This window comes from Coregonus clupeaformis, chromosome 12 (assembly GCF_020615455.1).
Source record: "Coregonus clupeaformis isolate EN_2021a chromosome 12, ASM2061545v1, whole genome shotgun sequence".
NCBI classification, from domain to species: Eukaryota; Metazoa; Chordata; class Actinopteri; order Salmoniformes; family Salmonidae; genus Coregonus; species Coregonus clupeaformis.
Genome location: NC_059203.1, coordinates 61,119,523 through 61,191,611, shown reverse-complemented (window position 1 = coordinate 61,191,611; position 72,089 = coordinate 61,119,523). Strand labels below are relative to the sequence as shown.

The 72,089-nt window shown below is 42.3% G+C and overlaps 1 protein-coding gene, 1 long non-coding RNA gene and 1 pseudogene across 2 annotated transcripts; all 3 read left to right on the top strand.

Annotated features, from left to right (window-relative positions):
* Nucleotides 1–3,051: 3,051 nt before the first annotated feature.
* Nucleotides 3,052–6,525, top strand: LOC121578701. The gene is made up of 2 exons (XR_006002812.2): nt 3,052–3,668; nt 4,464–6,525. It is a non-coding gene; the product is annotated as an uncharacterized LOC121578701 (long non-coding RNA).
* Nucleotides 6,526–24,512: 17,987 nt separating this feature from the next.
* Nucleotides 24,513–36,186, top strand: LOC121578325 (ATP-dependent RNA helicase DDX19A). Its single transcript, XM_041892636.1, has 12 exons — nt 24,513–24,960; nt 25,610–25,649; nt 25,764–25,874; nt 26,094–26,229; nt 26,950–27,042; nt 27,272–27,374; nt 27,630–27,744; nt 33,707–33,884; nt 34,010–34,247; nt 34,670–34,832; nt 35,180–35,371; nt 35,619–36,186. Exons 1-12 carry the CDS (start codon nt 24,904–24,906, stop codon nt 35,678–35,680), a joined length of 1,488 nt encoding a protein of 495 aa, XP_041748570.1. The 5' UTR covers nt 24,513–24,903; the 3' UTR covers nt 35,681–36,186.
* Nucleotides 36,187–41,147: 4,961 nt separating this feature from the next.
* Nucleotides 41,148–52,748, top strand: LOC121578700 (annotated as a pseudogene).
* The last annotated feature ends 19,341 nt before the right edge of the window (nt 52,749–72,089 follow it).

Genomic DNA, 72,089 nt, shown 5'->3' with positions numbered 1-72,089 from the left:
ATCCAAATGTATGCACAATGACAGGTATTGAATGAAAGACTGGCTGCGTTACAAGTGTGACCAGTTTGGAGTTTTGTACTAAGAGTTGTGAAAATGTTAATAATAATAATAATAATAATATGCCATTTAGCAGACGCTTTTATCCAAAGCGACTTACAGTCATGCATGCATCCATTTTTTTTGTGTATGGGTGGTCCCGGGGATCGAACCCACTACCTTGGCGTTACAAGCGCCGTGCTCAACCAGTATGTTCCACATACTTGTGAAAATAGTACCAAAGAGATAGAAAAATAAAATTATAGACAGTAGCAGCAGTGTATGTGGTGAGTGGGAATGTGTTTTTGAGTGTGTGTTTGTTGCATCAGTATGCATGTATGCGCGTGCTATGTGTGTGTGGGCTTATGTAGTATGTGTGTGTGTTGGGATGTCAGTGTGAGTGTGTGCAGAGAGTTAGTGCAAAAAAGGGTGTTAGTACAGTGCCTTCAAAAAGTATTCATACCCCTTGTAATTTGTCGTAGCCGTTATCACAAAATATATTTTTGCAGCTCTTTAGGTTTCCTTCCACTAGTTACCACAGCCACAAAGTCATTGGCTATATTGTAAAATATCATGAAAACAGAAATGTGCTTTTTATTCTTCATTTAAGGTTAGGTACAGTGCCTTCAGAAAGTGTTCATACCCCTTGACTTATTCCACCGTTTGTTGTGTTACAGCTTGAATTCAAAATGGATATATATTTTTTTCACCCATCTACACACAATACCCCATAATGACAAAGTGAAAACATGTTTTTAGAAATGTTGGAAAATGTATTGAAAATGAAATACAGAAATATCTCATTCACACCACTGAGTGTTAGAATCAGTTTGTCAGAGATTACAGCTGTGAGTCTTTCTGGGTAAAAGTCTCTAAGAGCTTTGCACACCTGGATTGTAATATTTGCACATTATTCTTTGATGAATTCTTCAAGTTCTGTCAAGTTGGTTGTTGATCATTGCTGGACAGCCATTTTCAAGTCTTGCCATAGTCGTGCCTTATTGCAAACAGGATGCATGTTTTGGAATATTTTTATTCTGTACAGGCTTCCTTCATTTCACTCAGTGATTTAGGTTAGTATTGTGGAGTAACGACAATGTTGTTGATCCATTCTAATTTTATCCTATCACAGTCATTAAACTCTAACTGTTTTAAAGTCACCTCAAGGTGAAATCCCTGAGCGGTTTCCTTCCTCTCCGGCAACTGAGTTAGGAAGGATTCCTGTATCTTTGTAGTGACTGGGTGTATCGTTGATACACCATCCAAAGTGTAATTAATAAAATAAATTAAAGATACTTTTGTACCTGTTTCCTCCAGCATCTTCACAAGGTCCTTTGCTGTTGTTCTGGGATTGATTTGCACTTTTCGCACCAAAGTCTCTAGGAGACAGAACGCGTTTCCTTCCTGAGCGGTATGACGGCTGCGTGGTCCCATGGTGTTTATACTTGCGTCCAATTGACTCAAATGATGTCAATTAGCCTATCAGAAGCTTCTAAAGCCATGACATCATTTTCTGGAATTTTCCAAGCTGTTTAAAGGCACAGTCAACTTAGTGTATGTAAACTTCTGACCCACTGGAATTGTGATACAGTGAATTATAAGTGAAATAATCTGTCTGTAAACAATTGTTGGAACAATTACTTGTGTCATGCACAAAGTAGATGTCCTAACCGACTTGCCAAAACTATAGTTTTTTAACAAGAAATGTGTGGAGTGGTTGAAAAACGAGTTTTAATGACTCCAACCAAAGTGTATGTAAACTTCCGACTTCAACTGTACATGGCTGTGCCCCTTGGATCAAAGACCGACCGCCTGTCTGTCTGATCATTTGAAAACACTGCCATGCTCTGGTGAGGTTTCATGCTTGTGTACTAGGTGGGTGTATCCATAACAACACTGCTGTAACACAGGCATTACACAGCATGCCAGCAAAAAAAAAAGCCTGGTCTCATAGACTAGACGTAACATAGTAAATGTAAATACAAGACTCAACTGGGTATGATATGTTACGTTTGGTATGGATACATAAGACAGAAGGTTACTTACGTCAAAAACAAAAGTAGGGTAGTTGGTCGGTGTGGATGGGTGGGCGTATAACGCAAACGTATAGCAACCCAAAGGTTGCGTGTTTGAACTTCACACGGACAACTTTAGCATTTTAGCTAATTAGCAACTTTGCAACTACTTGCTACTTTTTAGCTACTTTTCTACTGCTTAGTATTTTAGCTAACCCTTCCCTTAACCCTTTAACCTAACTCCTAACCTTAAGCCCTAACCCTAACAGTACCGTTAGCCACCTAACCACCTAGCTAACGTTAATCACAAAAAATTGGAATTCGTAACATATACCTTTTGCAAATTCATAACATATCATACGAATTGTAAATTGTAAAATATAAAATATATTAAATGGATGATGGACATCCACAAATTAATACATACCATACGATTGGAGTGTCCCAGATTTACATTTACTATGACACGTCTACTCCTGAGTCCAGGTTGATAGACCATCAGACAATATTGGGCAAAATACAGTGACTAGACCTATACATCAGCTCAACATTAGATTTAAAATCAGCCAAATATCTCTGTAAAAATCTCTGGAGAAAAAGCCTATATTGGACTTAAATGTCCTATTTAAATTTCCAAGATGTGAATCATCCTGCCTTTGTTCTTTAATATGTTGATGAACATGCAATAAAAATGTATGAATCAATATTGAATACAAATATCTCAATATTTAGTCTTCCAGTCGACCATATAGCCTATAATAAAATACTATTCTAGTGTCATTTGGTTTCCAGCTAGATCCCAGCTGGCGGATGAAACATCAGTCCGTCAGTCAGTCGGTGGAATCGTCTCTGTTCTGTATCTGCTGTGGGCTGCAGAAGACTGTGGCTGCAGCGTCATCCAGCTCTGCACGCTCAGCTCTGCCTCTCTCTCTCTCTCTCTCTCTCTCTCTCTCTCTCTCTCTCTCTCTTCGCTCTCTCTCTCTCTCTCTCTCTCTCTCTCTCTCTCTCTCTCGTCGCCCTGGGATCCGTGTTTTGCATCTCTCCCCAATTTGCATTTCTTCTTCACATTTTCCGTGCGACGGTCTAGCAGCTCGAAACCATAGAATAAGGCGTACAACCGCAGCAATATCTACATGCTCCTGGCGTTTCCAAAGCAATACGCACAGCAGAACCCATTGGAAAATTTGAATAATGTTGCCGAAGCTTTCCGAAGGGGGAAATTGAGGAATTTCTTTGGATCAATCCGTTTGTTGCGCACTAGAGGAGACACATGCCTTCGAGGTAAACAGACAGCAGGACTGGACAGCCAGATAGTAGCCTAGGTTATATTGTTGTTGTCCTGCGTTATAAGCGGTTACAAGCTTTTATAACGCCACGGTAGTGGTCCTAAAGTCGAGCAGATCTTCATATTTTTCGATTGTGCGCCTTGGTTGGTTATTGAGACGCAGTTGGAAATGTCTGAAGTACTACAAGACGAAATGAGTAATTATGGAAATGAGGACGATGAGGGACACCTTTCCTTCACCTGTCGCCTACAAGACACCAACAACTTCTTCAGCGGCTCGCAGGGGGGCAAACGCCCGCCCAAACTTGGACAGATAGGCAGAAGCAAACGAGGTAACTATGACGATCAAAGTATTTTCAGTTGTGTTATGGGGATGTGTTATGGGGATGTCTCCATTGTCCATTTACTCAACATTGGATGGGAAATAATGGTAGGCTATCGGCAATTCAATGGGAAGTTTATTCTGATGAATATGGTATGGGATCAATGGTTTTTAAGAAGACGTTTGGATGCGCAGTGCGTGCGTGCTGCTGTCAAATGCCTCTAGGTCCATGTGTAAAACTCAGTTCCACAATGTACTTCACATCAACGGAGTTGACCGGCGACTAGTGTGGCCGGACTGGAGCTCAGACATCACATAAAATTAAGTTTTTATAAAAAACGATGGATTTCAGCACTCAAAGAATAGCACACATCGTGGATTAGAGTTTTACTTGGCTAAGTGTTGCCATGCTGTTTCACTGAATATTCCAACCCACATGCATGGTGCGATTCTATAGGATTGTAGAATATATTCTGTGTGTCTTATTCTTGTGTGTGTGTGTGTGGGTGGGTGGGTGTTTATTTGTGTGTGCATGCATGTGGGTGTTGTGCATGACCAATTAAATAAACTTGAAATGTGTTATGTACAACTCATCTAAAACATTTGCAAATGAACACACACAGCATCTCTCTCTCTCTCTCTCTCTCTCTCTCTCTCTCGCTCTCTCTCTCTCTCTCTCCTTCTGTGCAGTGCTGTAGCCCAGTGCATGAGTTCCATGCATTCATATCAATTAAAGATTAGATTCTTAGATGTGATAACGTGTCAACCCTCCTCCTCATCATCGTCTCTCTCATGTTCTTCACAGTCGTCGAGGATGAGAGTGGCGTTGACGAGGCGCAGAAAAACGGGACAGAGAAAACACAGACGGAGGCTTAAACACACCACCCCCGGCCGCCCAAAAGACATTGATTCTCATTTTCTATTCAAAATTAACAGTTTTAATCCAAAGACACTGTATATAAGCACTTTTATCCCATGTGGCAGCAAGCACTTCCAGACCCTCTCCCCCCTCTCCCAGTCCTCATGATGGTGATCTCCTGGGACTTATACTGGCAGGATGGGGAAGCAGCCAAGACAGAGATGAAGACAGAGACAGACACAGAGATAGAGACAGAGACGGTAATGGATACAGAGGCCCAGGTGAATGCTGTCATGCCAGGGTTTACGCCCATAGAGCTTGTCTAAAACAAGTATGACCAACCTTCCACATAGAGAGCTACTGGGTGAGCAGCAGGGTTTTGCTAAAGCCCTACACATTTTACACTAGTCAATTATTGGTCGTAGAAAACTCCTAAGCAGGCGACCAACAAGTGTAGCAGTCTAAAAACTGTATTTTCACGGTCCTGGGTAGCAGCTAATTCATAGCATTAGGTGTGTTAGAGTAGGGATGGATCAAAACCCTGCCGGAGGGGATAGCTCTCAAGGAGGAGGGTCTAAACCATGTGACCAGGAGAGGATGTGGATCAAGGAGGAAGAGGAGTTGAGGAAGAGGAGAAGGAGGAAGAGGAGAAGGAGGAAGAGGAGAGGAGGAAGATAAGGTTCCAGCGGTAGAAGGAGACAATGCTGTCGAACAGGCGCAGAAATCAGGGAACAAACTATAGACATGATCTAATAAACTAAAGCACACACTCTTATATCAATCAAACCATATGATATTACATTACCATTCTTTCTGCTCTTGATTCTTCTAAAGACAAGTGCAAACAAATAAATCATATAAATAACTTGTAAATAACAAATGGTACAGATGTAGGATCTTAATTTGATCACCCTGTTGCAGTAAAACTTGTAGTGTATTTGAGGTTTAAAAGGGCATCTGAAGTTAGTAATTTCCACTTTGAAATTTCAGACTTGATTTTCCCTAATGAAAAATCTGTCAACCCCTACAAGTGTCCATTAATTATAATCCACATAAGAATTAACATTTCCTGTTGCTGCAGGATTATTTTCCTGCTGTAGCAAACTGGCTCAAATTAAGATCCTGCATCTGTAGCCCCACGTTCTGTTAGCCTGTGTGCCAGTCGGTTTCTGCTCTCTTGTCAACTCCTTGTGGAATTCTCATGTTTGGCGTGACAATGAGTCGTGATGTGGACCTGGCAAGACAGCACGAACAGATCTGAGACCAGGCTAACGTTTTGTTGCACAGCTGAGAATAGAAGCAGTGAAATGGTTTGTTGTAATCTAACGTAATGTGTCTGTATAAAGAGACCTTATTTATTGACCCTTTGGATAAGTCTTTTGCAGTGCTCAAGGCCTGACTGAGGGAGAGTTTTGTATGTAGAGACTTACGATGACAGAATTAATTAAAGTGATTTTTTCTTTTTTTTACTTCTTATAAATGTTGATGTCGCCTGATCAGTTTTTGTTACCATCCTTTGCAGCTATAGAGTAATTTATACACATTATACAGTACTGTACATCACTTGTCTGTAAGGGGCCAAGAGGCCTAAAGTTTGGATTGTTAAATATAACTATACACACTCCCTATTGATAAACTATTTCTATTGCATTGCGCATTGTCCTGTGTGCCAAATATCATGAGGGATAACCAGACAACTTTGTTGTTTATGTTGTGCTTTCTATACGTTTAATTGTAACAATTTTTGTTATTCTTCTGTTGTTGCTGTTGTTCAGGGCTCTTTCTTACCACTGAATTACCAACTGATGCATGGCAGAAATTGAATCATGCATGGCAACGTTCTGAAGATGATCTATTGTATTCTAGAACACCTCAAATACTGCTTTGAATGACTATCCTCCAGAACAGTCTTAACATTACGTACGCTGTACTGTACTGTACTGTACTATGATCTCACTGATTTGTACAGTAGCCTAATATCTTGTAATAAAGATTCTGAAGAAGTTAATTAAGAAGTTTACAGTGTTTATTGTGATGGATGTTGGATAATTCTATGTTGCTGCCCAAATGGTGCTGTGTCAGAGGCGTCATGCCCATAGGGGGCACAAAGGTACGTGCCCCCTCAGATGTTTTTTTCTTCTTTCAGATGTTAAATGAATGACTAAACTTAATTTTTAAGCCCACGTTTTATCATAATTATTTATAAAAAGTCTGCAGTATTTTGTGGAGGGGGCACACAGACTTTGATTGATAGCCTGAAATTGTCACGACTTCCACGAAGGCTGCCTCCCCTCCTTGTTTGGGCAGGCTTCGGCGTTCGTCGTCACCGGCTTACTAACCACTGCCGCTCCCATTATCATCACTCCACTTGTCTTGTCTTGTTAATCACACACACCTGGTTCTCATCCCCTCATTAGTCTGTGTATAAGTGTTCCCTCTGCTCCCTTGTCTGTGTAGGTGATTGTTCCATGTGAGAGTAGAGTAGCTCGGTTGAGCTACTCTCTTATTGTATTGCCGGGGTAGAGTTATTTTCCCCAATGCTTGTATATCGTTTGGAGTATTTCCGTACCGTGATTGCCAGGGTAGAGAGTTTCCCCTGTGCCCATCCAGCACAACTGTGACGGAAAGGAATAAACTCTATATTTGGTGATTTACCCTCTTGCGCCTGACTCCTTCTATCACACTCATCACAGAAATGTATTATATTCTCCCTAGTAAGTGGTTCCTTCCAAGGTGCACCACAGAGAAAAGGTATGCTAGGCAGGACACTAGATACAGGTGCATGCAGACAGTATCGTCAGTGGAGGAGGAGAGAGATTGTAGTAGAGTGACATACAGCGTTTGATTTGAGCTGCCGATGATGGGCATGTTTGCAAATTAATTTCATCAAGCTATGTAGCCTATTGATTCCTTCTTGATGAATAAAATCATAAAAAATGTTTCATTGTTTCTCTGTAATACTATCCACCTAGCAACCTCATAACTAGCTACAAAGCCATTTCAGGCTATCAAACAAGTTAGAGTAGCTTGTCTAACTAGACTTCAGAAAAGCAAGCAATTACTGAGGGAGGTGGTCAAGCGGGGAGAGAAAGTCTGTAGGCAGGCAGGAAGCGTGGTCTCATCAAGATGTCTCGCTGTCAAAATGAAGCACCCACTTGGATGATGCTATGTCAGTAACATGGCGCCATAAAGCACACCACATTTCAATAATAATTAAAGAGCAGCCTTATAACTTGATTCTCCCTATGATCCTCATCATTGCACACCTCTGCCGGCTTGCTTTCGGCTCCTCACCCTCCCCTCCGGACACTGGTTGGCATTCGAATCAAAACAGCTAGCCAGCTAACGTTAGCTAGCTAGCCAAACAAACAAAATGACTTGCCAGCTTCAATCTTTAACGCTGTGGTGGATTCTAATGATATGAATTAGCTATATTAATTGTTCATTCTTAAAAGAAAAAAAATATTGTAGGTAAAAAATTACATAGAAATTAATTCATTACAAACATATTTACAAATGTATGATGTGTGTTATGATCCCATGTAGTGTGTTGTAATTTGGATGTAATATCCTAGGCATGTTAGTGCAGTAGCCTATGGGTCAATATCACCATAAGGTGCCTTTGAGACTTCCCCATTTCCCCCCCAAAAAGCTGAGATTTTCCATTGAACTTCATATTCATTGTATTAAGTATATGTTATGCTGTTAGAAATGCATATTGGTCAAGCTCCCACACTTTTTATAAATTAACTGCAAGCAGACAATTTACATGCAAACAGCAAAATATGTCCACCCTGTCATGGACAATTTCAAAGCAGAATAAATACATTGTAATTACATAGTGATTATAAAACGTACATTTTCAGAAAACTATTTAGTCACTTTCTCAACAATATATTTGAGTTTATGGGAAAAGTATTTGGATAATAATGAAATTATGGCAAACTATTTGTTTCTCTATAAAATCTCACGAGAGTTACACTTTCTTTTCTAAATAAAATCTAACAAAAAGATATCTGGTCAAACTTTCAAACAATACTATTTGGCCCTCATTTGTTTATAAAGGAATCACACAAAAGATTTTGCTAACTTGTGAAAATAATTTGTTTATTTTCATAGAACATGAAAATAACAGGGTGGACAGTGACATGACAGGGTGGACCCTGGGCATGACAGGGTGGACACGTTGTGAAATGTCATTGAATGGCCACATAAATGCAAGGAACAATGCAAGAAAATGATGTAAAAAATGCCTTTTCCCATGTAGGGGGAAATTACAAGTTGAACAGACTGTTTTTGATCCACTCTACCTGTATGCAGCCACTGAATAAAGATGCCCAAAATGAGACATTCATGTGGCCTTCTAGCGTTAAACTCTGTACATCATTCTGCACAGTGAAAGTCAAACATTCAACTGTAGAACAAGAAGAAAAATGTTTTTTAAGTGGAGAACAGTTGATTTGAAAAAACAGAATATTACAGAAAGATCACTTGGACGCATCTCCAAACAGTCTCTCCCTTTCTGCAGAGACATGGCTCAGTTCTGCAGTTGCTGTTCCACATACTTCCATGCAGACACTTCAATCTGTACAGAGCGCTTGTTCAGAGCCTGTGGTTCTGGTATTAGGCAAAGTACCGCCAGTCATGGTACCAACAGATGTCGTCCCGAAGACTTGGCCATTTGAACTTGTTTATGCCATGGCGTTGCATACACTTAACTTTCACACTGTGCCCTTCTGCATCCATGATGATACCTGGGTATGCTTCATTGTCATAATTAACGACGCACCACTCTCCAATGTGCTTTACCTCAATCATTTCTGGTCTCCTAGGATTATCTGGTGTCTTTCCACATGCTGGGGACTTGTCAGATGAAACAGGAACATTAGCTAGAGTGACCTCTTGAAGGTTAAAGCAGGGGCAGTCCAAAACACCTTCCTCCCTTTTACACAGACATGAAATGTCTCTGTATTTCATTTGGCCGGGTGTCAGACTGATAGCTTGGTGGATTCTCATAGTGCCTTTTATGGCAGCTATTGCAGGTACCTCAGGCTTTGATTCAATATCCCTCTCTGGGATGAAGAACAGCTCGACAGATGTGTCCAGGCTTTTCAGCTTGTTATACAAGCTCTGGGCATCAGGAATGTCTCCTCCATGGGCTACAATCCGGTCTGCTGACCTCTTGAGGGCCCCACCCACACCGTCTGGTGCCCCCTTCCCATGATTAGCCTCAAAGAAATTCCACGTTATTTCTTTGAAGCCATACTTGTAGGGTTCCGTTGAGAGGTAGAAGAAATTTCCCTTTTGTCGATACTGCGTTGCAGGCCCATCGCTGAAAAAATGAAGTGTGCTGACTTGAGGGTGTCGTTCTCTCACTACCTTCAGAACTGGATCAAGGTGGGCCCAGATGGCCACAGGGTCGTGTCTTCTGGAGGGTGAAATGGAGCAGAAGGTGTGTGGCGCTTGTTCACCAGTGGTGTAGAGCACTCCAGTGTGCAGACTGGCCTGCTTGTGTGAGCCTCCAAAATGCACACATTGTATTTCTTCGCTGTACTTACATGAGTAATTTTCGCTAAAATCTATATGCAAGAGGGACTCATTGTGCTTCAGACTCCTCCTGAGCTCCCTGTAGGCATCAAACTGCCAATTAATGTTGAAGACATGGCTCCTAAAATGGAGAAGCCTCTCCTGGAAATCTGTGTTAAGCTCATGCTCTGTTGTTGTTATCTCCCTTTTTCACTGTTATTGTTGACACCTTCTCATCCTTCTTGATCTTCTCTGTCATCCACTGAGATAAACGAATGTTCTCTTCCTCAGGGGTTTTCAGCAACGGGTGACAAGTTAGGAGGCATTCACTGCACTCACCATAAGCACAGACCTTGGCTTTCGGGTCACACATGGTTGCTTCAGACATTTCCTCAATATTTCTTGAGGACAGTAACCCTTGGCTCTGCAAGGCATTGGCAATGAATTGCAAGTTCTCATGTTTTTTGCAGAGACATGTGTCACGGTCAGAGGAAGAAGGGGTTACCACCCAAAAGGGTCTGAGACGGCAAAAGGAGGTGTATGATATTTGGCCAATGTGCTCAGAGAGAAACCTCCTATGCAAGTTCTTCATTGTATCAGTAAGCAACCTCTTTTGCATTTAGCAAGTTTAGCAAGCAAAGGATTTTTTTAGCAAGTTAGTTATCAATATGTCATTTTATGGGGACATAAACAGTTGATAATTGTCCTTCAAATAAATCTAAACTTTCTAATAAGTCTCATCAGCTAAACTTCCAATGATCTAACCTGGAGGGCCCTGGCTCATGCTGATTTTTAGGAGTTTCAGCAGGGGAGTTGGGTGGTGTCTCTGACTGTAGCAAAGCACTGGCCCTGTTTCTGGCTCTGGCTTGACTTTTTGCCTCTCTCCATTTCTTTCTTTTTGCCCTCTTCTCTCTCTCACTGAGCTCATTGACACCCTTCTTCTTTCCAGTCTCTCTGTCTTTTTTCCATTTGACCCTTTCTTTCTCAAGGTACTTTCTTCTTCTGTCTGGGTCAGCATCACGACGTTCCCGATATCTCCTTGCTATCTCAGCTCCTTTTGATCTCATTCCTTGAAAAAGACGATTCAAAATGTTCCCTTACACACTTTAATTGGCAGTCCCGGTAAACTAGGCTTGCATTATCAAACTAGGTTTGCTGATACTGATATCGCCAAAAAAATTGTCCATATTGTCCATTCTTACTATGTATAGCATGTACTGTTATAAAATGTGTGTAATAGCTGTTGTAATATGTGTAACGTTATCAGTATGTGGCCTAAACTATGCACATGTCCTTCCTGTCATGAACCATGTCCACCCTGTCATGGAAGGCTTGCTGACAGGGTGGACAATGACAGGGTGGACATGTTTGGCTAATGTTAGCATTTAATGAGCACATGGTGGACCTTCACTTAGCAACATACTACAGTTAGCAAGCTGACTGTGTACTGTTTTACAAATATATTTCAAAGTTCTGATAGGTTTTTCTATCAATTGATATTTCACTATGACAGAGTGGACATGTTAAGCTTGACAACATCCAACTACACACATAATATGATGAAAATTATGAAACATAAGTGTAAACACTTACTCTGCAACTAGACACTGCTTCAGCCTTCATTGAAGAAAGACAAAATGCTCAGTAGTGATGTCACTGAAAACATCAGTGGGTTTCTTAAAGGGGCAGTTACCCCATAATGACAGGGTGGACAGCAATTTCAGGGACACATGCAAAATGTTCAATATGATTATGAAAATACAATATACATGATCAAAATTACTTGTTTTATCAAATAACGTATTGTGGACAGTAAAACCATGTAAAAAAAAATTGGATTTAGTATCATTTAACCACTTATTACACACACTGTAGTTAGCAGAGCAGTGTGTGGGACATGCCAAAATCACATACATCCAATGAAAAAAATTTAATAAAATGAAGGAAACACTTTTTTAGAGACTTATCATTCTACTGATATGTGTGCAAATGTTTGGCCACTTATAATAAGACCTCAGACTTTCATTATTCTGCTACATTTTCATGATGACTGAGTGAGTCTGATGAGGACACCAAAGGCACCTCATAGTGATATTGACTCCTATATTGAAATGTGGTATTTACAACAGTCAGAATGACACCCTCATTCAAATGAAAATTGAACAGGTAAAAAGGCATGCTTAGATAACCTATGCAGAAAAATGTACTTTTTTGTTCTCTTATTTTTTTTTTTTTACATAGAATTAGGCATAATGATTATGGCACTAGATTGCAAGAAAAAGCTGTTTCAGGTGTTTGCTAAATGCTAAATTCTCCAACTTCCTCCATCCTCACGTACTTCGTGCTACCTCTAAAATAATGGATGCATGACGCCCCTGTGTTGCTTTATTGGTAAGTTTAGGCCTGTGTATTTGCTGACAAAACACCAGAAATAGAATGTATTCAAGTCAAACTTTTGGAGGCCAGTTTCACAGATACAGATAACGCCTAGCCCTGGGCTAAAATGGCTTTTCAGAATGTTGTTTAATCCAGGACTAGTCTTAATATCTGTCCTGGAAACTGGCCCTAGAGGAATGGAAACACTACAAAATAAGTTCTGCTTATGTGGACTCCCATTTGACAGTCAAGGTCGAGTCAGCACTCATTTTTTTTCCCTGTGAGAAAGCAGATTCCTGTTTCTGGGAAAACTCAAATAAGGAATGAAACTGGAATTACAGGAACTGGGTGACCAAGAAAATAATGCTCACTAATGGAAATAATGGAGTCAGTCACAGTTTTACTTCAAAACTGTTTTCAATAAGCTTAACTTAAAGAATCAAGACACTAGATGAATGAAGAGACTAGTGTCTCTTGACTCCTCAAGTTAAGCTTTGTTATGTTATGTCTTAATTTTCTCAGCCCAGTCATCGGATTGGTCATTGATAGTATCAGTGTCTCTCCCTTCCTTCACGAACAACCCCTGCTGCTGTGGTATCCAAATCTCAGTTTCTCTTTACTCAAGACTTCCTCCTCCTCTTAACTCAGGTTGGTGTAATGTAAACAGCGTGACTGCTGGGGCACTGAGGTATGGTGCATCGTCATGAGACGTGACATTTCCAGCGCTGCTCTGGTGACTAAATGATTCATGTTCTGTGACCAGGCAGGCTCCATCTCTGTCAGTGAATCAACAGTCCGAGCTGATCTGAACTGAGATACAGTAGCAAGGAATAAACACGGAACACACACACACACAGTGTAAACACACTCTGCAGGCTGCCCTGACACACCACCAGGGTTTTCCCACCCGCCACCACAGCCCCGGCGCCAGGCCAGTGAAGGAGCGGTTTTGGGTACAGCCTGAGGGAGAGTGAAAACCACAGGGTGAAAAACCACACTGTCCTTCTTCGTCATCGGGTTAGTATGTAAATGGACGTGGTGTGATGCAGTGTGATCCTGTGTGTATGTGGCATGCAAATGACCCAGGAAATATGACCCAGCAAATTTCCCAGGATAGATTTGCATCTGTTTCTGGTGTTTATATTTGTACAGTTGAAGTCGGAAGTTACACTTAGGTTGGAGTCATTAAAACTAGTTTTTCAACCACTCCACAAATGTCTTGTTAAAAAACTATAGTTTTGGCAAGTCGGTTAGGACATCTACTTTGTGCATGACACAAGTAATTTTTCCTACAATTGTTTACAGACAGATTATTTCACTTATAATTCCCCGTATCACAATTCCAGTGGGTCAGAAGTTTACATACACTATGTTGACTGTGCCTTTAAACCGCTTGGAAAATTCCAGAAAATGATGTCATGGCTTTAGAAGCTTCTGATAGGCTAATTGACATCATTTGAGTCAATTGGAGGTGCACCTGTGGATGTATTTCAAGGCCTTCCTTACTCAGTGCCTCTTTGCTTGACATCATAGGAAAATCAAAAGAAATCAGCCAAGACCTCAGAAAAAGAATTGTAGACCTCCACAAGTCTGGTTCATCCTTGGGAGAAATTTCCAAACGCCTGAAGGTACCACGTTCATCTGTACAAACAATAGTACGCAAGTATAAACACCATGGGACCACACAGCCGTCATACCGCTCAGGAAGGAGACACGTTCTGTCTCCTAGAGATTAACGTACTTTGGTGTGAAAAGTGCAAATCAATCCCAGAACAACAGCAAAGGATCTTGTGAAGATGCTGGAGGAAACAGGTACAAAAGTATCTATATCCATAGTAAAACGAGTCCTATATCGACATACAGTGGGGAAAAAAAGTATTTAGTCAGCCACCAATTGTGCAAGTTCTCCCACTTAAAAAGATGAGAGAGGCCTGTAATTTTCATCATAGGTACACGCCAACTATGACAGACAAATTGAGATTTTTTTTCTCCAGAAAATCACATTGTAGGATTTTTAATGAATTGATTTGCAAAATATGGTGGAAAATAAGTATTTGGTCACCTACAAACAAGCAAGATTTCTGGCTCTCACAGACCTGTAACTTCTTCTTTAAGAGGCTCCTCTGTCCTCCACTCGTTACCTGTATTAATGGCACCTGTTTGAACTTGTTATCAGTATAAAAGACAGCTGTCCACAACCTCAAACAGTCACACTCCAAACTCCACTATGGGCAAGACCAAAGAGCTGTCAAAGGACACCAGAAACAAAATTGTAGACCTGCACCAGGCTGGGAAGACTGAATCTGCAATAGGTAAGCAGCTTGGTTTGAAGAAATCAACTGTGGGAGCAATTATTAGGAAATGGAAGACATACAAGACCACTGATAATCTCCCTCGATCTGGGGCTCCACGCAAGATCTCACCCCGTGGGGTCAAAATGATCACAAGAACGGTGAGCAAAAATCCCAGAACCACACGGGGGGACCTAGTGAATGACCTGCAGAGAGCTGGGACCAAAGTAACAAAGCCTACCATCAGTAACACACTACGCCGCCAGGGACTCAAATCCTGCAGTGCCAGACGTGTCCCCCTGCTTAAGCCAGTACATGTCCAGGCCCATCTGAAGTTTGCTAGAGTGCATTTGGATGATCCAGAAGAGGATTGGGAGAATGTCATATGGTCAGATGAAACCAAAATAGAACTTTTTGGTCAAAACTCAACTCGTCGTGTTTGGAGGACAAAGAATGCTGAGTTGCATCCAAAGAACACCATACCTACTGTGAAGCATGGGGGTGGAAACATCATGCTTTGGGGCTGTTTTTCTGCAAAGGGACCAGGACGACTGATCCGTGTAAAGGAAAGAATGAATGGGGCCATGTATTGTGAAATTTTGAGTGAAAACCTCCTTCCATCAGCAAGGGCATTGAAGATGAAACGTGGCTGGGTCTTTCAGCATGACAATGATCCCAAACACACCGTCCGGGCAACGAAGGAGTGGCTTCGTAAGAAGCATTTCAAGGTCCTGGAGTGGCCTAGCCAGTCTCCAGATCTCAACCCCATATAAAATCTTTGGAGGGAGTTGAAAGTCCGTGTTGCCCAGCGACAGCCCCAAAACATCACTACTCTAGAGGAGATCTGCATGGAGGAATGGGCCAAAATACCAGCAACAGTGTGTGAAAACCTTGTGAAGACTTACAGAAAACGTTTGACCTGTGTCATTGCCAACAAAGGGTATATAACAAAGTATTGAGAAACTTTTGTTATTGACCAAATACTTGTTTTCCATCTTAATTTGCAAATAAATAAAAAAATTGTCTGTCATAGTTGACGTGTACCTATGATGAAAATTACAGGCCTCTCTCATCTTTTTAAGTGGGAGAACTTGCACAATTGGTGGCTGACTAAATCCTTTTTTCCCCACTGTAACCTGAAAGGCCGCTCAGCAAGGAAGACGCCACTGCTCCTAAACCGCCATAAAAAAGCCAGACTACGGTTTGCAACAGCACATGGGGACAAATATTGTACTTTTTTGAGAAATGTCCTCTGGTCTGATGAAACAAAAATAGAACTGGTTGGCCATAATGACCATCGTTATGTTTGGAGGAAAAAGGGGGACACTTGCAAGCCGAAGAACACCATCCCAACCGTGAAGCACGGGGGTGGCAGCATCATGCTGTGGGGGTGCTTTGCTGCAGGAGGGACTGGTGCACTTCACAAAATAGATGGCATCATGAGGAAGGAAAATGATGTGGATATATTGAAGCAACATCTCAAGACATCAGTCAGGAAGTTAAAGCTTGGTCGCAAATAGGTCTTCCAAATGGACAATGACCCCAAGCATACTTCCAAAGTTGTGGCAAAATGGCTTAAGGACAACAAAGTCAAGGTATTGGAGTGGTCATCACAAAGCCCTGACCTCAATCCTATATAACATTTGTGGGCAGAACTGAAAAAGCGTGTGCGAGCAAGGAGGCCTACAAACCTGACTCAGTTACACCAGCTCTGTCAGGAGAAATGGGCCAAAATTCACCCAACTTATTGTGGGAAGCTTGTGGAAGGCTACCCGAAACGTTTGACCCAAGTTAAACAATTTAAAGGCAATGCTACCAAATACTAATTGAGTGTATGTGAACTTCTGACCCACTGGGAATGTGATGAAAGAAATAAAAGCTGAAATAAATCATTCTCTCTACTATTATTCTGAAATGTCACATTCTTAAAATAAAGTGGTGATCCTAACTGACCTAAGACAGGGAATTCTTACTAGGATTAAATGTATTTGGCTAAGGTGTATGTAAACTTCTGACTTCAACTGTATGTTCAGGTTGGAGTCCTCTGTCGTATAGTCAGGTATCGTGTCAGTGCTGAGAGTACACCATGCGACCACTGATGGGCAGGGAGATGGGGAATAATATTGTGGAAAACAGGATCTAGTGCCTAAAGAGTACCAGGAATGTTATGTCTCATTCTCTATATTCTAGAATGTCAGTAACCACATTTCCATCCAGTTTCTATGCGAGTAAAGTCATATAGTATAAAAAAAAATCACGACAGCTATGATGGAAATAGGAAGTTTCGTTGTAATTTTTTAAATGTCGACAGATAATTTGTTCGTTCGACATGGGATCTTTTTGTGGTGGTAAAATTAATTATGCAGGAAATGGCAGTGGAAACGCCTTAAATATTGATATAATAACCATCATATCGAAGTAAATTTGGATTCACACAATGATATGTTGTATGGTCCTCCCATTACGACTCAGGAAAATGGTTTTGATGAACTTCAGAGGGTGGTGAAAGTGCACGGTGATGAGCTTGATGCTGCTTTCCTATAAATATCGAGGGTGTTATTCTGGTGACATGATGATGGATGCTTGACTGTCGTTTGACAAATAAAACTATTCTAGCTCTTATCCATAATAATCTCATCACCCATCTACCCCCACTGTATCTGCGAGCTGTTGGCTAGAGCACAGGTGCCAAGCCCAGAGTAGGCACATTTGCTATTCAACAAAACAGTTTTTGACAAAACTATCGGTAGAGTTGAAAATGCAATGGAAACACATTGAACTTTAAATTTTTATTCGGTACATGAAGTACATTTTGTGTGCACGACTTCATCACGCACTGCTATTTTATCCACAATAGGTGGAAACATGCACTATATATACAAAAGTACGTGGACACCCCTTCAAATTAGTGGATTCAGCTATTTCAGCCACACCCGTTGCTGACAGGTGTATAAAATCGAGAACACTGCCATGCAATCTCCATATACAAACATTGGCAGTAGAATGGCCTTAATGAAGAGCTCAGTAACTTTCAACGTGGCACTGTAATAGGATGCCACCTTTCCAATGGTCTGGGGCTGTTTTTCATGGTTCGGGCTAGGTCCCTTAGTTCCAGTGAAGGGAAATCTTAACGCTACAGCATACAATTACATTCTAGATGATTCTGTGCTTCCAACTTTGTGGCAACCATTTGGGGAAGGCCCTTTCCTGTTTCAGCATGACAATGCCCCCGTGCACAAAGCGAGGTCCATACAGAAATGTTTGTCGAGATCGGTGTGGAAGAACTTGACTGGCCTGCACAGAGCCCTGACCTCAACCCCATCGAACACCTTTGGGATGAATTGGAACGCAGACTGCGAGCCTAATCGCCCAACATCAGTGCCGGACCTCACTAATGCTCTTGTGGCTGAATGGAAGCAAGTCCCCGCTCCAATGTTCCAACATCTAGTGGAAAGCCTTCCCAGAAGCGTTGAGGCTGTTTTGGCAGCAAAGGGGGGACCACCTCCATATTAATGCCCATGATTTTGGAATGAGATGTTCGACGAGCAGATGTCCACATACTTTTGGTCATGTAGTGTACCACTGGTGGGAAAATGCACATATTTTCTTTATGTGGATTCTAGAATATTAGCATGAAAATCTGTCGCCAATTGGATGGAAACCTAGCTACTGTTGGAAATTGTTTTTCTGTTGTGTTTTAATCACAGTAGCCAGTCAGTTTTTTAAAACTTTTTTGTAGTATATGAAAATAGATTATTGGGTTTGTGTTCAGGGTTTTTACATGTTTCGGTCACAGGTAGATTCCAAAATAGATTTGAGCTTATGACCTGATACCTGTTTTGAAATCTATATGCTACCAACTTCAGTCACAGCAGGAAGTGAAGATGACATGACTCAACATTGACTTTGATCCACGACTTCATCTTTTTCCCCATGTTTCCTTCTTTCTCCGGTAGCCTACTGCACCGGCTCCCAATCTGAAACCAAAGACCCAGTACACGTTTCTGCCTCATGCCTGACGCCCCCTCCTCCTCCTCACGCCTTTATTGTAGCAGATGAAACTGAACAATCTCATTAGAACAGAAGCGAGAGAGAGAGAGAGAGAGAGAGAGAGAGAGAGAGAGAGAGAGAGAGAGAGAGAGAGAGAGAGAGAGAGAGAGAGAGAGAGAGAGAGAGAGAGAGAGAGAGAGAGAGAGAGAGAGAGAGAGAGAGAGAGAGAGAGAGAGAGAGAGAGAGAGCAAGACAGATGGAGACCAATCTGTATTATCATCAAACAACTTGCTGTTTTCCAAGAAATCTGTGAGCTCACAGGAAGAGGTGGGGAGAGAAAGGTAGATAGGGATAGAAAGAGAGAGACGGGGAGAGAAAGAGAGATAGGAAGAGAGAGGAGCGGCTCAATATGTTGAAACGTGCACCAGGCAACCAGAGAGAAACGGTCGGTTCAGACCTACCAGGACGGTTGCCATGGCAACCATTACCAGGCTCTCTCGCACTGTTGCTTTGTTGCTGTGAAGCCTTTGGAGGGAAACGACTGACTGCGAGAGGAGAGAAGAGGAGAGGATTTTTTTAGCGAGCCCGATTTTGGTGCAGTGGCATCATAATTATGAGCAGATGTTAATAAACCCAACTTCATTTCACAGTAACAACAATGCTGTTGTAGCACTACATGTCTCATCACGACATGGCCTGTCTCTCTCCATGTCTCCTCCTCTCTCCCTCCCTCTGTCTCTCCCATCTCCCTTTTCCGTCTCTCCATTGCTCCCTCTCTCTATCTCCACCTCTCCTTGTGAGCTCTCAGAGATTCCTTTTTCACACTGTGCTGCTTGATAGCTTTCCATCCATCCCCATGCACTCAACAATCCTTTTTAGATACTGTGTACAGTATATATCTTTTAGCATAATACAATGTTCTGGGAGTTCAAGGAGAGATGGCTGCATTGATCTGTGTGTGACAGACTTCACCCCATGTCTTAGTTGCTCTTTCACCTGAACATATGCACGGACATAGGTGTCCATCCAACATGCATAAGGAAACATATGCATCATGCATCTCTCTCTCTCTCCCTCTGTTCCTCTTTCTCAGCAACAAGTTACAGTTATTTGCTATCACACACACAGATCTTATTCTCCCCTGCATTGAACAGCAACCCTCGCCACCACCGCTTTACTCCCCAACTACTCCCAATCACCACCCCCAATCAGCAATATCCAAACCAGGCTGCTTGCTTCACAACAACACCACAGGAAAGGAATGCTTTCTGGCCTCATGCAAGGAGATCATTTTCACCCATAGGGCTCTGGTCCAAAGTAGTGCACTATATAGTGACTAGGGTGCCATTTGGGACGCAGACAAAACAGGGATTGTGTATAGGGCCCCGTGGCGAAATGGCATGTAACTGTGTACGCACGCCGAGCTTCCTGAATAAAATATGGTGACCTAGGTGGAAATCCGCCATTGGTCACTTCATTTGTCCTACATGCGTGATTGGCTTGCGCCAAAACACACAGGACAGTGAGACGTTAGAGAAAGGTGTTCTTGTATATCATGTGGATGAAATTAGCACATGTTGCCAACTGTTGTTGCTGGGTGTCCTCTTTGGAGTTGGAGTATAAAAATGCAATGATGAATTTGCATACAATACAATATGTAAAGAAAATAAAAAATAAGCTGAAAATTGAATTAAAGGTAGACTCAGCGAAATGACATTGCCACGAGCAGCACCGGAGATATTGAGATGAGCGAGATGCAAGACTTCGCTCTCTCACAGTCACACACAGTATCTGCGCATGTGCATGGGTTCGCTTCACGCTGTTACAGCGTGGTAGCAAGGGGATCAAAAAAGCAGAGAAGTTGAGCCTATCAATTGTATCAGTTCTTTGTATTATGGCTTGTCAGTTGGGGTTTGTATCATTTCCCCCTTTCACAATGAGATGAATCGTCTCCTATTCAGTTCAGTGAAGCAGATTATAATCATGCATGTGCTGTTTCCACAGACCACATGCAACTAAACATAGCTCACTGTACTGTATGACTGCGTCCCAAATGGTACACTATTCCCTACATCAGGGTTACCCTGGGCCCCCCTTGGGTGCTAGTTTTGGTTTTTGCCCTAGCACTACACAGCTGATTCAAATAACCTTCTCATCCTCACGCTTTATTATTTGAATCAGCTGTGTAGTGCTAGCGCAAAAAACAAAAGTGCACCCAGGGGTTTGGGAAACCCTGCCCTGCCCTACATAATGCATTACTTTTGACCAGGGCCCTATGTGCCCAAAAGCAGTGCACTTTATAGGGAATAGGGTGCCATTTGGGACGCAGCCAAACGTCTGCAGGTCTGCAAGCATGGATGAGCACAACAGACACAAGTATTTTAAATCAACACGGCTATACGACTACACTGAACGCTCTGCATCACGTGTTAAACTCATTCCACGGAGGGCTGAGTGTCTGCGGAGATTTGCTCCTCCCTTGTACTTGATTGATGAATTACGGTCACTAATTAGTAAAGATCTAGTTTTCTAGGTCTTAATTGAAAGGAAAAACCAAAGACCCACAGACACTAGGCCATCCATGGAATGAGTTTGACACCCCTGCTCTACATTATTGATATGCAATTTGATTGTCAGTATAGTATCAATAAATTATTAAGGAATTGAAAATTGTTGAGTGATGGAGGACATTGAAGCGGAGCCATGAACCTGACAAACAAAGCAAGGCAGGGAGCATCAACTTGGTCTAGGTGAAAGCAAGCTTCAATCTATTCAAAAAACCTGCAGCCAGTTGGCCCTTATGTCATGATCCAGCTATTAAGGGAAACAGTTCGGCTTACCAAACTATAGCCCGGTTCACCCCTGAGACTCCAGCCTGCAGCATTGGTTTGCCTGGACATTACTAGAACCCTCTAAATTCGGGGGTGGACAACTAGCCATTGCATAACCCCAGAACTAATTTCCTGTTTTTTTTTTACATTAGTTCTGGAATAGTTTGTTCCAATGCAAGACTGATAACACCCTAACCCAGGGATGATCAACTAGTCCCGTAACCCCCTAACTCAGGGGATAGTGCAGCACAGCTGGTTTTCATCTGTCCCTGGCACCTCTCTTATCCATTAATGCTACGAATAACCCAAAATATTGCCTGGGTTTCCAGGTCTAAATCAGTCACTGTTCCAAAGGGAGGAGTGAAACCTAGCAGACACAGAGGCCCTCAAGGACTGTCGTAGTGCTCACCTGTTCAAGTAGCCACTCAGTCGGGTAAGCCAAGAACATGCTTTGTATTCACTGTGGGACACATCATCCTTCAGAAGTACGTTGCAGATAGAGAGAAGGCATTTAGAATGTGATTAATTACTCCCTATCATGTGGGACAGAGATGCATGTCCAGTCTATGAAATGCATTTCTGTGTGCAACAATGCTCTATGCATACCAGTGAAGAATAGTGGTGAAAACCCTAGCTAATACATGCTTCTATTATGGGATGTTGTATAGCCATTGTAATTCCGTAGTGATGTCCAGTATGCACCGGTCACTTCTCTCACTAAGCCTCTGGAATAACAACCAGCCTTGATCTCTCTCTCTCTCTCTCTTTCTCTCTCTCCAAGACAGAAAACAACTGCTGCATCACCATTTTAATTCTGGCGTGGGTGTGCATGTTTTCTGAGGGAGGCAGAGAAAGAGAGAGAGAAAGAGAGAGAGAGAGAGATGCACGGGGGGGGTAACCATGGACTGCATGTCTTCCAGGAACAGAGCAGTAGAGGGTTAAGTCCCAAATGGCACACTATACCCTATATAGTGCACTACTTTTAACCAGGGCCCATTGGGAATAGGGTACAATTTGGGATGCAGGTGAGGACCGAGGAGGAGAATCCTCTTTAATCCCTGCTATCTGACCACAGGGACCTGCAGCCAGTTTACAGGATCACCCTACCTTTGATCTCATTCATTAGCAGACGAACGAACAGCCAAACACCTCCACAATGAGACTGAGGAAACAGTACAGACTGGAACTGGATGTGAGGGAACCTGATCATAGTATTATTTCCATATTGACCATAGTTTGGTACCTGTAAAAATATGTGACTTGACTTTGATACTGGTAAAAAATTAAACTGTCAAATTGATATAGCCAAAGTGCATCTGAGTGAAGAGACATAGGCTGTAAATTCAAATTCCAAAACTTGAAGACTGTTGAAGGTCGAATTGAATTCAACGTTAATTCTCGACTTCATGAGTGAATTCAAGAATTGAATTGGAATTTAAAACTAAATTGGAATTGACACCAAACCTTCTTCTTGATAAAAAAAGATTGCAAAATATAAACACACGCACGCACGCGCACACACACACACACACACACACACACTCCTCTCCCTCTATCCAAACGCTATCCATCCATCGCCTTTTCGTGAGTGTTCAATGCTTCCATTGAGTCTCAATGATGTGATTACATTCTTCTTTGTCTCCTTCAAAATTCTCAGGGGAAACCTTACTTTTACACTTTCGGTTGCCATGGATACCTCCTCCAGTGCAGCCGCCGTTTGTAAGGCAACAATCAACTCAGACTCCTTTTTAAGCCTTGATAAATGTATCTCCAAACTAAAGCTCCGAAAGCCCCTACACACACCTCCTCCGATACCTCAACATGCTCTGATGATCACTATCGACGAGTGACATGGGAACAATGATCAATATAGTCTTCCTCAACACAATCCAAAGCCACTGTAATCATATATATCTCCTTCTTCTCTATCTTTCTCTCTCGCTTCTTCCTTCTATCCATCCATCCATCCTTCTCTCTCTCCATCCATCCCCCTCTCTCTCTGTCCATCCATCCATCCCAGCAGAACAAGACCAAGCAAGGTGTAAAATCAATTCTGCATGTAATGAAGCAGCAGCAGCAGGGAAGTCAGGCTTCAGAGAGGTGACCTCTGGCTCTCTGTGGGTTTAATCAACGCTGTCTCAAGTCAATGCAGCTGGACACACAAACACATGCACACACACACACACAAAAAGAGAGAGAGAGAGAGAGAAAAGAGAGAGAAGAGAGAGAGAGAAAAGAGAGAGAGAGAGAGAGAGAGAGAGAGAGAGAGAGAGAGAGAGAGAGAGAGAGAGAGAGAGAGAGAGAGAGAGAGAGAGAGAGAGAGAGAGAGAGAGAGAGAGAGAGAGAGAGAGAGAGAGAGAGAGAGAGAGAGAGAGAGAGAGAGAGAGCGCGCACAGGGTCCTTAGGTACTTATAAGTCCCTGGGGAATATGAGGAGTCAAGGCATTTGTTATGAAAAACGTCAGTGTACTTCTGTGGGTCAGGGTGTTGGGCTTGCTTGTATCCAGCGATGTGTACATGTGACAGGAGTAAATTCAATTCAGAACACAATTCCATACACAGCCATTACCTGAGCTATGAATCGATTCCTACTGGCAAAGTCTTCATCTTGATTGCAAATAGTTGCAAACTGTTCCCTTAATCGATGTAATGACTTGAATGCAACCCCTATCCCAGTTTCCAATACAGGATGTTTAGGGCGACATCTATAGGCTGAGTAAAGTATTTCATATTGTGAGAAATATTTTACGGCAGATAAATTATTGAACGCATCGGCAATTATTATAGTCAGTGAGAAAATGTGCAAAACTCTGACGGAAACACAAACATTTTATCCAGAAAGGGCGATTTTTTTAGGGGTAAATGCACTACACAGAACTAGCCAAATCAGAGAGATTTGAATGCACTTTTTTGTGCCAGTTGGGTGTTGGGAGGAAGTATTCTGCTCGCTCTTGTCTCATATCTCATTCTCCACCCGGACCTTTTTACGGACGTACTTGTGCACTCCGGAGCGGTCCTCACTAGTTACCACAGACACAAAGTCATACAAGCCGCCTATTTCTACAAATACGCTTCTTAAAATGTGATTTTGAACCTAAAATTAACCACACGACCAACCTTATACCTAACCTTAAATTAAGACCAAAAAGCTAATTTTTGTTTTCCTGCATTCTTACGATATAACAATTTAGACTTTGTGGCTGTAGTAACTAGTGGAATTCCTCCGGAGCCGAATTCGTTACGCCATTGTACAATTAGTTTATTTTTCAGACTTTGGAAACACTTTTCTATCTCAGTTGTCTGTTCGGTGTTGAAACTATAGGGAATCCGGTAGTGATAAGAGCACGAGCGTGACTGAACAACAGCTGACATCATGGCAACGGACTCCTGGGCCCAGGCTGTGGACGAACAAGAAGCCGCGGCAGAATCGGTAAGCACGAGCCGAACTGCGTTTTGCCGAAATGTTGGTGCATGGGCCTATACTTCGGATAGTTAGCTACCTACTGCGTTCTTTGGCTATCCATTTTGTTTAAACTTGGCAATTTACCTAAATTTATTGTAAACAATGAACATTGTATGCATGACTCAGTCTCCCTCAATCCTAAAACCACTCAACATCATGATGACTAACGCTAGTTAGTTAACCAAGTGAGCTAACATTCTAACTTGGCTAGCCAGATCAACTACTAACAAGTGGTTGTTTTGATGGTATTGCATGACGCTACGCTTATTACACACAATTTGATTTCGTACCAGATTTCAATTATTGCTTCTCACGACATGTCCATGAGCATGCCATCTGTCCAGGGAGCTGAAGATTCCTAAGTGGCCGGGCATGCGTGTGTGAATAGTGGATGATGTTTACCCACTCACCGACCTGTCAGTGAACTAGGCTGTCAGTTGTCTGAGTCAAAGTTAGCCCTTCTCATGACTCCAATTGGTTCTCGATAACTAAGTCAAAGCCAGTAATCGGTCTTTGTTTGTAATTGAAAGTGTGCATCTGGCTTGCCCTGAAATGACAAGTAATAATATAATCAAAATTCCTGCACATCCCAAAAAACAATGTTTTTGTTTCCTAGATTGGTAGCCTGCAAATCAAAGACAAGCCTGAGGAAAATGGTAAGATAAGTTCTCAGCCTCTTAGGCATATAAACATATTTTCTTTTAAAATTGATACTTTGTCCTGAGAATACAAACTAACAAGCTAACAAATAACATGTTGAACCCACACAGGCACAGCAAGCACGGCAACGACAACAACAACCACAGCAGCAGCAAGTGCTTCAACGCCTGCAAAGACAGAAGGAGGCGAGGGAGACAAAACAGGGGAGGAAGACCACAAAGGTGGGCACAACCAAGACAACAGACCATTACAGCTTGGCCTCACAGAATACTGTAACTTATTTATAGTAGCGTTGAGCTTGCTTCGACAGCAAGCCTGGGTCGCCTTCAATGATCAAATGTTCATGGAAATGTTCAATGTTGTCAAACTGGTGTTGTCAAAGTACTATTTCATGACTGCTACATTCTGACATCTCTTCTGGTGTATTTTATGTTCCTTAGATGACAAGGCGGCACAATCGTTGTTGAATAAGTTGATACGCAGTAATCTAGTGAACACAACCAATCAAGTAGAGGTCCTTCAGCGGGATCCTAACTCTCCACTCTACTCTGTCAAATCATTTGAGGAGCTGCGGCTGTAAGTAAAGCTACAAACAGTCCAGCTATAAACGGTGAAGAGTGCACATACAGGGGTTGTGTTCATTATGCACCAAATGGAAGAAAACGGACTGAAATGGGCATGGAATACCTGAACTTGCCTGAAAAAAATTCAGTTGCGTGTCCTATAGAACACGACCAATGTGTTATGAATGTGTTTTTCCCATGGTGCCCTGTCCCCTTTTCTCTCTTTAAAGCTCCAATGCAGCCATTTTTTATCTCTATCAAATCATTTCTGGTTAACAATTAAGTACCTTACTGTGATTTGTTTTCAATTAAAATGGTAAAAAATAAGCAAATATCTGCTTAGCAATGAGCAATTTCTCAAGCAATAACTTTGTTAGGACTGCCTTGGAGTGGTCTGAGTGAGGGGCCCAACTGAGCTACATCCCTGCCGGCCATTCCCTCCCCTACCCTGGGCCAATTGTACGCCGCCCCATAGGTCTCCCGGTCACGGCCGGCTACGACAGAGCCTGGATTGGAACCAGGATCTCTAGTGCGATGCAGTGCCTTAAACCACTGCGCCACTCGGGAGACTTCAAACAGCTCTTACACTAAAAGTGCATTATCATTTTCACAATTTCACAGTTTTATTCCAACCTCATAGTGTGGAAATAAAACACAAGAAAATCACGTTTTTGACTGCACTGGGCATTTAAAACTCACTTTGTGTCCTTTTCCCCCCTTCCCGTCCTCACAGTAAACCTCAGCTGCTTCAGGGAGTATACGCCATGGGCTTCAACCGCCCCTCCAAAATCCAAGAGAACGCTTTACCCATGATGCTCGCAGAACCGTGAGTTTACAGTGAGCTTCCTCTAGATTTGAGTTAAAACATGAGATCACTACCAAGAGTCTACCTCCCTATAATTCCATCCTCACTCTCTATCTTGCTCTTCCCCATTTCATTAATTTTCATTTAACTTCTCTGCATGGCCATTAAACGATCGTCAAGCTCTCTCATGCCTCTCTCCTGGCGACTTCTCTCTCTTTGTTGATCTGTCCCGTGCTCTCGCGGCTGCCAGCCCACAGAACCTGATAGCCCAGTCTCAGTCGGGGACGGGGAAGACGGCTGCCTTCGTCCTGGCCATGCTCAGTCACGTCGACCCCAACAACAAGTTTCCTCAGGTGAGTCTGACCTCTGAACCCTGACCCTTGACCTCTCTGGGTTATATTCATTAGGACACATAGAAAACGTGTTTGCTTGTTTTTTAAAATCCAGTTCCAGGTAGTACCTCCAAACGTGCCTAATGAACATGACCCAGGTGTAAAGGGGCACGACTGCGTGGGTAGTGTCTCCATTGTTCATAGTGGCATATTTTGGGCATTAGCAGGTGAGATGTCTAATACCACTTTTATCTAACACCTTCCTCTCTCCAACAGTGTCTGTGTGTGTCTCCCACTTATGAGCTGGCCCTGCAGACAGGGAAGGTCATTGAGCAGATGGGGAAGTACTACTCAGAGGTCAAACTAGTCTACGCCATCAGAGGAAACAAATGTAAGTCTACTACTTAGTCCTTAACTGTCTCTTAACTAGGGTTGCAATGTCCTCTTAAAACTGCACAAATGCAAAGTCAAGGACAGGAAAAGTCGAGGACTGGGGGAAATTTATTTTAAACTGGCAGAGTAATTACACATGTAAAATTGTTTTGCATCACCATGATGCTCAGCATGTCTAGTGTTAACTGATTTTACAAACAGCCTGTGTAAGAGTAGGGTAAACACTGGTATGACTATTTTCTTCACACTGTACTGAGCTGACCTAGTTACTCATCCACCAGAATTGCCGGAACGGTGCTGAAAAGGACAATGTGAAAATTAACTAGATGGTAATTTTACATGAAGTACAATTAGTGGGACTTGTTTTAACTCTTAACAAGTATTTTTGTGGTAGTGGTAGAAGTTTAAAAAATTTTTACTTTACTATTTAAAGCAAAGCAGTTACATATAGTCCAAGTTAAATTTAGTAAAATAATTGAACTGATTACTTTGATAGACCACTATATCAACCATATTATATTACTTTGGATTGTGGGGCAGTTTCTAAACTACAGTTGTTGCATGTTAAAACTAAAAGAAGAAAGACATAAGACAAAGCGATCTGTCAGAAGATGGAAATTAAAAGCAGGATCATGTGGACAACACTTTTAGGAAAGCAAAGCAACTCTGAATCGTTCATGCTGTGTAAAACGTTCAGTGTAAAGAAAGTTTGATTTCAGTTGAATAATGATGCAATGATTAGAACGTTTTAGGCTATTATTTGGGGAGAGAAATATGATGGTGCATTTAGTGATGACAGCTCATTACAATAATTTTTATGGTAGTTGGAACTATGTAGAATAGGTTTGTATGTAGACCTACTGATAGCTAGCTGTAGTTCTACGTAATAAATCAACTTTTTAGGCTACCATTGATCACTGGAAAGTACATTCCTAAAGTGAATGTGGTGTGTTTGCTAGCTTGTTTGAAAGTATGTATGGTTTTGAAATCTGCTATAATAATGGTAGTGCCTGCAGTACTAATGGTGGTGACTGGTTATAGTTGGAAAAGTAGGTAGATGAAAAGGTAGGATAGCCTGAATATTTGAAAGTTGGTTTGGTGTCTCTAGCTTGAACGGTTCAAGAGTTACTGTTGGTGAGTTATATTATGCTAATTTACATTTACATATGCTAATTTACATTTGAATTTAGGATAGCCTGAGCATGTGAACGTTGGTTTGGTTTCTTTTTATCTTGAATGCTTCAAGAATGACTGTTGGTCAGTTATTTCATACAAATGTATGCACATTTATATAGTTATAGTTGATAAGTGTTAAAGAATTTGAAGTTAGGATAGTCTGAACATGTTGGTTTGGTGTCTCTAGCTTGAATGGTTCAATAATTACTGTTGGTGAGTTGTTTTATGCAAATGTGGGCACATTTATTTAGTTATAGTTTATAAAAGTGTTAAAGAATTTGAAAGCCTGAATGCATTGGTGGTCGGTGCCGTTTAAGATGAGGGAAGATGATTATTTGTTATTATGAACATGGCCTTATTTCTATTACAGCATATTGGATGACTGTCATTCATATTCCATTCACCCAGTTCAATGTAACATCGATCGGTTTAGGCTACTACAGTATACTCGAGATAAAAATTTGAGGTGATAGACACATGGATGGACAGTGACGCATTCAATACCTCCTTGCACACTCTTGCCTGCATCTAGCTGATCTAGGGTGTAATCATTAGTCCAACAGTTCAGGTATGTTTATCCCCGTTTTGTTCCGTTTGCTTCCGTTTAAGAAAAGTTTTTTTCAACAGAATCAGCAGAATGAATACAACCCTGATCACATGTGAACATAGTTCACTTTCATAGCTACGCACTCTCCTCCTCTCACCTTTTCCCTTCGATTGTGGACTTCAATGCACAACACATCAGCTGTATGTGACCAGGCAAAAAATACTTTCCTAGCCAAATCATATCATAACCGCTACACACAGCCTACATCGTTGTCACCACATTAGCTAAAGTAAGGTCATAGTCAACATAGCTAATAGAACTAACGCGTTAGTAAACCCGCTACAATCATGCAGTACAGTGTACAGTCAGTAAGCAGTTTAGCAGTTACACCGGTGGGCCCCGGTGCTAATAGTCTAGTATAACCAAAAGCTTACCTTGACTTGGAAGAGGACCAGTGTTGTGTAGGATAGTCATAGCCAGCTAGCTAACATAGTATCCCTCTGTTTGAGTACGCTAAACTAGCTAACTGCATTTGCTAGCTAAGTGAAAGTGGGGGGAAAATGACGAGATATCTCTATCTCTCTCTTGCTTCTCCTTCATTTTTGAATAAATTAATTTGTTAAAAACTGTTCAACTATTGTATTTCTCTCTTTGAGTCAACTACTCGCCACATTTTATGCAAATAGAATCAAATCAAATTGTATTGGTCACATACACATATTTAGCAGATGTTATTGCGGGTGTAGCGAAATGCTTGTGTTCCTAGCTCCAACAGTGCAGTAGTATCTAACAATTCACAACAATACACAAAACTAAAAGTTAAAGAATGGAATTAAGAAATATATAAATATCAGGACGAGCAATGTTGGAGTGGCATTGACTAAAATACAGTAGAATAGAATACAGTATATACATATGAGATGAGTAAAGCGGTATGTAAACATTATTAAAGTGACTAGTGTTCCATTATTAAAGTGGCCAGTGATTCCATGTCTATGTATATAGGGCAGCAGCCTCTAAGGTGCAGGGTTGAGTAGCCGGCTAGTGATGGCTATTTAACAGTCGGATGGCCTTGAGATAGAAGCTGTTTTTCAGTCTCTCAGTCCCAGCTTTGATGCACCTGTACTGACCTCGCCTTCTGGATGATAGAGGGGTGAACAGGCCGTGGCTCGGGTGGTTGATGTCCTTGATGATCTTTTTGGCCTTCCTGTGACATCGGGTGCTGTAGGTGTCCTGGAGAGCAGACAGTGCCAAGAGTGTGCAAAGCTGTCATCAAGGCAAAGGGTGGCTATTTGAAGAATCTCAAATATGAAATATATTTTGATTTGTTTAACACTTTTTTGGTTACTACATTATTCCATGTGTTATTTCATAGTTTTGATGTTTTCACTAGTATTCTACAATGTAAAAAATAAAAATACAGAAAAACCCTTGAATGAGTAGGTGTGTCCAAACTTTGGACTGGTGGTGTACCTGTAAAGCCTCCCCTAACCCGTACGACGCTGGGCCAATTGTGCGCTGCCCTATGGGACTCCCGATCACAGCCGGTTGTGATACAGCCCGGGATCGAACCCAGGTCTGTAGTGACGCCTCTAGCACTGCGATGCAGTGCCTTAGACCCCTGCGCTACTCGGGAGGTGCAGCGGTCTCTCTCTCGAAGCAACGCCCACCTCTACTAGTGCCCCGTCTAATCCAATCGCGTGGTTATATGCAAATACAAGAAGCTGCGTCTTACCAGTATCTTTGTTAATATAGCTTGTTAAAAATAGGAAGTTGACTCTGAAAACCGTATATTCAACGACGAGTGGACGCAACAATATGTATTCATTCTCCCCGCAACTAGCACAAAACCAATGTGCCTGATATGCACCAAGTCCTTCACTCTCATGAAAAGTGCCAACGTTAAACGCCGTTATGACACCAGACATAGTAAATTCGATCAGATGTATCCCCTGAACAAACAAGATTAACCAACTCAAATCCCAATATCCACCAAAGTCCTTGTCAATTCCCTGACAGCCCAACAACGTGCAATGGAGTGTTCACTAAGGATAGCTTGGGTTTTGGGAAAACACAAAAAAACTTTGTCAGATGGTAAAAGAATGCATGGGTGAAGTTGCTGACACCTTGCTTGAAGGTAAACCAAAAGATGAGCTCAGGGGAAAGGATCAAACAGATCCCACTGTCATATTCCACAGCAATGAGGAGAACTGAAATATTAGCTGAAGATTTTACTTAACAACTTGATGAGGCCATTCAGAATGCACCATGCATTTCATTAGCTGTGGATGAATCCACAGATAATGCCCAGCTTCTGGTGTTTGTCAGATTTTATAACGAAACAAAGAAGGGATTCTGTGAGGAGCTGTTGGGCTTAACACATCTAGAAGCACACACACGGGGAGAGGATATCCATGAGGCCATCAAAGGGATGCTGACAAAAAGTGGAATAGATCTGAAGTCCGTGGTCTCCATCACCACAGATGGAGCTCCAGCCATGATAGGAAGAGGGAGGGGACTGGTTGCATGGTTGAAAGAGGACCACCCTGACCTGACATCACTGCATCATCCATCAATCTGTCCTATGTGCCAGTCTGGGAAAATAGTATTCTGAGGTCATGACGATGATGAAACTGATCAACTTTTTGAGAGCAACATCATCCCGACAACACCGCCTGCCTGATATGAGGCATTCTGACAGAGGCCAATGCCAGTTTTGAGGACTTAATACTGCACAACAATGTCAGATGGCTCAGCAAAGGCAGGGTTTTGGAATGCTTTTGGGCCATTCGGGAGGAAATAAAAGCTTTCTTATCAGAACAAAAGAGTGATAAGGCAACTCAGTTTTCTGAGTTTTTGGAAGATGAGGAGAATATGGAAACAGTAGCATTTTTGACAGACATTACATCACACCTTAATCAACTGAATGTTAATCTGCAGGGACGGGACAACACAGTGTGTGGTATGATAACAGCAGTCCGGGCTTTCCAGAAGAAATTTGAGCTTTTCAAGAATGATCATGGATAACTTCAAGGTTCGCTTTGATGACTTCACTGTTGGAAGATAACTGCTGCTGCTCATCCAAAACCCCTTCTTGGTCACAAATGTGACAAAGTTGTCAGAAGAAGCTAAACAGATCTTCAGATGGGTAGATGTTGCATCACTGCAAATGGAGTTGATTGAGCTGCAATGTGGTTTTGAAGGAGCAGGCTGGTAATTGTGACCCTGTCACTTTCTGGGGAAAGATGGTGCCTGCAGCTGATGTCCCTTTTCTCAAGAAACTGGCTCTATACACCCTGACCATGTTTGGCTCCACATACAGCTGTGAATCAGCCTTCTTCACAATGAACTTTATTAAAAACAAATACCGCACCAGGCTCACCAATGAACACTTGCACCAGTGTCTCAGAGTTTCTCTCACATAATTTGTGCCAAAATTCAAAGCATTGGCAGGAAACAGAAAGTGTAATTTCTCATTGATGCAAGGGCAAGGCCCAGAGTGATTTATACATGCATATTGCATGGCCCACAGTGACGTTCTGTGCCTTCAGATTATTATTTTTGTTCAACCCTCCTTTGCTCTCCAGAAAACATGCACTTTATTTTATTTAAATGTTTTTTTTTTAATTCAAGGCCCATTCACAGTGCACTTTTTGCATAGACTGTTATGCAACTTTTATTCTTCAGCAATGTTGATGCAATGTTGCACATGTTTACATTCAAAAGAAAGTTGTAATTAATTCAAATTCTTAGTCTCATTTAATGTACATTTTATATAACATGTTTCCTAAGTCGTAGACGACTGGGTTTGTTACTACGCTGTACCACAGCGCCGATAAAGGACGATATCCATCCGGACCTTTGCCACCTAGGAAATGTGTGTCAGTGGACCTTCTCAAATAGTAGTTGAGTACCCCTGCTTTACAATGTTGAAAAAAGTCCCATTTTTAAGTGAATGGATGGACAAAAAGAAAGACAAAGTATAAAATATTTTTTTTTAAATGTATGCAAGCAACCTAATCCAGATCAGTCTACACGTTCTAAAGGTTGAATGGCGTTTCTACCTTGGAACAGTGTAAGATGAGTAGCAGGCAGAAGAAGAATAAGAAGTATGACGAAGATCTAAAGTCGGGACTTTTGCTTCGCAGGTCTCACCTAAATATCAGACCCACAGTTTGGTTTGGGTCAGCACTATAGCGTGAAAAGGGTAATAATCTCTCTCTTCCTCTCCCCCCAGTGCAGAGAGGCACGCAGCTCCAGGAGCAGGTAGTGATTGGGACGCCAGGCACCATGCTGGACTGGTGTCTGAAGTTTAAATTCATCGACCCCAAGAATATTAAAGTGTTTGTCCTGGATGAGGCTGATGTTATGATTGCTACACAGGGACACCAGGACCAGAGCATACGCATTCAAAGGTACACACACACACACACACACACACACACACAGATCCCCTCTGCCCTCTGTGTTTAAGGATATTGCCTAAAAAAAACACACGCCACACTGACCCCTTTTCCCCCTCTCTCGCTCTGTATTTTAGGATGCTACCCAAACAGTGTCAGATGCTCCTGTTCTCTGCCACGTTTGAGGAGACTGTGTGGAACTTTGCCCAGCGCATCGTCCCAGAACCCAACATCATCAAGCTGAAGAGGGAAGAGGAGACGCTGGACACCATCAAGCAGTACTACGTCCTCTGTAACAGCAAAGAGGAGAAGTTCATGGCCCTCTGCAACATCTACGGAGCCATCACCATTGCTCAGGCCATGATCTTCTGTCATGTGAGTTAGAGGAGTTATTCAGGGCGAGTAATCTGGATGTTTGCAGGTGCAGAATCACTAATCATGATCATATAATGAGTAGTTATTTGGGAAGCAAGGTGATTTGTAGATCAGTGATTCTGAGCTGTCTGACTGCAGTGTAGTCGATCTCAATATATTTTATTTATTCACAGATAAGAGATGTGAAATATCAGGACATTTTCAAATCCCAACTGCCAAGCCTTAAATCTGAACATTTTAATAGATGTAAGCAGTATGACAAAAAAGGCCTGTTACCATATTGCTTAAAACTATTTGATCATCTCAGATCTACACAAGGGGCTAGGGGAGCGGTTTCAAGTGGGTAGGGGGTTGATTTAGGATGTGGTGTTCCTCTCAGACAGTATATTTTATCCCCCTTCTCTGTCCCCATTCTCCCTCAGACAAGGAAGACGGCGGGCTGGCTGGCAGGTGAGCTGTCCCGGGAGGGACACCAGGTGGCGCTGCTCAGTGGGGAGATGCAGGTGGAGCAGAGAGCTGCTGTCATCGACCGCTTCAGAGAAGGAAAGGAGAAGGTCCTGGTCACCACCAACGTCTGCGCCAGAGGTAACTCAACCAACCATACTAACAGGAGCTTTGAATACATTTTAATTGAATTGAATGAACTGTATTGACCCCAGTGGAAATTGTCTACAGTATAGGACTCACTCAGGGACAATACACACAGACATGCATCAGAACACACAGACCTGAGAGCTCTTCTAGAGAAATAATTTTAGTTAAGGTAGTCATACAAGAACAACTCTGTGACTACTGCACATGGCTGTAGTAGACTGATACATTACACAGGTATATCTCTACTTGGAAAACTATTGAGTACACTACCTTTTAAAATGTTCTGTCCATCCACCCGTTCTCATCTGTCTGTTTCTGACCTCTGACCCTCCCTTCAGGTATCGACGTGGAGCAGGTTTCCGTGGTGATAAACTTTGACCTGCCGGTGGACAGAGACGGTAACCCAGACAATGAGACATACCTGCACCGGATTGGCCGCACGGGTCGTTTTGGGAAGAGGGGATTGGCCATCAACATGGTGGACAGCAAGTTCAGCATGAACGTCCTCAACAAGATCCAGGATCACTTCAGTAAGTCACGATGGAAATGTTATGTTGTGCAATATTTCTCTACATGATTTTCTGCATGCTATATGACACAGAAATAATTATCATAATCGCCAACCAAGAACAAAATAACAAAACTTCAAAAGTAGTCTAATGTCCAGTGTAGAGATTTATCCAGATAACTAGTCATCCTTTTTCTTTTAAGGTATATGTTTTTCCATGAGACTATAGTCTTTAGAATGACCTAATCCTTATTTCCCATCATCCACAGATAAGAAAATTGAGAAGCTGGACACAGAAGATCTGGATGAGATTGAAAAAATCGCCAGCTGAAGAGAGAGAGTCTGTACGTCTACAACCTGACTGCTCTAGCCTCAGCCCCCTTCTTACCTTCCACACCAAGCCCCTCAGATTCCTCCGCCCCCCAAACCCCCACGGACTGTACTCCTACAGTGTTTTAGATTTGTATTTTTGCGTCGGAGAGAAGAGCAAAGCCACAAACACAGCTATAATGTTTACATGTGGTGGAAATGTTTTATATCTCTGATATTTTTAATAAGTCTCTGAAATGTACCGGTTTCACTCTTTGTACTTTCTTAATGAGTAAAGTCTGTAATATTAGGTTATAATTATTTTATGTGTAAGTGTGCATTGTAATGGCATGATACATTGGTAGGTTTGGAGCACAATGGATTGAGCTTATGAAAAACATTTATTTATGCAAATTAATGTTACTAGTAGTACCGGTATCTTCCCTGTTCAAGCATTTCTTTTGGTGGAGTGGAAACAAGCGCTCTCATTTTACATCGATTTTTGTATAAAGGCCCAGTGCAGTCAAAGATGTGATTTTCCTGTGTTTTATTTTTCCACCCTGAGGTTGGAATAATACTGTAAAATTGTGAAAATGATAAGGCCTTTTAAGTGTAAGAGCCGTTTGAAAAGACTACATGAAATTTCAGCCTGTTTTTGTGGGAGGAAGTTTTCACCATATGGCAAATTAGTTAATAGACCAATAAGAAAGAGTTCCAAACCTCTCTGCCAATAACAGATAATTATTGGGGGCCAGGACTGAGTTTGGGGAACCCTGACTCAGACCACTCCCAGACAGTCGTAGCAAAATTCTTGATTGAGAAATTGCCCTTTGCTAAGAAGCTATTTTTGTTTCTTTTTGATCATTTTAATTGAAAACAATCACACTAAGGTACTTAATTGTTACCCAGAAATGATTTGATATTAGGGTAAACAGCTGCATTGGACCTTTTAACCCAGTCCCTGATCACCAACATGAATGAGATTTCCAGGGAAGCATAGTGCATAATCAGGAACATTTGTTGAATGCTTTAAGATTTTTGTTATATGTGAATGCTTTGCAATGAATACAAGAATTCTGATAAGTAGTACAAAGAGTGAAATAATGTATTGTTTTGAGAGGTTTTAAAAAGTTGCTTTGGTGAGGGTTGGGTTCAGGAGTCTATGCAAACTTGTATCAACCTTTCATTGTGCCTCTACTACAGTACAGTAAAGTGTTCAAATCACAACCTCAGTTTATTAGTTTCAGGGTTTGCCCTCAATGCATACTCGTATGGAAAAAGGGATATGGAGAAAACAACACTTTTACTACTTTTTTGTCCAATAAAGTACAGGTAAATTAAAGTATACTGAATAAAAAATATAAAGTCAACATGCAACAATTTCAAAGATTTTACTGAGTTCATATAAGGAAGTCAGTCAATTAAAATAAATTCATTAGGCCCTTATCTGGATTTCACATGACTGGGCAGGGACGCAGCCATGGGTGGGCCTAGGAGGGCATAGGTCCACCCATTCGGGAGCCAGGCCCAGCCAATGAGTTTATTGTCCCCAGCACAAGTTGCACCTGTGTAATGATCATGCTGTTTAATCAGCTTCTTGATATGCCACAGCTGTCAGATGGATGTATTAACTTGGCAAAGGATAAAGGCTCTCAAACAGGGATGTAAACAAATGTGTGCGCAAAATTTGAAAGAAATAAGCTTTTTGTGCGAATGGAACATTTCTGGGATCTTTTATTTCAGCTCATGAAACATGGGACCAACACTTTACATGTTGCGTTTATATTTTTGTTCAGTATATATACAGCATTAGGTCAAATACATTTAAATAAAAAATGTGTCTGAATGATTCATTTATAATCATTTAAAAACATTCCTTACCAGCTGAATACACCTATAGCCTTTCTCCATTATAGTAAATGAACATTGACGGGTGACTGTTCAAAATGACATGTATTTGGAGAACTTTCAGAGATGTCCATAATATGACATGATCCTTTTGTTTGATTTTAACGCTGGAATTATGTTTGGTCAATCAGAATATCCTTTACAGAACCTCACCTCACTTCTACTGTTCTGTTAACTGTTCAGAACTGTTCCGTTTACTGTTAACTGTTCAGCTCTGTTAACTGCTTGTGGGACTTTTCTATAAATTTTTTATTCATTATTTAGGGGGTAGATCAGCTTTAATATTGCAGATAGATTGTAACTTCCATCAATGTAATTGTCTGCATCACCTCCAATCCCCCATATGGTTGTTCCCCTCACAAATATATATATATATATATATATATATATATATATATATATATAACAGTGGGGGGGGGGAAAGTATTTAGTCAGCCACCAATTGTGCAAGTTCTCCCACTTATTTTTAATGAATTTATTTGCAAATTATGGTGGAAAATAAGTATTTGGTCAATAACAAAAGTTTCTCAATACTTTGTTATATACCCTTTGTTGGCAATGACACAGGTCAAACGTTTTCTGTAAGTCTTCACAAGGTTTTCACACACTGTTGCTGGTATTTTGGCCCATTCCTCCATGCAGATCTCCTCTAGAGCAGTGATGTTTTGGGGCTGTCGCTGGGCAACACGGACTTTCAACTCCCTCCAAAGATTTTCTATGGGGTTGAGATCTGGAGACTGGCTAGGCCACTCCAGGACCTTGAAATGCTTCTTACGAAGCCACTCCTTCGTTGCCCGGGCGGTGTGTTTGGGATCATTGTCATGCTGAAAGACCCAGCCACATTTCATCTTCAATGCCCTTGCTGATGGAAGGAGGTTTTCACTCAAAATCTCACGATACATGGCCCCATTCATTCTTTTCTTTACACGGATCAGTCGTCCTGGTCCCTTTGCAGAAAAACAGCCCCAAAGCATGATGTTTCCACCCCCATGCTTCACAGTAGGTATGGTGTTCTTTGGATGCAACTCAGCATTCTTCGTCCTCCAAACACGACGAGTTGAGTTTTTACCAAAAGGTTCTATTTTGGTTTCATCTGACATTCTCCCAATCCTCTTCTGGATCATCCAAATGCACTCTAGCAAACTTCAGACGGGCCTGGACATGTACTGGCTTAAGCAGGGGGACACGTCTGGCACTGCAGGATTTGAGTCCCTGGCGGCGTAGTGTGTTACTGATGGTAGGCTTTGTTACTTTGGTCCCAGCTCTCTGCAGGTCATTCACTAGGTCCCGCCGTGTGGTTCTGGGATTTTTGCTCACCGTTCTTGTGATCATTTTGACCCCACAGGGTGAGATCTTGCGTGGAGCCCCAGATCGAGGGAGATTATCAGTGGTCTTGTATGTCTTCCATTTCCTAATAATTGCTCCCACAGTTGATTTCTTCAAACCAAGCTGCTTACCTATTGCAGATTCAGTCTTCCCAGCCTGGTGCAGGTCTACAATTTTGTTTCTGGTGTCCTTTGACAGCTCTTTGGTCTTGGCCATAGTGGAGTTTGGAGTGTGACTGTTTGAGGTTGTGGACAGGTGTCTTTTATACTGATAACAAGTTCAAACAGGTGCCATTAATACAGGTAACGAGTGGAGGACAGAGGAGCCTCTTAAAGAAGAAGTTACAGGTCTGTGAGAGCCAGAAATCTTGCTTGTTTGTAGGTGACCAAATACTTATTTTCCACCATAATTTGCAAATAAATTCATTAAAAATCCTACAATGTGATTTTCTGGAAAAAAAATGCTCAATTTGTCTGTCATAGTTGACGTGTACCTATGATGAAAATTACAGGCCTCTCTCATCTTTTTAAGTGGGAGAACTTGCACAATTGGTGGCTGACTAAATACTTTTTTTCCCCACTGTATATAGACAGATGACATGTAGCTGCTGTAGTAAGCCAAGGCCCTACAGATCAGCTACGATCTGTCTATCCTGTCTGAGTGTTAGAGATACAAGCTATATAGAGCTGATGTGGGTATATGTCAATGGATGTGGATATTATCAGGGACACACCAGAGAGAAAGAGACATGCAGCCTCACACATCCTTATTTGACTTCCTCCTTGATCACTCAACTGTGGTTGGGGTGGATATACCAATGATGTATATATAAACCCTGGATTGCTGATGCTACAGTATGTACAGTATTGGCCATTGAGAGACTTTGAAGCCACCTGTCGGCCATATTGGCACTCCCTAGTAGGAGCAGTCCTCCATAGGAATGAATAGAATTCTACAATATTTCAATTAAATGTTTCAAGGACAAAAGTACATGTATTTAAGTATTTTGTTGTTGTAGTGGGGACAGTATCATTAGTACTCTCAAAAAAAAATACTTCAAGGAAAATGTTTTTACATTATTTAAAAGTATGCATTAAGGTGTCTGTAATAGAATAAACGTGTTAAAAACAAATGCAGAAATTAATAAATGCATTTCTCTAGCTTCCGAAATATTTTTTACAATCGAGGAGGAGTGCCAAGATGGCTGCGCGGTGGCTTCAACACAGCGCCCCCTGTCAGCCATCCAGGGTTTATACATATCATTGGTAAATACAGACGCTAGTGAATGTCTACACACCCTTTGCACTATCTCCCCCTAACAATCTACACAACTTACTCCACATTTGTTATGTGAAAGAAAAAGTTATTTTTCAAATTAATAAAAAACGAAAATGCCTTGATTGCATGTTCTCACACCCCAGAGTTAATACATTTTGAAGCACCTTTGGCAGCAATTACAGCTGTGAATCATTTTGAATAAGATTCTACCAACTTTGTGTAACATTATTGCTTCTGTCTCTCTCCTTGCCCGGAACCAGGGACCCTCTGAACACATCGATAACAGTCACCATCGAAGCATCATTACCTATCGCTCCACAAAAGCCGCAGCCCTTGCAGATCTAGGGAAACAACTACTTCAAGGTCTCAGAGCAAGTGATGATGCTACTAGCTAGCCATTTCACTCTTAGGTCAACATATTTCCATTGTTTTTGTCAAAATCGCTCATGCTCAGTAAATTTGGTTGGAAATCATTGATGGACAGCAATATTCAGACCTTGTCTCTGATTTCCAAGCAGGTTTAATTCAGGACTGAGATTGGAACATTCAGGAACACTCCACACCTTTTGGAAAGGAGCAGTGCACAATCAACATCCAAACAATAACTTATCTGAAAGAGGTTCAAAACTTTCATGAAGTAAGACATGATTACAATATATTAAAGAGACCATGCAAAACTAGTTTTATCCATTTAGGGGACCCCTTAGGCTTGAGAGCGTCCCCAAAGGCAAAGGTTCTATATAGCCTCTTTAAACATCATACTTGTTCAGCACATCCATATTCATTCATACTTTGTTCAATGCAAATTAAAGTCAAAAAGGGATCACAGGGTACATGCTGTGACCTGGTGGTTGGGTGTCACCCTGGCAGCAGTGACATCAGATGCCCTCCGTACTGGGGTATAGAACCCTGGTGAGGCGGTCGTGCCATGTCATGTCAGAGGCCCTTGTTTTTTAGCAGTCTGTAGCTCGCTCATTATGCGTGAAATTGTACATCTACAAATTGTACAGTGTGGAAATCAGACCGGCTCTAAGGTAAATTAACTGTTTTATATTAAAATGGGTCGATAAATATTTTTTGGGGAAATTGTACATGCTTTAGTTCAATGCTTATCTTGCTTCCACTGCAAATACAGTACATACTTTCAATGACTCTCATAACACATTTGGACAGTGGCAAAGATTGAACAATGGTAAAGTTTTATTTTATTTACATGCAATGAGACTTATAAACAGGTGCAGTAGGGTATGTTACTTGATGATAATGTTGATGCCATTCATATACTATTAGCAAAGCACAACTTACCTATTAAAGTAAACCGATTGCCATTTTCTTCAGCCTAATATCATTTAATTTAATTTTATAGTGTATATTGAATGAGTTATTGGGTGCTGGCACGTTGCCATTGATGCTTGTTGAGTGTGAGTGACAGGGTGTTCCCCAAGGGGGACTCTGCTCAGAGATAAGGAGGAAGTAGCAGAATGTGGGGCAGTTTTATCATAGCTGCTGCTGAGAACAAGCATAGTAAGAGCAACCATATGATGTGTTAGATTCAGCTACAGTTCACCACTGTAGGCTGCTCGGACATGCATAATATGAGCAGTGCATGTGCATATTAGGGTGAGCGGAGCAATGTGTATGGCTCTGGGGCAGGTTTTGGGGCATCATCAGGGCCCTGAGATTTTCCTGACCTAGTGACCCCGACAAGGAAACACTTAAGGTCCATCATATTATGCTGAATTGTAAAACCATTGATGCAACACTGAAATAGCTTTACTATGTACCCATCATGTCTTCACTTTGTATCAGCTTTGGGATCAATTCCATTTAAATTAGTACATTTAGGAAGTACACTGAAATTCCCATTCCAATTCTCAATGCTTTTAAATAAGGAAAAAATGAATTTAAAATTAGAATTTGTTTACTTTCTGAACTGACTGGAATTCAAATGAATGGCTCCCAACTCTGCTATGTACAGTGCCTTCATAAAGTATTCACACCCCTCGACTTATTCCACGGTGTGTTGTTACAGCACGAATTCAAAATGGATTAAAAAATAATCTCACCCATCTACACACAATACCCCATAATGACAAAGTGAAAACATGTTTTTAGAAATGTTTGCAAATTTATTGAAAATGAAATACAGAAATATCTAATTTACATCCAAATTGAGCTCAGGTGCATCCAATTTCCATTCATCATCCATGAAATGTCGCTAGAACTTGATTGGAGTCCACCTGGGGCCAATTCAATTGTTTGGACATGATTTAGAAAGAAACACACCTGTCTATGTAAGGTCCCACAGTTGACATTGCATATCAGAGCAGAAACTATGCCTTGAAGTCCAAGGAACTGTCTGTAAATCTCTGAGATAGAATTGTGATGAGGCATATATCTGGGGAAGGGTATAAAACAATTTCTAGAGTGTTGAAAGTTTACAAGAGCACAGTGGTCTCCATCATTGGGGAATTGAAAAGAACTCTGCCTAGAGCTGGCCGTCCGACCAAACTGAGCAACCGGGCAAGAAGGACCTTGGTCAGGGAGGTGACCAAGAACCCAATGACCACTCTGACAGAACTACAGAGTTCATTGGCTGAGATGGGAGAACCTGCCAGAAGGACAACAGTCTCCAGCACTTCTTCTTTGCGATTGGGTTGGCGGATCGCATCCAACTTTTAAGGTGCATACACCGCAGCCTACTGTACTGGAGTGTGAGGCCAGTCATGGCCTACCTACATTAAATTATCTTCAATAGTCCTGTTCCTCTAAGAAAGTGAAATAGAGCCCTAGACACAACTTCCCTCCCCCCACTACACCACCCAAAACCCAACTCCGTCCAGCCTCTCTACCCCTTTCACACAGTCTCTCCCCATCTACGTCATACAGTTCACAAAATATCAACACATGCTCCACGGTTTCCTCCACTGAACACTCATCACACAGACCTGTTTCATGTCTTCTTATCATCCACAACGTGGCATTCAAACCTATGTGCCCAAGCCGTAGTCTACTCCACACAACTTCCTCTCTCCTACATCCCATACTCCCCACCTCTTATCAGTGCACGTGATAAAATTGCCTCCCCTTACTACTAGCATCCCGAGCCCTTTTGCCCAGATCAAGGACTTGACTTCCTACCGCCCAACGGGCCCCCTCTCCTCACTGCACTCTTAGCCACAACATCAGCCTTCACATTACCCTCCACACCCACACGGGAACCCAACAAAAGCTTACCACCACTCCCATCCTCTCCAATCCCATTAACAGCACCATCATCTCCACAAACAAGTCTCCCCTATCCGGCCCTATCTCTCAGTTCATATTCTACCACTTTGTGCCCAATTGTCCACCCGTACGCCCTCTGCTCCCAACATTCCCCAGTTGCCATGACGCTAATGCAAGTTTTTTTTGTTTTATTTACAGTTGAGTCATTTAGCAGACACTCATGTCCAGAGCGACTTACAGTAGTGAGTGCATACATTTTCATTTACTGGTCCTCCCGTCGGAATCAAACCCACAACCCTGGCATTGCAAGTGCCGTGGTCTACCAACTGACACACACGGGACCGCCTTATCCTCAGTGGCAGCTCCCCATATCCACCTGCAATGCCTCAACAGGTGTGGTCCTGAAGGCACCCACACACAATCTCAGGGCCCTTGACTGTATCCTATCCAGGCGCTGTAGTACCGTTCTGGCTGCCGATCCATATACAAAGCACCCATAATCCAAAGATGACCTGATCAATGCCTGACATTCGCAACAGTGTTTGTCTATCCGACCCCCAATCATATCCTGCCACTGCCCTCATGAGGTTCAGCACCTTCTTACACTTAATTTCAATATACTCAACATGTCTCTCCACATAAGCCTCTCATCAAACCACATACCTAAATACTTAAACTCAGACACCCTACCTATATCATGACCGTATATATTTGCAGCCTAAAATCTTTAACATTCCTCCTAGAAAACACCATAAAACAGGACTTTGCCACAGACATCCTAAACCCCCATGTTAGAGACCAATCTTCCACAACTCCCACAGCTTCTTGCATCTTCCTCATCACATATTTCACATTCCCACCTCTCTTCCATACAGTCCCATCATCAGCATACAAGGCCACACCCACTCCCTGCCCCACCTTCTTAAATATGTAATCTATCATCAGGGTGAACAACACCGGACTAACCACACTTCCCTGAGGAGTACAATTGTCCACTTCAAACCACATTGACAATTCTGACCCCACCCTCATGACCCGATCGAGCAGGAAGTCCATGATCCAGTTATACAGACGTCCCCCAATGCCCAATGCACTCAACTTGATCAACAACCCTTCCCTCCACATGGTATCGTAAGCTTTCTCAATGTCAAGATACACAACACTCATCACCTCTTTTATAGTCAGGGCATTGGCTATCTCTGTACTAACTGTCACCAGGGCATCCATGGCAGACCTCCCTCTCCCTGAACCCACTCTGTGCTACGCTCAACAAACCCCTAACTTCCAAGAAATACATCATCCTACTCACTATCATCTTTATTGGATGTCAACGCGATAGGCCTATAACTGCCCGCCCTAGCGGGACTGTTACCTGGTTTTACAAAACAGCAACACCACCAACGTTTCCAACCAGCAGGTATCACCCCAGTCCTCCACACCTTATTATACAACCCTAACACTGCTTCCAACAACCTGTTCGGTGCATGCTTAAACATCATATAACACACCATCTTCTCCAGGAGCAGTCCGCCAGCATCCTTCCAACGCCCTTGTCATCTCATACATAGAAAACTCTGCATCCATAGCTTCTCCTGACTCCCCTAATTCCTGCCATGCCTCCCTTTTCACTATTTAAAATTGTTCTTCTCGCCATCGCTCTCTTCCTTTGATACTCCATGAGATTCCTTTCTGTCAAGCCATTCTTAAGTACCCTTAAAGCTATATCCTTTTCCTGCACAATCTTTGAGCACTCATCTGTCCACCATTGCACCACCCGCCATCTTCCTCCCCCCGGAACACACTGGAACAGTCACATCTGCAGCTGATCTAATTACAGACGTTACTGCCTCAGCGCACTCATCCACAGACCCCTCAATTGATAACTTTTGTCCCGCCCACTCGCACAGGTACTTGAACATCTTCCAGTTAGCTTTCTCAAAACATCACGTCATGTTATTGCCTCTACTCTGCATCCACACATCCTCATTGAACTTACATCGAACCAGTAAATGATCACTCCCTACCGTGGTTTCTCTCATCACTTCCCATTCACACCTCCCTGCCACCGCCGCAGATACCAATGTCAAGTCCAAGCATGACTGTAGCCGTCACCACATGAATTATCGTCCCCCTCCCATCATTAACACATACTAATCCCCTGTTATCCATCAATTCTTCAACTATACTCCCATTGTTATCTTTATGCATACTTTTTAATTATGGGTATTAAAATCACCACACCACGTCCTATCAATCCCTTCTAACAGTGCTAACATGAGAGGTTTGCAGGGGTTATAGAAATTAACTATTACAATGTTACCTCTATTCCTACATATTTCTATCCCCACACATTCCAATTCCTGTATCTCCAATACTCTGTACGCCATCCCCTCTATAACGGGGCGGCAGGTAGCTTAGTGGTTAAGAGCGTTGTGCCAGTAACCGAAAGGTCGCTGGTTCTAATCCCCGAGCCGACTAGGTGAAAAATCTGTCGATGTGCCCTTGAGCAAGGCACTTAACCCTAATTGCTCCTGTAAGTCGCTCTGGATAAGAGCGTCTGCTAAATGACTAATTATAATTATATAATTATATAACGAACGTAACAAAACCCCCACCTGACTCTATCACATCGTACCAAACTGAATCCCAGAATCACAATCTCCAGTTGAGGTTTGAGCCATGTTTCTTGGACACACAGTACATCTGGTACTACCGCCATATCATATACATACTTCTTAAACTCCTGCCCGTTAGCTATTAAGCTTCTAGCGTTCCATTGAAGGACTGCAAAAACCATAGTAAATAGGTTGTTCCAACCACCTCTTGGCTGATTCAACATCTCATGCATCATTACTCCAGTTGCTTCTGTAATTCCCAGGAAATCTTTGGCCGCGCGTACCACCACTTCTATGTGTGCAGACTTTTTCTTAACCTGATCACTAATATTCAACACACTACACATGAATGCCAAGAAGTCCACCCTGTTCACCACCAACGATTATTTTGTGACCGCACACTGATGGTCACATTTCGTGTAAACCCCAGTTTGTGCTACACAGAAAGCGGCACAGGTCCTAATCCAGGCACTTGTCATCTCCCGTCTGGATTACTGCAACTCGCTGTTGGCTGGGCTCCCTGCCTGTGCCATTAAACCCCTACAACTTATCCAGAACGCTGCAGCACGTCTGGTGTTCAACCTTCCCAAGTTCTCTCATGTCACCCCGCTTCTCCGCACACTCCACTGGCTTCCAGTTGAGGCTCGCATCTACTACAAGACCATGGTGCTTGCCTACGGAGCTGTGAGGGGAACGGCACCTCCTTACCTTCAACCTTATCAAACCCTACACCCAAATGAGGGCACCACGTTCATCCACCTCTGGCCTGCTACCTCCCCTACCTCTACGGAAGCACAGTTCCCGCTCAGCCCAGTCAAAGCTATTCGCTGCTCTGGCACCCCAATGGTGGAACAAGCTCCCCCACGACACCAGGAGAGCGGAGACACTGACCACCTTCCGGAGACACTTGAAACCCTACCTCTTTAAGGAATACCTGGAATAGTATAAAGTAATCCTTCTACCCCCCCCCCCCCCACCACACACTTGCCATATTCATGTGGTCCCCCACACTTCGCACAACGTCTCTTCCCCTTACAGACGCTAGCTACATGTTCCATGCGCTGACACTTAATCCGTTATCGGATGTAACATTTTACTGGTTGGCTCAGAGCAAACCACCACTACTTTATTCTCCTGTACCTCATCTCCCTGCCTGTTTGCTGTGGAAAATCCACCCTCATCCCCTTTTCTGAACCTTTTCCAATTTTTTTCTGTACTGTCATGTAGGTAGACTCATCACTGATCCTACTACCTTCATCCATCTCAGACTTACTCCCATCTGAGCTACCTGCCATGCCTACCTCAGTCTCAGTACAGCTGTGCAGATCCGCCAACCAAACGCGCCACTGCGTTCACTTCCAAAACGGAATGCTATGATCGAACACAAAAAAAAAACATTTGTGTCCAAAGTCAAATTCCACAGTTATCTTGTACGTCGTGATTCAAACCGGGTGCTCACCATCCAGTCACCTACCCCAGAGTCCACCCTCTACAGCACTTCACCAATCAGGGCTTTATGGGAGTGGCCAGACGGAAGCCACTCCTGAGAAAAAGGCACATGACAGCACGCCTGGAGTTTGCAAAAATGCATGTGAAAGACAGATCGTAAAGGCAAAAGATTTTCTGGTCTGATGAGACACAAATGTAACTCTTTGGCCTGAATGCCAAGCGCTATGTCTGGAGAAAACCAGGCACAGCTCATCACCTGTCTAACACCATCCCTACCGTGAAGCATGGTGGCAACAGCATCATGAAATGGGGATGCTTTTCAGCTGCAGGGACTGGGAGACTGGTAAGGATAGAGGGAACAATGAATGAAGCCAAATACAGGCAAATCCTTGATGAGAACCTGCTTCAGAGTGCAAATGACCTTAGACTGGGAGCGAAGATTTACGTTCCAACAGGACAATGACCCCAAGCTTACAGCCAAAGCAACGCAGGAATGGCTTCAGAACAAGAACGTGAAAGTCCTTGAGTGGCCCAGCCAAAGCCCAGACTTGAATTCCACGGAAAGACTTGAAGATTGCTGTTCACTGCCGCTCCCCATCTAACTTAACAGAGCTTGAGAAAATCTGCAAGGATGAATGGGAGAAAATCCACAAATCCATATGTGCAAAGCTGATACAGACATACCCAAGACGACTCAAAGCTGTAATCGCCGCCAAAGGTGCTTCTACAATTTATTGACTCAGGGGTGTGAATACTTCTGTAAATTAGATATTTCTGGATTTTATTTTCAATAAATGTGTTACATTTAATCCATTTCGAATTCAGGCTGTAACACAACATGTGGAATAAGTCAAGGGGTATGAATATTTTCTGAAGGCACTGTACATATGTCTTTACAGTTTTGTGAGGTGATCAGCGAGGTACATGGAATCAGTGCTACAGGAATGTATGAGGGGGATGATCCTCTTCAATTGGAGAGACTCAGTGTCTACTTCAACGAGGCAAATTAGAGAAATTGAGATAGTTGAAAATAAAGAGTTCTTCAGTTAATTGTGAACGTATTATCTAGGTGAGCTCGGGCACGGAGAGGGTGCTGTACTTCTGTCTGCCGCGCGCCGTCAGATTTAAGTGCCTTTGAACGGGATATGTTAGTAATAGCCAGGCACACCGGTTTATGTCAAGAACTGCAACACTGCAGGGTTTTTCATGCTCAACAGTTTCCCATGTATATCAACAATGGTCCACCACCCAAAGGACATCCAGCCAACTTGACACAACTGTGGGAAGTTTTGGAGTCCACATGGGCCAGCATCCCTGTGGAACGCTTTTGACACCTTGTAGAGTCCATGCCCCGACGAATTGAGGCTGTTTTGAGGGCAAAAGGGGGGGTGCAACTCAATATTAGGAAGGTGTCCTTAATGTTTTGTACACTCAGTGTATATATGTCTGATGATCGCACACAATTCTCTTGTTCTGTGTTCCCGTGGAATAGGACATTCTGGAGCTGGGAACAACTGGGCCAAGGGCCACTACAAAGAGGGAGCAGAGCTGGTGGACACTGTGATAGGCAGGGTGCATCAAGAGAGCGAAGACTGACTGTTTGCAAGGCTTCCAGTTCATCCACTCCCTAGGTGGTGGGACGAACTCCGGCATGGGCACTCTCATCATAAACAAGATCCGCAAGGAGTGTTCCGACCGCATCATGACCAGCTTCAGAATCATGCCCTCGCCCAAGGTCTCAGACACAGTGGTGGAGCTCTAACACCACCCTGTCAATCCACCAACTCCTAGAGAACACGGATGAGACCTTTTGTATCGACAACGAGGCTCTCTACGACATCTGCTTCCGTACGTTAAAGCTCAAAACCCTGACCTACCATGACCTGAACCACCTGGTGAGCAGGGTCACGACCTCCCTAAGGTTCCCTGGCCAGCTCAATGCAGATCTCTGCAAACTGACTGTCATCATGGTGCCCTTCCCCTGCCTCCACTTCTTCATGTTGGGCTTTGCACCCCTGACGGCGCGCGGCAGCCAGAAGTAGAGCACCCTCTCTGTGCCCGAGCTCACCTAGCAGATATTTGATGCCCGTAATATGATGACCGCCTGTGATCCCCGTAGAGGCCTCTAGCTGACCGTGGCTGGGAAGTTCCAAGGCAAGATGTCCACCAAGGAAGTGGAAGAGCAGATGTCTCTCTCTCTCTGGCAGGAGGTAAGCTTGGCTTATATGGCTTATATGGTGTCGAGGGTGTCGAGTAAAGCTTAAACCATGTATTTAGATTGTAGTTAGGTATTGTAGGTAGTTATCGTGGGTTATTGTAGTTATCGTAGGTTATTGTATGTAATTATTGTAGGTAAGTATTGTATTCGGCTGAGCCCGGTGAAGCACGAGGCTAGCTAACCCACTACCTGGATTAGCTAGTGGGTAGCTACTGGTAACTATTAGCAACTGTGGATAGTTGTTTCACGCTTGAGAGTACCTGTAATTACACCAGCTAGCTGCCTACCATTCAGCTGTTTTTCAAACCTCATTGTCTGAAGCGTTAACGTTAGGTAGTTAGTAGCTACTGTGCTCGAAATGTAGCTAGCTTGTTGCTACCTGGATAGCTAACTAAACAATAGCTGGAACGACCTAGCGAAGACGCGAACTGGCTGAGTCGATTCAGTGGCTAGCTTTGCACTTGGCTAGCTAACAGTAGCTGCTAGGGGTAAGTTATAACCTACATTTGTGTTTTGTTTTTACATACTGGTAACCAGAGTCATTCAAGGGAATTCGGGACATGGGTGACTAGTTAACGTTAGCTTGGCTCTCTCTGTGTGTTCGTGGCGTGGGAGGAGGGTTTTTTTCGTTGACAGAAAGCAATGGCTAGCTAGTCTGCTAACTATTCTAGCTAACTAACTGGCTGAATAAGCTCATTCCTTCTCCCTCCAATCTCCTGATTCTGCCTCCTCAACCCTCCTCTCCTCTCCTCTCTTTCTGCATCATTTGACTCTCTATGTCCCCTATCCTCCCAGCCGGCTCGGTCCTCCCCTCCTGCTCCGTGGCTTGACGACTCATTGTGAGCTCACAGAACAGGGCTCCGGGCAGCCGAGCGGAAATGGAAGAAAACTAGACTCCCTGCGGACCTGGCATATTTTCATCCCTCCTCTCTACATTTTCTTCCTCTGTTTCTGCTGCTAAAGCCACTTTCTACCACTCTAAATTCCAAGCATCTGCCTCTAACCCTAGGAAGCTCTTTGCCACCTTCTCCTCCCTGCTGAATCCTCCTCCCCCCTCCTCCCTCTCTGTAGAGGACTTCGCCAACCATTTTGAAAAGAAGGTTGACGACATCCAATCCTCATTTGTTAAGTCAAATGACACTGCTGGTCCTGCTCACACTGTCCTACCCTATGCTTTGACTTCTTTCTCCCCTCTCTCTCCAGATGAAATCTTGCGACTTGTGACGGCCGGCCGCCCAACAACCTGCCCACTTGACCCTATCCCCTCCACTCTTCTCCAGACCATTTCCGGAGACCTTCTCCCTTACCTCACCCCGCTCATCAACTCATCCTTGACCGCTGGCTATGTCCCTTCCGTCTTCAAGAGAGCAAGAGTTGCACCCCTTCTCAAAAAACCTACACTCGATCCCTCCGATGTCAACAACTACAGACCAGTATCCCTTCTTTCTTTTCTCTCCAAAACTCTTGAGCGTGCCGTCTTTAGCCAACTCTCTTGCTATCGCTCTCAGAATGACCTTCTTGATCCAAACCAGTCAGGTTTCAAGACTGGTCATTCAACTGAGACTGCTCTTCTCTGTGTCACGGAGGCTCTCTGCACTGCTAAAGCTAACTCTCTCTCCTCTGCTCTTATTCTTCTAGACCTGTCTGCTGCCTTTGATACTGTGAACCATCAGATCCTCCTCTCCACCCTCTCCGAGTTGGGCATCTCCGGCGCGGCTCACTCTTGGATTGCGTCCTACCTGACAGGTCGTTCCTACCAAGTGGCGTGGCGAGAAGCTGTCTCCGCACCACGTGCTCTCACCACTGGTGTCCCCCAGGGCTCAGTTCTAGGCCCTCTCCTATTCTCGCTATACACCAAGTCACTTGGCTCTGTCATATCCTCACATGGCCTCTCCTATCATTGCTACGCAGACGACACACAACTAATCTTCTCCTTTCCCCCTTCTGATAACCAGGTGGCGAATCGCATCTCTGCATGTCTGGCAGACATATCAGTGTGGATGACGGATCACCACCTCAAGCTGAACCTCGGCAAGACGGAGCTGCTCTTCCTCCCGGGGAAGGACTGCCCGTTCCATGATCTCGCCATCACGGTTGACAACTCCGTTGTGTCCTCCTCCCAGAGTGCGAAGAGCCTTGGCGTGACCCTGGACAACACCCTGTCGTTCTCCGCTAACATCAAGGCGGTGACCCGATCCTGTAGGTTCATGCTCTACAACATTCGGAGAGTACGACCCTGCCTTACACAGGAAGCGGCACAGGTCCTAATCCAGGCACTTGTCATCTCCCGTCTGGATTACTGCAACTCGCTGTTGGCTGGGCTCCCTGCCTCTGCCATTAAACCCCTACAACTCATCCAGAATGCCGCAGCCCGTCTGGTGTTCAACCTTCCCAGGTTGTCTCACGTCACCCCGCTCCTCCACACACACTCCACTGGTTCCAGTTGAAGCTCGCTTCTGCTACAAGACCATGGTGCTTGCCTACGGAGCTGTGAGGGGAACGGCACCTCCGTACCTTCAGGCTCTGATCAGTCCCTACACCCAAACGAGGGCATTGCGTTGATCCACCTCTGGCCTGCTGGCCCCCCTACCTCTGCGGAAGTACAGTTCCCGCTCAGCCTCGTAATGGCTTCCACCTTCATTGGCAACAACACAGCCATACAGGAGATCTTCCGACACGTTGGAGACCAGTTCTCGCTCATGTTTAGGCACAAGGCCTTCCTGCACTGGTACACCGGGGAGGACATGGACGAGATGGAGTTCACAGAGGCAGAGAGCAACCTGAATGAGCAAGAGGGACCGGCTACGACAAGAGTTCGGAGTCAGACTAGGTTGGAAGTTATGACGATGGAGACTGTGACTGAGACTGTTGAAACTATAGCTGAATAGATGTGGAAGTATTAGTGTGTGGGAGATTTATGCTGTCATTTCTCGGTTCTGTGCAGCAGGACTAGAGTTTTTTCTTGATCACATGACCTAACCAGGAAAACTTAAGGGCCCTGAGTTTTTCCAGATCAGGTCACAAAAAACTGCTGGCCCTGTCTCAACAGGAATTCTAGCACCAGGTACATTTTTTACTGATGTAGGCTTTTATGAAACTGAAAATCTATTTTGTTAGATATACAAATTCTGTCAACATTATAAAAGCACCAGATTTCCCAAGCTTGATTGAGAGCATATGCATTTACAAATAAAACAGTTGTTAATAAGAGGGGAATTGACCATATCTGCAAGATACAATATATAGTATATGTACTAAATAAAATCTTCCCATTTTTGTGTTCCTCAGCATAGTAACATTGGATGAAAAATGGATGTAGTTGTGAGATCTTGTGAAAAGAAAAGTATGTCCAACCTTTATTGCTTGATTTATGTTGTTTGCGTTTACTAATGTATTCTTTGAAAACAAAGATGATTGTTAAAGAAATAATTATTTAAAAAATGTAAAAAGATATATAGTGAGCTCCAGAAGTATTGGGACAGTAGCTAGGTTTCCATCCAATTGGCGATCCAGTATATCCGTCCAATACTCTAAAATCCGCATTAAGAAAAGATGCGCACTTTCCCACCCAACAGACTTGTTGCGGATAAAAATCAGTGCATGATGACATAGTGCATACAAAATGTACTTTTTCGCTTACGTTTTCAGGACCGAATAGAAATCTAAAGTTCAATATGTTTCCTTTGCACTTTCAACTCTACCGATAGTTTTGTCACAAAAACTGTTGCGTTGAATAGCAAATGTGCCTACTCTGGTCTTGGCATGTGCGCTCTAGCCAACAGCTGGCAGATACAGTGTGGGTAAACTGTGCTGGTATGCTAGTCTACATGAGATTATTATGGATAACATTAAAGTAGAAGTGTTTAGAAACATATTCTATTCTTATTTACAATAAAAGTGACTCCAAAATGACACATTACATTACGTACCATTAATTTATATTGGGCACAAAATAATCTGAAACAACCAAAATGAACAGCAAATGCATCCATGAAGTTTGTAGTGTCACAAACTTGATGTAATCATTGCATGCTATGGGACCAAATACAAAACTTTTGACTACTTTAATACATATATAAGTGAATTTGTCCCAATACTTTAGGTCCCCTAAAATGGGGTGTGGGGGTTGTTATGTACAAAAGGTGCTGCAATTTCTAAGCGGTTGACCCGATATGGATGAATACCCTCAAATTAAAGCTGATATTCTGCACTTTAACCTCATAGTCATTGTATCATTTCAAATCCAAAGTGCTGTAGAACCGAGCCAAAACAACAACAAAAATGGTCACTGTCCCAATACTTTTGGAGCTCACTGTATATACAGTGGGGAGAACAAGTATTTGATACACTGCCGATTTTGCAGGTTTTCCTACTTACAAAGCATGTAGAGGTCTGTAATTTTTATCATAGGTACACTTCAAATGTGAGAGACGGAATCTAAAACAAAAATCCAGAAAATCACATTGTATGATTTTTAAGTAATTAATTTGCATTTTATTGCATGACATAAGTATTTGATCACATACCAACCAGTAAGAATTCGGCTCTCACAGACCTGTTAGTTTTTTCTTTAAGAAGCCCTCCTGTTCTCCACTCATTACCTGTATTAACTGCACCTGTTTGAACTCGTTACCTGTATAAAAGACACCTGTCCACACACTCAATCAAACAGACTCCAACCTCTCCACAATGGCAAAGACCAGAGAGCTGTGTAAGGACATCAGGGATAAAATTGTAGACCTGCACAAGGCTGGGATGGGCTACAGGACAATAGGCAAGCAGCTTGGTGAGAAGGCAACAACTGTTGGCGCAATTATTAGAAAATGGAAGAAGTTCAAGATGACGGTCAATCATCCTCGGTCTGGGGCTCCATGCAAGATCTCACCTCGTGGGGCATCAATGATCATGAGGAAGGTGAGGGATCAGCCCAGAACTACACGGCAGGACCTGGTCAATGACCTGAAGAGAGCTGGGACCACAGTCTCAAAGAAAACCATTAGTAACACACTACGCCGTCATGGATTAAAATCCTGCAGCGCACGCAAGGTCCCCCTGCTCAAGCCAGCGCATGTCCAGGCCCATCTGAAGTTTGCCAATGACCATCTGGATGATCCAGAGGAGGAATGGGAGAAGGTCATGTGGTCTGATGAGACAAAAATAGAGCTTTTTGGTCTAAACTCCACTCACCGTGTTTGGAGGAAGAAGAAGGATGAGTACAACCCCAAGAACACCATCCCAACCGTGATGCATGGAGGTGGAAACATCATTCTTTATGGATGCTTTTCTGCAAAGGGGACAAGACGACTGCACCATATTGAGGGGAGGATGGATGGGGCCATGTATTGCGATATCTTGGCCAACAACCTCCTTCCCTCAGTAAGAGCATTGTAGATGGGTCGAGGCCGGGTCTTCCAGCATGACAACGACCCGAAACACACATCCAGGGCAACTAAGGAGTGGCTCCGTAAGACGCATCTCAAGGTCCTGGAGTGGCCTAGCCAGTCTCCAGACCTGAACCCAATAGAAAATCTTTGGAGGGAGCTGAAAGTCTGTATTGCCCAGCGACAGCACTGAAACCTGAAGGATCTGGAGAAGGTCTGTATGGAGGAGTGGGCCAAAATCCCTGCTGCAGTGTGTGCAAACCTGATCAAGACCTACAGGAAACATATGATCTCTGTAATTGCAAACAAAGGTTTCTGTACCAAATATTAAGTTCTGCTTTTCGGATGTATCAAATACTTATGTCATGCAATAAAATTCTAATTAATTACTCAAAAATCATACATTGTGATTTTCTGGATTTTTGTTTTAGATTCCGTCTCTCACAGTCTAAGTGTACCTATGCTAAAAATTACAGACCTCTACATGCTTTGTAAGTAGGAAAACCTGCAAAATTGGCAGTGTATCAAATACTTGTTCTCCCCACTGTATATGTGTGTATATATATATCTCACGCCATATAGATCTCACGCCATTTTGAACTGTATAAAAAAAAATCCACTACAACAATTTTCTGTGTGCTTCTTTTGTGTTGTTCAACATTATTGTTATGAAGATCTGAATGGACAACCTTTACCACGGCCCCCATTAACATTCCCACAACTGTAAACAATGATGCCCTGTAAAGCCCAAAATTGTTAGCTCCAACAAAGTCAGTGGGTACAAAGTTAGCACACAATTCCCTCCCACTTACCCATCTGACATAAGGATATTACATGTGACTGTCTCTATCCAGCTTGATAAAACCATTCAACATGGCAGCGGAATGCCCCCATCTGTAGAGTAATAAAATGCATGAACTGGGACACCTGAAGAGACTAATCTACAGACTAAAGACCATGAAGTGCATATATATGTACAGTGGGGGAAAAAAATATTTAGTCAGCCACCAATTGTGCAAGTTCTCCCACTTAAAAAGATGAGAGAGGCCTGTAATTTTCATCATAGGTACACGTCAACTATGACATACAAATTGAGGAAAAAAAATCCAGAAAATCACATTGTAGGATTTTTAATGAATTTATTTGCAAATTATGGTGGAAAATAAGTATCTGGTCACCTACAAACAAGCAAGATTTCTGGCTTTCACAGACCTGTAACAACTTCTTTAAGAGGCTCCTCTGTCCTCCACTCGTTATATGTATTAATGGCACCTGTTTGAACTTGTTATCAGTATAAAAGACACCTGTCCACAACCTCAAACAGTCACACTCCAAACTCCACTATGGCCAAGACCAAAGAGCTGTCAAAGGACACCAGAAACAAAATTGTAGACCTGCACCAGGCTGGGAAGACTGAATCTGCAATAGGTAAGCAGCTTGGTTTGAAGAAATCAACTGTGGGAGCAATTATTAGGAAATGGAAGACATACAAGACCACTGATAATCTCCCTCGATCTGGGGCTCCACGCAAGATCTCACCCCGTGGGGTCAAAATGATCACAAGAACGGTGAGCAAAAATCCCAGAACCACACGGGGGGACCTAGTGAATGACCTGCAGAGAGCTGGGGCCAAAGTAACAAAGCCTACCATCAGTAACACACTACGCCGCCAGGGACTCAAATCCTGCAGTGCCAGACGTGTCCCCCTGCTTAAGCCAGTACATGTCCAGGCCCGTCTGAAGTTTGCTAGAGTGCATTTGGATGATCCAGAAGAGGATTGGGAGAATGTCATATGGTCAGATGAAACCAAAATATAACTTTTTGGTAAAAACTCAACTTGTCTTGTTTGGAGGACAACGAATGCTGAGTTGCATCCAAAGAACACCATACCTACTGTGAAGCATGGGGGTGGAAACATCATGCTTTGGGGCTGTTTTTCTGCAAAGGGACCAGGACGACTGATCCGTGTAAAGGAAATAATGAATGGGGCCATGTATCATGAGATTTTGAGTGAAAACCTCCTTCCATCAGCAAGGGCATTGAAGATGAAACGTGGCTGGGTCTTTCAGCATGACAATGATCCCAAACACACCGCCCGGGCAACGAAGGAGTGGCTTCGTAAGAAGCATTTCAAGGTCCTGGAGTGGCCTAGCCAGTCTCCAGATCTCAACCCCATAGAAAATCTTTGGAGGGAGTTGAAAGTCCGTGTTGCCCAGCGACAGCCCCAAAACATCACTGCTCTAGAGGAGATCTGCATGGAGGAATGGGCCAAAATACCAGCAACAGTGTGTGAAAACCTTGTGAAGACTTACAGAAAACGTTTGACCTGTGTCATTGCCAACAAAGGGTATACAACAAAGTATTGAGAAACTTTTGTTATTGACCAAATACTTATTTTCCATCATAATTTGCAAATAAATTCATTAAAAATCCTACAATGTGATTTTCTGGATTTTTTCCCCTAATTTTGTCTGTCATAGTTGACATGTACCTATGATGAAAATTACAGGCCTCTCTCATCTTTTTAAGTGGGAGAACTTGCACAATTGGTGGCTGACTAAATACATTTTTTCCCCCACTGTATGTACCAGTCAATGGTTTGGACACACCTACTCATTCAAGGATTTTTCTTTATTTTTACTATTTTCTAAATTCTAGAATAATAGTGAAGATATCAAAACTATGAAATAACACATATGGAATCATGTAGTAACCAAAAAAGTGTTAAATCTAAATATATTTTCTTTTTGAGATTCTTCAAATAGCCACCCTTTGTCTTGATGATAGCTTTGCACACTCTTGGCATTCTCTCAACCAGCTTCACCTGGAATGCGTTTCCAACAGTCTTGAAGGAGTTCCCACATATGCTGAGCACTTATTGGCTGCTTTTCCTTCACTCTGTGGTCTGACTCATCCCAAACCATCTCAATTGGTTTGAGGTCGGGGGATTGTGGAGGCCAGGTCATCTGATGCAGCACTCAATCACTCTCCTTCTTGGTAAAATAGCCCTTACACAGCCTAGAGGTGTGTTGGGTCATTGTCCTGTTGAAAAACAAATGATAGTCCCATTAAGCCCAAACCAGATGGGATGGCGTATCACTGCATCGCTTCTGTGGTAGCCATGCTGGTTAAGTGTGCCTTGAATTCTAAATAAATCACAGACAGTGTCACCAGCAAAGCATCCCCACACCATAACACCACCTCCATGCTTTACGTGGGAAATACACATGGGAAGTTCATGCGTTCACCCACACCACGTCTCACAAAGCCATGGCAGTTGGGACCAAAAATCTCAAATTTGGACTCCAGACCAAAGGACAAATTTCCACCGGTCTAATGTCCGTTGCTCGCGTTTCTTGGCACAAGCAAGTCTCTTCTTCTTATTGGTGTCCTTTAGCAGTGGTTTCTTTGCAGCAATTCGACCATTAAGGCCTGATTCACACAGTCTCCTCTGAACAGTAGATGTTGAAATGTGTCTGTTACTAGAACTCTGTGAAGCATTTATTTGCGCTGCAATTTCTGAGGCTGGTAACTCCAATGAACTTAGCCTCTGCAGCAGAGGTAACTCTGGGTCTTCCATTTTTGTGGAGGTCCTCATGAGAGCCAGTTTCATCATAGCGATTCATGGTTTTTGCGACTGCACTTGAAGAAACGTTCAAAGTTCTTGAAATTTTACAGATTGACTGACCTTCATGTCTTAAAGTAACAATGGACTGTTGTTTCTCTTTGCTTATTTGAGCTGTTCTTGCCATAATATGTACTTGGTCTTTTACCAAATAGGGCTAACTTCTGTATACCCCCCTACCTTGTCACAACACAACTGATTGGCTCAAACACATTAAGAAGGAAAGAAATTCAACAAATTAACTTTTAAGACGGCACATCTGTTAATTGAAATGCATTCCAGGTGGCTACCTCATGACGCTGGTTGAAAGAATGCCAAGAGTGTGCAAAGCTGTCATCAACACAAAGGGTGGCAACTTTGAAGAATCTCAAATATGAAATATATTTTGATTTGTTTAACACTCTATAATGTAGAAAATAGTAAAAATAAAGAAAAATCCTTGAATGAGTAGGTGTGTCCAAACTTTTGACTGGTACTGTATATACACAGTACCAGTCAAAGGTTTGGACACACCTACATCAAAACTATGAAATAAATCAAATAATATTTATATTTCAGATTCTTCAAAACAGCCACCCTTTGCCTTGATGACAGCTTTGCATACTCTTTGTTACATTACAGCCTTATTCTAAAATTGATTAAATATATTTTTCCCTCATCAACCTACACACAATACCCCATAATGACAAAGTGAAAACATGTTTAGAAATGTATGCACATTTATTAAAAATAAAAAACAGAAATACCTTATTTATCTAAGTAGTCAGACCCTTTGCTATGACACTCGAAATTGAGCTCAGGTGCATCCTGTTTCCATTGATCATCCTTGAGATGTTTCTACAACTTTATTGGAGTCCACCTGTGGTAAATTCAATTGATTGGACATGATTTGGAAAGGTGCACACCTGTCTATATAAAGGTCCCACAGTTGACAGTGCATGTCAGAGCAAAAACCAAGCCATGAGGTTGAAGAAATTGTCCGTAGAGCTCAGAGACAGGATTGTGTCGAGGCACAGATCTGGGGAAGGGCACCAAAAAATGTCTGCAGCATTGAAGGTCCCCAAGAACACAGTGGACTCCATAATTCTTAAATGGAAGTGTTAGGCCTACTGCTGCTAGGTAGCTCTCTCTCTGCTCTCTCCCTCCCCTCTGTCTGTCCTTGATTGCAGGAGTGAAGTCTGGTGTGCGGGAGTCAGGGTTCCAGCTGCAGCTCATTCACCATAATCACCTCAGCCTTTAAGACCCGGTCAAACTTTCCACTCATCGTCAGATCATAGTCAAGACAACCATGTTAGTCTCGCTGCCGACTCAACCTGTCTGTTTTCGCTCTTGTGTTTTTTTGGACTGTTTATTTACTTTTTCTCCTGTGCCACAGATATTTGGAACCTGACTCCTGCCTCCGCTTCACTCCTGCCACCACCATCCTGCTCTCCACTATCGGGCCTCTCCTTTGGACTCACCACGGACACTAGGACATTACGGTACCACACCTGCCCTGACCTGGATCTGTACCCTCCCTGTAACCTGGACTTGCTCTTCCCCATTTATTGGAAACCTGGACTATTGAACATTATAATAAACCTGTTAAAACTTCTCTGGCTTGGTGTACTTGTCTGCATTTGGGTTCTATCCAGTTAAATCATAACAGGAAGAAGTTTGGAACCACCCAGACTCTTCCTAGAGCTGGCCGCCCGGCCAAACTGAGCAATCAGGGAAGAAGGGCCTTGGTCAGGGAGGTGACCAAGAACCCGATGGCCACTCTGACAGAGCTCCAGAGTTCCTCTGTGGAGATGGGAGAACCTTCCAGAAGGACAACCATCTCTGCAGCACTCCACCAATCAGGCCTTTATGGTAGAGTGGCCAGAAGCCACTCCTCAGTAAAAGGCACATGATAGCCCGCTTGGAGTTTTCCAAAAGGCACCTAAAGGACTCTCAGACCATGAGAAACAAGATTCTCTGGTCTGATGAAACCAAGATTGAACTCTTTGGCCTGAATGCCAAGCGTCACGTCTGGAGGAAACCTGGCACTTATGGTAAATCAACATTAATTGACCTTATGTTTACAAATACTCCAGAGAAATGTGTGGCTAGTGGTGTTTTCTCCCTGGATATTAGTGATCACTGTCCTATTGTTTGTATTAGAGATGTTAGGACTCATAGGGCAAAACCATGCATTATTACAAGTAGAAATAAAAGCTTTTTTACATGATCTCTATCATTGTGATCTTAATAGTATCTTAGCTTTACCAGATTCTGAATTGGCTCTAAATCACTTTATTACTGTTTTTAACAACATTGCAGATAAGCATGCCCTGTTTAAAAAAACGGACAGTTCAAAATAGACCGAACCCTTGGTTCACACCTGAATTATCGGAGTTCATACGCAATAGATGCTGCCTTGGCCATGGCTAGAAGTACTGACTCTGGCCGGGACTGGCAATCCTTTCAAAAGATTTAGAAATCTAGGAGTAAAACTTGTTCGAAAAACTAAATCTGATTTATTATATTAAACACTAGCTGACTATATTGGAAATCCATATACATTCTGGAAAATTGAAATCATTAAAGGGTTGTACTTCCTCTACTCTTCCCTTACAAATTAATGTCTGGCCCTATTACTGATAACATTTATATAATTAATGAATTTAATCAACATTTTATTTCTACAGGTTCTCTTTGATAGAATTCAAAAACCTACTCACTGTGACAATGTACTGGATGTTGATGGGGGAATTTTACAGAATAATTTTGAAAATGCCGGCCTGAGTCTTTCCTTTTCGGCAATTCACAGACCATGAAGTCCTTGATGTGTTGTTGGCATTAGACATTAAGAAATCAACAGGGGCCGACCATTTGGATCCAGGTCTGCTCAAGTGTGCAGCATCCCTCATTGTTGGTTTAATAACCCACAACATTAATTTAACATTGTTATCCGGAATATTTCCTAAAGTGTGGAAATCAGCTTATATACTGCCACTACACAAGGGATGTGATTGTTATGATCTTGACAACTATCGCCCCATATCAAAGCTTTCTTGTCTAGCTAAGATTCTTGAATCCTTGGTGAATGAGCAACTTCGTCCTTTTTTCTGTAAACTGGATTTTACATTTTAGTCATTTAGCAGACACTCTTATCCAGAGCAACTTGCAGTTAGTGAGTGCAGACCTTATTCATATTCACATTTTTCATTTTGAATGTACATCAATCAAGGTTTAGACCAGGGCACAGTACTAGTACTGCAACCACATCAGTCGTAAATGATATTGTCAATGCTTTGGATGCTAAGATGAATGGTGCTGCCCTATTTATAGATTTGCCAAAAGCTTTTGATACAGTTGATCATTCTATCTTATTGAGTAAGTTGTCTGTGTTAGGCCTTGGCACTAATGCCTGTTTGTGGTTACAGCATTATTTTAGTGACAGAACTCAGGCTATTATGATAGACTGGGTTAAATCCAAATTTCTTTAAGTACTTAAAAGGGGTGACCTTCAGCATGATTTTAACTCAATCTAAACATCACTTACTGATCTTAAATTAGTGTTAAATGCAAATAAAACCAAGTTTATGCTGTTCGCTAGGTCTCGTAATGTTGACCCTGAGGACTTGCGCATTTGCACTCCAAATGGAGCCCAAATTGAGCAAGTTTCTCACTATAAGTAGGGTATCTGGATTGATGACAAGTTGTCTTTTGAAACACACATTGAGAACTTGACAAAGAAGCTGAGATCTGATTTTTTTTATTTTTATATATAGAAATAAATCCTGCCTCAGTTTTCAAAAATAGAAGATTGTTCAAACAAGGCTTCTCCCTGTAATAGATTATGGCGACATTATTTCTATGCACAGGCAGTCTCTGTTTTGAAACCATTGGACTCAGTATTCCATTCAGCAATACGTTTTATCACTGGAGACGGTTTTAGGACTCATCATTGTATTCTTTACAAACATGTGGGATGGACCTCTCTGTCTGTAAGAAGAGGGCTGCACTCTTATTTACAAAGCAGTCTTGCAGAAACTTCCTCTGTACATTACTTAATTGATTAATTTTAGACGTACAAATTACCAAACCTGTTCTCAGGGATGGATAACTCTGGAGATCCCTTTGGTCTCCACAGAATTGGGAAAATCTGCTTATTTTTTTGCCCCTTGTGTGGAACAATACACATAATTCTTTGCAATTAGATATTCTGGTGCCTTTCAGGCATTTTAAATTATTGATTGGAGACTTGTATGTTACAGAATGCGACTCCGTTTCTTAAATATATTTAATGTTGTGTATTATGTGTTTTATTAAAGTGTGTTTTGTAGGGCTGTTGTTTTATTTATGAATTGGGTTTTATTTGTAAACTTACAGGGCTCTCTTGTAAAAGTTTTATTTAAATGTCACCCATTTAAATAAAGGTTTATACCATTTTTTTTTTTATGATTCAACCTTGTTTTTTCCCCCCGAGTTCCCAGTTGTCTTGAAAGCACCATAAATCCAGAGAATGCCAGACTTTGATGAAAGTTTAATGACAAAATTTGCCCACAAGGTGCGCCACGCCACCTTCCTGTTGCAAGTGAGCACAGCACAACTGTGAGTCCAAAAATGTATTGTATGCTGTTGCATAAATTATGTAATATGTCAGGGAGATATGTATACTGTAGCTAAGAAAGTAATACTAAGTGTACATTATGTTGTGTAGTAAGCTGTTAGTAGCCCATGTGCCTCACCCTAATAATTTGGTCAATTTCCCCCTCATAACATAGCCTACTGTACTGACTTGGTGGTGCACATGTAGCCTATAGCCTGTTTTAGATAAATGTCATCATCGAATATTGTAAGAGCTTCCATTGTCTGCTTATATGCCCCCTTTATTTATCCTAACATTCTGACTTTGTGTACAGGGAGAATACTGTAAGAACGGCCCGTTCTGAATTATGTCACTGTACATTTCAAAAGTGATGAACAAATAGATATTGACTACGTCCGTCTTCGCTCGCTCATTAATGTCTTTATCGAAATTACGGATTGCCTCTTATCCGCTCGTCGTCCCCTTAAGCCATAGTTTGTACATCTCAATTGTCAGTAATAATAATAATATGCCATTTAGCAGACGCTTTTATCCAAAGCGACTTAGTCATGTGTGCATACATTTTTACGTATGGGTGGTCCCGGGGATCGAACCCACTACCCTGGCGTTACAAGCGCCATGCTCTACCAATTGAGCTACAGTAGAAACCACATTTGTTTAAGCAAGTCAGCCATATCAGCAATGTTTTTTAAAAAGGCAGTAAATGAGGCTGAATGAACTGTTTTGCTGCCAGACAAAGCTCTGCTGATAGCCAGGTGTAGCGGTGGTAAGGATTCACTCCATGGTGCTGAAAAGAAAGCTCTGCTGTTGGGAGAGCTTTATGTAGACCCTAACAGTTTGGGGGCACCATTTGTCACCGTTATAGTGCAATTAATGTATTGTTTAGTGTTGTGTAGTGGCTTTGCTGGCATGCACAAAACATTTTTTTTGTTTGCCCCACCAAGATTTACATGCTAAAATCACCACTGGGTACAGAGATGAGGAAGTTATTCAAAAATCATGTTAAACACTTGTTAAGCAAATGTTTACTCCTGAACTTATTTAGGCTTGCCTTAACAAAGGGGTTGAATACTTATTGACTCAATACATTTTAGTTTTTATTCTTTTATTAATTTGTACACATTTTGAAAAAAAATCAATCCAGTTTGACATTATGGGGCATTGTGTGTATGTCAATGACAAAAAATCAAAATTGTAATCCATTTTAAATTCAGGCTTTAACACAACTAAATGTGGAACAAGTCAAGGGGTATGAATACTTTCTGAAGGCATTTTAGGCTAGAATTAGGGGTTAATGTTCATGTACATCAAATTGATACTTACCATGCAGATTCCTTAACCTCCGGTGTCCATTTTCAAAATCAAGTTGACAGTTACCCTGTGGATAATGCAGAGACCGAGACTGAAACAATTCCACACAAGATGAAGTTTAAGGGGATAATGTTTAGGAACTAGCTAGCTAAATGTTACAAAATACTAATTTGCATTGGGTGGGATCTGTCCATACGTAGTTGAGGCTCCAGACCAGGATAAACTGCAGGGAAAAATGTGTATTTCTAACTAGAAATAATCTAGCTTGCTAGCCTATCTATATTGCTGTCAGAGAAACCCAGCCCTCACTTAAAAAGCTAGCTAGCTACCTAGCAAGCAACACATTGCTTGGCAAACAACATTAACTAACTAGCTTTGGAAATTAAACTTTATTTAAAAATACATTTCATATTAACTCAGAGCTTTTATATCCTAATCAATTCTTACCTTGGTCAGTCACACTGCATGTTGTGGTGGCAAGCTAATGGAGCTAACTAGCTGTGTTAGTTAGCTCGGTGAAAACTCTTGCTTGCAGGCAGTTGAATAAAATATATGATTAAATAATCAAATAAAATGGCATTATCCATGAGAGATTTTTGGCGCTGACAGCTGCTCTTCTCCTTCCTCTGTAGAAAATTCCAAATTGCAACAGCTGCTCTGTCAGTTGGAGGCGGGACTGGGGACTGGGTCTTGGAAACATTTCAAATTGAGATTGTGAGTTTGGGAGAAATATGTTCTAGGTTCATGTGTCTCTTTTCGAAATAAACATAGCTAATCTTACTATGTTTCATAAGTGGCAGGTAGCCTCAATAGCTGCATAATTTAATTTAAACTTTTGCATGCAAACCCCACTTTGGGTCAATACACACAACATTACAATTCAGCATGATACATGTGGCGTAGCCTAGGCAGCCGATAGTGGCCGCTAGATCTGAACTATCGTCTAGGATTTATGTGCATTCCGGGTAATACACTCATGTCCTTCACTCCGTGTGCTTCAATCTATAGCTAAAGGACTCCTGTTATCTCCAGGAGTGATAAGTATAATTTTTGTCTTAATCTGTTGTCTAGTGCTGTCTTTTTGCTAGCTAGGGCCATCTACTTTAAGTGCTGTCTGTCTTCCCATTAGCCTACTTGGTGTGGGAACTGCTGACTGCTCATAACTTGCAGCTAATTTGTTGGTGCTGTCATCTTCAGGACAGGAATACCGGCTTACTTAACGGAGGAATAAACACACATGTTCATCGTTGGTGTTTCAACCAGAACGCGGGAAAATGCCCTTTCTTTATTTTCGCACATGCGCAGTTGTACACATCTCTCATAGGGCATAACTGTACCAGTGTAAGAACACAATTTATAACATATTAGTCTATATGTTAACACCCCCACTTGCTCTTATACTGTACAAGTCGTATTCAACCTAACTATCAACATTTAGCTTACAGTTATACATCTCACAAATGTCAGTTTACATTCCAAACATATAACCCAATAATTTTTCATTTTTGAACTTCGTTACAGGTTTAGTCAAAACATCTGCAACCATGTCTGCCGTTGGACAATATTCAATACTTATTTTGCCATCACTGAGCGCAGATCGAATGAAATGATATCTGATGTCAACATGTTTACATCTCTGACGACATACTGGGTTCTTTGACAGAGCAATTGCACCTTGGTTATCTTCAAAGATTGTTACTGGTGCATATTGGCACTCACTATCCATCTGGCCCAATAACTGTACAAGGTACAAACTTTCTTGTGTAGTAGCAGCCAGTGCCATGTACTCTGCTTCACATGTAGATAAAGCTACTGTTGGCTGCTTCTTAGACCTCATGAAATAACAGGTCCACATTTAGTTAAACTAAAACAATACCCTGTTATGCTTCGTCTGTCACTTTGATCTGCTGCCCAATCAGCATCACTATATGCACGAGGTTGAGTTTTTCCACCCCCTTTTTGTAACACAACTCCTGATTCATTGTCCCCTTCAAGTACCTCAACACATGTTTAGCTGTTATCCAGTGTTGCTCTTTTGGTTCTGATAGGTATTGTGACAGCTTGCTGACAATCCAACTGATATCCGGTCTTGTACATGTCATAACATATATCAAGCTGCCTATCACTTCACGATACCTTTTTGAATCAATAGGTTCACCATCACCATCAAAGTTTGTTTTTGTTCACATGGTGTTGACCTTGTTTTACAGTCTGACATACCAAAACTTTCCAGTATCTTGGTTATGTACCTTGTTTGGCTCATCTTTATTTTCCCTTCACTTTGTGTAAAATCAATGCCTAGGAAATGTCTAAGCCTCCCAAGATCTTTCATCTTAAATTTTTCACTTAACATTTCTTTTACACTTGTGAGTGAGTCACTATCACTAGCAGCGATAATTAGATCATCGACCCAAATTATCAAAATGATCCTTTCTGTTGCAGTTTGTTTGTTGTAAACACAGTGATCAGCTGGGTTCTGTGTAAAACCATTTTCACTAAGGTGATCATGCAACATTTTGTTCCAGTTCCTTCCTGACTGTTTCCAGGCCGTACAGTGACTTGTTCAGTTTGCAGACTAGTTGCTCACCTGTATCTGACCTGACTTCAAAACCCTCTGGTTGCTCCATGTACACTTCACAGTCAATAGGAGCATGTAGATATGCTGTTTTGACATCCATCTGATGTAACTCTAAGTCATACTGAGCTGCTAGCTGCATCAAACAACGTACTGATGTCATATTTGCAGTTGGAGAAAAAGTATCCTTATAGTCTATTCCTGCCACTTGACTATATCCCTTTGCAACATATCTTGCCTTGTATGTCTCAGTCTCATCTGAATTGTTTTTTGACCGCATAGACCCACCTGCCCCCCCACTGCATTTTTACCCTCTGGCAGTGTGGTCAATGTGAATGTATCATTTTCCCTAAGGGAATCCATCTCCTCCTTCATAGCAGTAGCCCAAATCTCTGATTTTGGTGAAATCATTGCTTCTTTGAAGGTTTGTGGTGCATTGCACATTACTCTGTAGCAGTAGTCAACACTAGGTGGTATCTGGTCATCACACTTCACTTTACACTCATAGTATTTTAAGTACTGGGGCTTCTTCCTCTCTCTGTCTGGATAGCGTGGACTCTGACTATCTGAGGTCTCCATTTGCACATCTTGTGTCTCTTGAATTTTGATCTGCCATCTTGGCTTTTGGCATGGGGGGATTGAAATCTCTCCCCATGAAGATCATCACTCATTTCCAAATCTGTCTGAGTTTGGCGTTCGACTACACCTTTTGTAACGAACTTGACTAATCTGTTATTAAGAACTTTTCCAGTGTCTGGGTAGTAGACTAGGTATGCTGGACTATTTTTATCATACCCGACAAAAATACCCTTTTTCACATCTTGAGTCCAACTTTTTTCTTGTTCTGTCTGTATGCATAGCAAACAGATCCAAATTCTTTCATATTTGAAAGATCAGGCTTTCTCTCCCAGTAAACATGTAGTGTGGAGTCTGTCCTACACGCTTATTGTAACACCTATTGCGAATTACTGCAGCAGTCATTACAGCATATGTCCACAATTTCTTTGGTAGGTTGCTCTCAAGTAGCATGCATCTTGCCATTTCAAACAGTGTTCTCCAATTTCTCTCAGCGGTCCCATTTTGATGGGGTGAGTAAGGGGCTGAAGTTTCATGTCTTATGGCATTCTTACTGAGCAGTGACTGGAACTCTTTGGCTGTGTACTCTGTGCCATTATCTGACCTGACACACTTTATTTTTCCATAAGGGGCCACATCAGCAATAAACTTCTCAGTAGCTTTACAGTATCACTTTTTGCTTTTAGGAAACACACAAAAACTGCCCCTGAATAATCATCTGTAAATGCTAGAGTATATCTGAACCCATCTTTCGCCTCTGGCTCAATAGGGCCAGCCAAATCAGTGTGCACAAGCTCAAGAGCTGCTTTTGCCTTTTCATCAGGCTCTCTGTTTCTGCTCTGAACAAATTTTCCCTGTGTGCAGATTTCACAGTTGAGGGTAGATTTGTCAATCTTACCTGTGCTTTTCATTCCTCTGTCACATTTTCTAACTTTGACACATCCTCAAAATTACAGTGGCCAAGAATTTTGTGCCATGTGTGAATATCATAGCACCCATGACAGCCATCATCATTTTCATCACTTACAGTGTTAAGATAGTAAAGTCTATCGTACTCCTCGATGTCAAAAGTGGTACCGTTCTTGTGGATGAGCTTGTTACACCCCTGTCGAAAGTTGACTGAAGCTCCGTTGGCTGTCGCTGCTTTAACAGAGAAAATGTCCTGTGGAAACGACGGCACGTACAGCGCCTTCGTCAGCGTTGTTTTCACCCGACGACCCGTGTTGTCTCTCAGGTAAACCTCCGCTGCACCTCTCCTCTCCGCGACACCATTCGTTCTTGTTCCGTCAGCCAGCTCCACGGAATGTTTTTTCCGGTTTGAAAGTCTCGTCAAACTCCTTAAACTTCCCGATGTCCGTGACTATATGTGACGTTGCTCCCGTATCAACCATCAGCCCTTTATGTTTCAGTCCACGAACCTGACAGTCACTTATTTTGAATGCAAATGTGTGGCCTTCAGCATCTGTTGCTTGTTTCACATTGTCTCTTCTTTTTCGTCTGCAATTTGCGTCAGTATGAGTGGAGCTCTTGCAAAAACTACACCACTGTCTCCGTTCTCTGTGCTCTCCAGTAACGGTACATTCCCGGGCCTTGTGCCCTTTCTGGCCCAGTTGAAGCAGGTTATCTCGGTCCCTTTATCTCTTCCTCTTGGCCAGCTAACTTTAATGTTACTTGCCTTCATCACGTTGTCGTCAGTGGAAATGGCGCTAAACTTCCTCGGTAGCTTTCATAGCTCCTCAACTTGGTTTTGAACTTGCCATAAGTTGTTGGCTCGTCACTCTGCGTTATGTGGATGGCAAACGGCTTAAATGATTCGGCCAAACCTTTCAGAATCATTGCAATCAACAGCCCGTCACTTAAAGTCTCTTCAGCATTCCTCAGTGCTGTAATAGCCGTCTCAGCACGAATGATATAATCCGTAACACTTTCGTCACTGGCTTTCTGAAGAGAAGTTAGCTCAGTGTAGAGGCTAATCACACGTGGCTTCCCTTTACCTGCATAATGTTCCCTCAATATCTTCAACGCTTTTCTCCCATCATCTGCTGCTTCTCTCATTATCAGGGAAAGACTTTTTATCATCCAAAACCTGTATCAATTCGGCGTAGGCTTCTTCATTTTTCTCTCCGTCTTCTTCATCTTCATCCACGCTCAATATGGTGGCCTTTAGCCCTAGCAAACGCAAGTGTCCCAAAACTTCGTCTCCCATAACTTCGTAGTTTTTTTCATCTCCGTCGAAACATAATCTATTCCATCGGCTTCCATGTTCCCTCCTGGGCCCATAACCTGTTGGTGCTGTCATCTTCAGGACAGGAATACCAGCTTACTTAACGGAGGAATAAACACACGTTCATCGTTGGTGTTTCAACCAGAACGCGGGAAAATGCCCTTTCTTTATTTTCGCACATGCGCAGTTGTACATCTCTCATAGGGCATAACTGTACCAGTGTAAGAACACAATTTATAACATATTAGTCTATATGTTAACATAATTGTTGACACATCAACCAGGATTAAGGGGCAGGGCAATTTGTGACTGTTTTGGTAGTCAGTGGCTACATTTTAGGGGGAGTGGTTTCTCCTCTCCTAGGCAATTATCAATTAGTGTTAGTACTTCAGTCTCTCAGTGGTAGCTGTAAGCGACAACCTTGTCAGCGGTGTTCTGGACGCCAAAACTAAGACCGTTCTGCCGAGACATTCGAGGAAGGAAAGGGAGAAACGCTCCACACTTGAGTATCTTATCTAGTTATCTCATTTTGCTCTTTTGTAGCTTTGTCAACTACAGTTGAAGTCGGAAGTTTACATCTTAGCCAAATACATTTAAACTCAGTTTTTCACAGTTCCTGATTTTTAATCCTAGTAAAAATTCCCTGTCTTAGGTCAGTTAGGATCACCACTTTATTTTAAGAATGTGAAATGTCAGAATAATAGTAGATAATTATTTATTTCTTTCATCACATTCCCAGTGGGCCAGAAGTTTACATACACTCAATTAGTATTTGGTAGCATTGCCTTAATTGTTTAACTTGGGTCAAACGTTTCGGGTAGCCTTCCACAAGCTTCCCACAATAAATTGGGTGCATTTTGGCCCATTCCTCCTGACAGAGCTGGTGTAACTGATTGGGAGTCCCATAGGGCGGCGCAAAATTGGTCCAGCGTCGTCCGGTGTAGGCCGTCATTGTAAATAAGAATTTGTTCTCAACTGACTTGCCTAGTTAAATAAAGGTTTTAAAAAAAAAACTGCATAGTGGTCATCAACATATTGTTGCATCTGCTGCACTGACCATGCAGAGTGAAGAGAACGGTGGTCGAGCACCCACGACTGCGCTCATTGAGTGACAGGGGCGGGGCTTGGTGAGAAGGTTAGATGACTCAAGTAGCGGTGTAAACTATAAAAACGGAGAGGTGTATCACAAATATCGTTATAGAAGGCTAAGTAAAAACCCAAACCGGTCCGTACATCAATACCAGTATATAATAAAATACGGTATATCGCCGAGCCCTACTAACAACGTCAAGTTTGCGGGTTCACTTGAAACGGTGCACAATTGTTTTGGATAAAGGCATTTGCTAAGTGGCATGTATTATATACCTGTAATAAAATTCTGAATTCCCTCGTTCTTGCAGGTGGATTTTACGTACCCGGCCAATGTCAGCAGCAGAGACCTGGTAGGCAAGCTGCTGAAACACAACCCTCTCCACAGGCTCCCTATCCAGGGTGTCCTGACCCATCCCTGGGTGGTGAAGAACTCTAGCCAAGACGCCAACCGCCATGTCGCACAGACCTGGGCAAAGCAAATGAGGACTGAAATCCTACTAGGGTAGGATTGAGCAAATTAGGAACTCCTAGAGTGCGTCTAAAATGGCAACATATTTCCTATATAGGACCAGGACCCATAGTGTCCTGTATAGCGACTAGGGTGCCATTTGGGATGCATTCCAACGAACTGTGCTATACGTTACTGTGACCAGTGTCTTGTTCATTAGGGCACGCAACGGAGAATGTTTCAGTCCATTTTATAACGTTTGGTGCCTAATGAACACAACCCATGCTTAATGCTTGACTACAATACTGCTCACTCTGCTATTAAATTAATGTTTTGTCATATTTATGCCCTTGTAATGTCTGCAGCCTTTGAGTTTTCTATGGCATTTTGTCTTTGCAAATGTTTTACTGTTTGTAAAATTGAGAATTGTATCACGTTCACTGTCATTACATGAAGAAATAAATATGTTGAATTTAAATCTTGTAGCAATGTTCATGAGGTATAAATATGTAGAATTTGGCAAACTTGATGTATTTTGTTGTTATTGCTTTGAGGTAGCATAATCTATCTAATGCACAGGTGTGCTGAATGACTACAGTAT

What these genes read in the sequence shown, in the direction of transcription:
- LOC121578325 (XM_041892636.1), top strand. Translation starts at nt 24,904, where the DNA reads ATGGCAACGGACTCCTGGGCCCAGGCTGTGGACGAACAAGAAGCCGCG. An exon ending in CAGAGCATACGCATTCAAAG is followed by an intron (nt 33,885 to 34,009) that starts GTACACACACAC and finishes TCTGTATTTTAG; the next exon opens with GATGCTACCCAAACAGTGTC. An exon ending in CAAGATCCAGGATCACTTCA is followed by an intron (nt 35,372 to 35,618) that starts GTAAGTCACGAT and finishes CATCATCCACAG; the next exon opens with ATAAGAAAATTGAGAAGCTG.